This window comes from Brassica napus, chromosome A2, assembly GCF_020379485.1.
Source record: "Brassica napus cultivar Da-Ae chromosome A2, Da-Ae, whole genome shotgun sequence".
NCBI lineage: Eukaryota > Viridiplantae > Streptophyta > Magnoliopsida > Brassicales > Brassicaceae > Brassica > Brassica napus.
In genome coordinates this window covers 11382279-11451609 of record NC_063435.1, presented here as the reverse complement: position 1 = coordinate 11451609, position 69331 = coordinate 11382279, and the positions used below count along the sequence as shown (strand labels likewise).

General features: G+C 34.5%; 10 protein-coding genes and 2 long non-coding RNA genes across 16 annotated transcripts in view; 7 read left to right on the top strand and 5 right to left on the bottom strand.

Moving 5' to 3' along the window:
- The window catches only part of LOC125584191, a 1266-nt gene extending 375 nt beyond the window's left edge, over positions 1-891 (top strand). The window contains exons 1-2 of the mRNA XM_048752266.1: positions 1-244; positions 386-891. The exon at positions 1-244 is cut by the window's left edge and continues 375 nt beyond it. Coding sequence (XP_048608223.1) covers positions 1-244; positions 386-891 — 750 coding nt within the window. The remainder of the gene's footprint in view (positions 245-385) is intronic.
- Positions 892-15620: 14729 nt separating this feature from the next.
- LOC106448345 (protein LAZY 4-like) lies at positions 15621-17723 on the top strand. Its single transcript, XM_048757344.1, has 4 exons — positions 15621-15868; positions 16220-16298; positions 16462-17066; positions 17153-17723. Exons 1-4 carry the CDS (start codon positions 15863-15865, stop codon positions 17474-17476), a joined length of 1014 nt encoding a protein of 337 aa, XP_048613301.1. The 5' UTR covers positions 15621-15862; the 3' UTR covers positions 17477-17723.
- A 1748-nt stretch (positions 17724-19471) lies between these two features.
- On the bottom strand, positions 19472-23060 carry LOC106446185 (pollen receptor-like kinase 3). Its single transcript, XM_013887879.3, has 2 exons — positions 20931-23060; positions 19472-20744 (listed from the first exon to the last, which is right to left on the bottom strand). The coding sequence occupies exons 1-2, from the start codon at positions 21813-21815 to the stop codon at positions 19752-19754; spliced, it is 1878 nt and encodes a 625-aa protein (XP_013743333.2). The 5' UTR covers positions 21816-23060; the 3' UTR covers positions 19472-19751.
- A 1741-nt stretch (positions 23061-24801) lies between these two features.
- LOC111214636 lies at positions 24802-27475 on the bottom strand. Its single transcript, XR_002664003.2, has 3 exons — positions 25457-27475; positions 25284-25364; positions 24802-25190 (listed from the first exon to the last, which is right to left on the bottom strand). It is a non-coding gene; the product is annotated as an uncharacterized LOC111214636 (long non-coding RNA).
- Positions 27476-27547: 72 nt separating this feature from the next.
- Positions 27548-29181, top strand: LOC106446184 (protein TIFY 11B). The gene is made up of 4 exons (XM_013887878.3): positions 27548-27819; positions 28074-28197; positions 28362-28700; positions 28832-29181. Exons 1-4 carry the CDS (start codon positions 27666-27668, stop codon positions 29034-29036), a joined length of 822 nt encoding a protein of 273 aa, XP_013743332.2. The 5' UTR covers positions 27548-27665; the 3' UTR covers positions 29037-29181.
- Positions 29182-30273: 1092 nt separating this feature from the next.
- On the top strand, positions 30274-33179 carry LOC106449636 (protein SLOW WALKER 2-like). 2 transcript variants are annotated; one of them, XR_007323627.1, is made up of 5 exons: positions 30274-30681; positions 30765-31407; positions 31520-31613; positions 31702-31766; positions 31862-32806. XR_007323627.1 is itself a non-coding variant. In XM_048757337.1 (4 exons), exon 4 carries the CDS (start codon positions 32565-32567, stop codon positions 33036-33038), a length of 474 nt encoding a protein of 157 aa, XP_048613294.1. In that variant the 5' UTR covers positions 30354-30681; positions 30765-31407; positions 31520-31766; positions 31862-32564; the 3' UTR covers positions 33039-33179. The 2 variants fall into 2 exon arrangements, 1 of the variants encoding a protein (XP_048613294.1); XM_048757337.1 differs by having other exon boundaries at positions 30354-30681; positions 31520-31766; positions 31862-33179.
- An 8084-nt stretch (positions 33180-41263) lies between these two features.
- LOC106449635 (auxin-responsive protein SAUR78-like) lies at positions 41264-42112 on the top strand. The gene has a single exon (XM_013891373.3). It carries the CDS (start codon positions 41551-41553, stop codon positions 41902-41904), a length of 354 nt encoding a protein of 117 aa, XP_013746827.2. The 5' UTR covers positions 41264-41550; the 3' UTR covers positions 41905-42112.
- Positions 42113-44430: 2318 nt separating this feature from the next.
- Positions 44431-50982, bottom strand: LOC106368323 (protein PHYTOCHROME-DEPENDENT LATE-FLOWERING-like). Of its 4 annotated transcripts, none has more exons than XM_048757321.1 (13): positions 50764-50982; positions 50555-50690; positions 50413-50455; positions 50279-50343; positions 50115-50207; positions 49592-49672; positions 49046-49183; positions 48866-48964; positions 47455-48779; positions 46945-47162; positions 46712-46860; positions 46378-46416; positions 44431-46291 (listed from the first exon to the last, which is right to left on the bottom strand). In XM_048757321.1, exons 2-13 carry the CDS (start codon positions 50672-50674, stop codon positions 44741-44743), a joined length of 3921 nt encoding a protein of 1306 aa, XP_048613278.1. In that variant the 5' UTR covers positions 50675-50690; positions 50764-50982; the 3' UTR covers positions 44431-44740. The 4 variants fall into 4 exon arrangements, with proteins under 4 accessions (XP_048613278.1, XP_048613281.1, XP_013663701.2 ...); XM_048757324.1 differs by having other exon boundaries at positions 50555-50693; positions 50764-50965; XM_013808247.3 differs by having other exon boundaries at positions 50115-50195; positions 50764-50962.
- Positions 50983-51141: 159 nt separating this feature from the next.
- LOC106446181 (40S ribosomal protein SA-like) lies at positions 51142-53034 on the top strand. The gene is made up of 5 exons (XM_013887873.3): positions 51142-51397; positions 51872-52134; positions 52212-52409; positions 52484-52694; positions 52788-53034. The coding sequence occupies exons 1-5, from the start codon at positions 51253-51255 to the stop codon at positions 52859-52861; spliced, it is 891 nt and encodes a 296-aa protein (XP_013743327.1). The 5' UTR covers positions 51142-51252; the 3' UTR covers positions 52862-53034.
- A 2426-nt stretch (positions 53035-55460) lies between these two features.
- On the bottom strand, positions 55461-57397 carry LOC106368321 (translation initiation factor eIF-2B subunit alpha). The gene is made up of 5 exons (XM_048757313.1): positions 56903-57397; positions 56551-56703; positions 56326-56467; positions 56008-56249; positions 55461-55933 (listed from the first exon to the last, which is right to left on the bottom strand). The coding sequence occupies exons 1-5, from the start codon at positions 57380-57382 to the stop codon at positions 55727-55729; spliced, it is 1224 nt and encodes a 407-aa protein (XP_048613270.1). The 5' UTR covers positions 57383-57397; the 3' UTR covers positions 55461-55726.
- Positions 57398-61681: 4284 nt separating this feature from the next.
- Positions 61682-64114, top strand: LOC125587150. The gene is made up of 2 exons (XR_007323626.1): positions 61682-63633; positions 63899-64114. It is a non-coding gene; the product is annotated as an uncharacterized LOC125587150 (long non-coding RNA).
- A 251-nt stretch (positions 64115-64365) lies between these two features.
- Positions 64366-65634, bottom strand: LOC106365035 (RING-H2 finger protein ATL3). The gene has a single exon (XM_013804497.3). It carries the CDS (start codon positions 65478-65480, stop codon positions 64533-64535), a length of 948 nt encoding a protein of 315 aa, XP_013659951.2. The 5' UTR covers positions 65481-65634; the 3' UTR covers positions 64366-64532.
- Positions 65635-69331: the final 3697 nt, after the last annotated feature.

The following is a 69331-nucleotide window of genomic DNA, read 5'->3' as shown; positions in this document are numbered from 1 at the left end:
GATACGTATGACGAATATCTCCGACTCGGTGAAAGTACTGCTCTTTTATGTTTGGAACATTTTACTAATGGGATAATACACTTTTTTGGTGATGAGTATCTAAGAATACCTACGGCAGAAGATCTTCAACGATTACTCGATATTGGAGAGGCACGCGGGTTTCCCGGGATGATTGGCAGCATTGATTGTATGCATTGGGAGTGGAAAAACTGCCCAACGGCTTGGAGAGGGCAGTACACACGAGGTTCAGGAAAGCCGACAATTGTCTTAGAGGCTGTGGCATCAGAAGATCTTTGGATATGGCACGCATTTTTCGGATTACCAGGTACCCTTAACGATATCAATGTTCTTGATCGGTCTCCTGTTTTTGATGACATCATAAAAGGTCGAGCACCTAAAGTTAAATTCAAGGTCAACAACCACACTTACCGTATGGCGTACTACCTTACTGACGGAATTTATCCAAATTGGTCGACATTTATCCAATCTATCTCACTTCCTCAAGGTGATAAAGCAGAGCTGTTTGCTAAACATCAAGAATCCACCAGAAAAGATGTCGAACGAGCTTTTGGGGTATTGCAAGCGAGGTTTGCAATAGTCAAAAACCCAGGCCGACTATGGGACAAGGAAAAGTTAGGGAAGATTATGAGATGTTGTATCATATTGCACAATATGATTGTGGAGAACGAACGAGGCAAATACAGTCTAACTGATACTTCTCAGTTCGAGTCAGGAGAGTCGAGCAGAGGTTCGAAGGTCACAAGGCGAGAAAGTTTGCATTCCACTAACATGCTAGGCATGCGCAATGAAGTTCGAGATTCAGGAAAACATGAACGTTTGAAAGCTGATTTAGTTGAAAATGTATGGCAAACATTTGGAAACGATCAATAATCTTTGTATGTTCATCAATTATCAATTATCAATGTCATGAATAAATTATATTTAAATAATTTACTGCATAATATTTTATACATGTTTTCAAAATAATTTCAAAACAAAAAAAAATTAAAAAAAATATTATTTAATTCCTGTGAACCCCTTCTCAGGTTCACTAATGCAGAAGCACAATATTAAGAGGTTCAGCACTATTCATGACCCTACCTAAAAAATATTAAAAAAATCCTATGAACCCCAAAGGGGAGTTCACTAATGTGGATGCTCTTATCTCCTATATTTAAAAAAAACATTACAACATTTGAGGTAAACATGTGTCATCACCACAATGATTCTTAGAATCTCTAGAGAAATATGTTGGTCCATCTAAATATATAATAAGTTTTTATTAAACTAACATAAATTAATTATTAATTTTTTTATTCTTTCCATAAATAAAAATAATAGAATTGCCTAATGTAACTAAATTATATATGACAGTTAATGATTTTAAATAATAGATATTTGATAAAAATTAGTGTATCATCTATCATTTTTTCCGTATATGTTATATTTTGAATTCTTGAAAACGACTATAAATTACTAAAACAGTTAAAAGTCTCACATTAAAATTTTCGTGAACCAGGGTTTGAAATTTTTATTATAAAAAGATATAAATGATTACAAAATCATGTAAGTATGAAGTCTCATTTAATAAATATTAAGATATATATATATATATATTAACATCGTTTAAATTAAACTATATACCATATAAAAATATTGTAATTTTGAAATTTACTTTGAACAATTTTTTTGATAAAAGCTTTGAACAAATATTGACAACTTAATATTTAAATTTTAAACTTTACAATGAATTTTTTATAAAAAAAATTATAAATTACTAAAACTATTAAATGTAATGAATTTTTTTTGTTATCATTGATTTAATTTTTTTTGTTATAAAAAGAGACAAATGATCAAAAAATAATATGAGTAGACAAAATTATTTAATAAATATTAACATTAAAAATATACTATATATCTATGTTAATCTCATTTAAATTTAATTATAGACCATATAGAATAGAAAAAGTGTTTGTTCGGATTAATAAAATTTATTTATGTGTTCGCATCAATTTAATAATATACGTAATAGTTACTAAATTTTTAAATATTTAATATATATTTATCATTTTATAATATTTCAAATAATATATAATACATAAAAATAATTTATATATAATATTTATCCCGCAGAAGGTGCGGATTTTAACCTAGAAAAGTATTATTTTCGTAAATTTATCTTGTTTCGCAGATAGTGTTTTATGTAGTTACATTTAAATTATAAATATGATTCCAATTTCATACTTCAAAATTATGTTTTTGTAACTACGTACGGTAAAGTTATTGAGGCCTTTAATTTGGAAAAAGCTATATATATATATATTATATTTTAGTTGTTATTTAAAAAAGAATACACCCACTCTATATTTATACAAATTAAAATCGCTTTTGTTTCTTATTCATATTATAAAAATACGTAGTGCATAGCTGAATTCTCTAAATGTGGAAAATACTTATAGATATTTGAAATTATTTAATTTCTAAAAGTATAAAATTCTATCCACATTAGCTAACTGTGTGTGTTCTTTAAATCTTGGCAGGCCCGTGTCTCTTATAAGGCAGCTAAAGCATTAGCTTTAGGCCACAATTTTTTTTTAATAAAATTAGACCACATCTTCTATTTTATGTACAGTACTTTTCATTTTATTTAGCTTGATATAAAACCACGAATACTTGTTAACAAATCTTCTTCTTTATTTCTTCCTTCATATTTTTTTAAAAAATTTAATCTTCTTCTTTATTTCTTTACTTAGTATGGAAAAATCTTAAATCTTGTTAACAAGTTGATTAATAATTAGTTATAAAGTCCTTTTGAATTGAATTTTAGAATAACAATGGTTGTTGGCGGGTGGTATTTATGAAATTATTTCTGTTCGGAGATCGAATTTCTAAAAATGGCACTACAAGCAGAAGTTAAAAGAGTTGCTGAAATATTGAACTCTATGAAAGTAATGGGAGATTTTATTATAATTCATGGATTGTTTATCAAATATGTTAGCAATTCCAATTTAGGTTGCTTCTGCAGAATTTGTTTTTTAAAGTTGAAGTTGATAAAAATATTTACGATTTACTATATGTCACAAAAGAGACTGAATGGGAATTAGAAGATGTGTTTTTAACAAATAAAAATTTATTAGGGTTACATTTGAAAAAAATGCTTCAGGCCACCAAAATGTTTGGGACGGCACTGAATCTTGGTCAGTTGTTTCATTTTCAGTATTCCAGACCAAATCATTTACCAGATAATTAAGCATACAAATGAAAAATTGAAAACGTTTTAGAAGTTAAATGATCCCTCCCAATTAAATAGCTTCGCTTTTGTGCCCAAATATTTTTAGAATCGATTAATAAATATATTAAACAATACTAAGAATCTTGCCTAGTTTATTTATATATAACGTTAAACGATTCTTTTAAAATGATAAATTAAATTTAATTATTTTAATATATAATTATAATTTTTTGATCATGTATACTATATTTGCTGACGAATTGATCATGTGTGTATGGTAAGGTACATTAGTACGTTTCTTTTCCTAATTTATATGATATTAATTATACTTCCAGTAATTTCATAAATTACAGATAATGTAGATGCCTCGCAAGTGTTCTTTTTAAAATCATAAAGACATATCAAAACCTCACTTTTGTTGTTAACCAGATTAGCAAATGTTTAGGGGAACGTATGAACCATATAAACGACACATTCGATACAATAATGGCTATTTAAGTGGTCCCTAATCCATTTTATAACTATGCAAATGGTAATAACGCGTATTGCATGCGTGTATGAGTGAAGTCGCCACAAACACTCTGATTACTGTTAAATTTAATTAGTCTCGATTATGCTAAAGATACTATAGTTATTTAAAGGGTGAACGATCTATTTCCCTACAAGAACTATCGTATAGCATCAGATTTCCACCAAACTATGATTTCGTGCTAAAACTCCATGAATTTAAAGTTGTAAACTTATTTCTCTCATGATTATAAGTTGTAAATTGATTTCTCCCCAAACCGATAGTTTGAAACTTAATTATTCATAAACTATGGTTTTAATCGGTTAACTATTAACCGACCAATTAAACTAATGAAAATCTCGAACTAATTTTTTATTTAAAAAAAAAACTGATTCACACACCAAAAAAAAAAAGTAATTCCCAGAATTTTTTTTTATCAACATTTGTACATTCTCCTTCGATCTCAATCACACGTATTAAAGCTATGTACTTGTGTTTTCTAAACAAAGCATCACTATTTTTTTAAGCTTCTCTGAACTGTGGGAGGAGGTGAGTTTGAAGGCGGTGGATAAGTGGTGAACTGCTACATGTGAGTTATTCCTCGCAAATTGTGGAGGGAGGAGGGCGAGTGGTGACTGTGAGACTAAGCAAAATTAAGAAGTCGTTGGTGTTGCTCGGAAGCTATGTCTGATCGGTGTTGAGAGAGATATGGACACGATTTAGACAAACAATTTTTTGATGATGAATCGTTTTAAAAAAATAAAATTAAAAATAAAGTTTTTTTGGGTTTAATTAGTTTAAAATTGGTGGGTTAATAGTAAACCGATTAAAACCATGGTCTATGGACAATTAAGTTTCAAACTATAAATTTGGGGAGAAATCAATTTACAAATTATAATTTGGAGAGAAATAAGTTAACAACTTTAAATTCATGGAGTTTTAACACGAAATCATAGTTTGGTGGAGATCTGATGCTATACGATAATTCTCGTGGAGAAATAGATCGTTCACCCTTATTTAAATAATACTAAAATCAAAGGATATCAAAGAGGAGAAGGCGAGAGAAGAAGTTGAAGTAAAAGAGTAAAACCAATTGTTTCATGGAGACAACAAAGATAGGCATGTTTCCTGAAATGACGTCAGTTCATTTGGTAACAAGAAACGCTATTTACACCCTAAAAACCATGAAACGCTATTGGTTTTTAACCCCCTTTACTTTACATACGTGTGGGTATTGTTATTTGGTACTATTGTATATACACATTAGTTATACGTATTCAGATTCAATACTCAATGGGGTATGATACTGTAACAATCCAACATGCGGATATCTGCTGGCCCTACAGAGTATCGACCCTAATCTTTTACATGTGAACCTCTCACAGTCATACATATATGTTATTGGTGCGCACGGCGTTTCTCGAACCCACCTTCACCATTTAACAATCCTCCCACATGACAAGCTGTCACCAATTGAATTGCAGATCAATTAGTCCTGTAGAAGGGTTGTTAAAAGGTAAAGTCTTGGGTTAGAGGAACGTCAAGTGCACCAATAACCTATATGTATAACTACGAGGGACTCACATGTGAGAGTTAGGGTCGATGCTCTGCAGAGCCAGTCGGGTTCCACAGAACGGATTGTTACAGATACACTCCGATTACTGTTTAACTTAATCGTAGTGTATTTGGTACGGGCAATGGAATATGTCGTATATATAAATATATAATATAACAAAATGATAGATATGTATATAATATAACAAAATGATAGATATGTAATGTGCACAAAAAAGATAGATATGTAGAATCGATTCAAGTATTTGTTATTATTAAATACACAAATGTTTAATCAGATATGATGGTCCAGTGGTAGGCGGAGTTTGAGAAGTTAAGTGACCTGAGTTCGAGACAACATCATGATACTAAACATGTATAGTCATGCGTTTGAACCATTAACTGATCTGTTTGTTCTCAGAAAAAAAATAACAGGACCCTGATGGACCTTTTATTCATCATATATTATTTTACCACAAATCAAAATAATATTTATCGACAGCCCAAATTACAATTATAATCTCAATTGTTTTTTGTTGGTAATTTTTTCTAGCGTTTAGAAAATCATTTAAGAATCTATATTACATATTGTTAATAGAAAGCTTCTAAAATTGTGTAAAAATATTTAATTCAGTAGAGTAATATAGATGTTGTCACTGTAAATCAGTAATTTTTTGCATATTATTATTTAGTATATAATAAACATTTTAATATAACTAATATATTATGACGAATATATGATACAAACGTCAATTATAAACACGAAATAATACGATCACCATAAATATTTTAAAATATGTTTTGTAAATATAATAATATGTAATTTATATTATGTTCACTACAAGAAAACATCGGGACACTGAGGGAAAAAATCGTCGGTATATCGTCGGAATAACGCTATTCCGAGGACATACCGACGAAAAAAGTCCTCGGAAATATCTCCTCGGAAATTCATACATCCTCGGAATTCCGTCGGAAATTTCCGACGGAATTCCGAGGAAAACAAATTCCGAGGAAATTAAAGTCCGAGGACACAATGTTCGTCGGAAGGTTCTTCGGAATATACTGAGGAAATTCCGATGGTCCAATCCTCGGAAGTTTCGACGAAATATTCCTCGGAATGTTTATCGGAAAATTCCGAGGAAATTTCTTCCCTCAGAATTTTCCGAGGAAGGCTTTTCCCTCGGAAATTTCCGAGGAACGTCGAGCCCTCGGAAAAATTCCGAGGAACAGTCTTCCCTCGGAAAATTCCGAGGAACTTAACGTTCGTCGGAATTTTCCGAGGAACTCCTTTCCCTCGGAATTTTGAAAAAATTTATTTTTTAAAAAAAAAATTTTTTTAAAAAATTTAAATAAAATTTAAATTCAAAAATTTAAAATTAAAATTAAAATTGAATAAAACATAAAACATTAAAACATAGTAGATAATATTCAAATTTAAATAAAACATTCAGAGTTTTTGGTAAAAAAAAAAAAAACTACTGGTCTGGAATGTTCGGGAACACGTCGTTCGGATACATCCTCTTCATCATCTCCATCATCTGTTCGTTCAGCCTCTTCTGGGTCTCATAGCCCGCCTGTTGAGCTGCCATCTGGGTCTCCAACGCAGATATCCGATCATCCTTGTCCTTCAGCTGAGCCGTAAGAACTTCTGGATCAACATATGCCGGTGGTGCAGAAGAAGGAGCAGCCGACCGGGAGCAACGACCCAAACCGACCAAACGTCCCTTCTTCTTTGGAACCGACTGAAATATAAATAACCAAATTTAGATAATATAAATTGATGATAAAATAAAAATCAAGAAATAATTAAATTGAACTTTAAAAAAAAAAAACTTACCGATTCAACGATTTCGTTGATTCGAACCCGGGATAAGTTGGTCGAGGCCGTCGAATCGTCATCATCGGTTTGAAGCTGAGACACTTCGTCATACACCTGAGTTTGGACCAGGTCGACCACGTCCCTCACAAGACCATCATCAATCTGGCCGGTCTTCTTGTTGGTATACGCCCTTTTCATAAGGGCGAGATCATCAACCGGGTCGCCCTCATTTTCTTCCGCTTTCAAAAAAAAAAATTAAACAAACATTAGAAATTTGAAAAAAATGCAAAAAAAATAAAATTCTGAAACTTAAATAATTGAAGAAAAAGCGGTTGAACTTACCATGCGATCCGCCAGAGTGGCAATAGATTGAGCACCCAAGTTATGCTTGTAGATGCCCTTTCTTTACGGTCGCTCCCGCGGTTGTTGGAGTTGGTGGAAGAAGTTTCTTTCGTCTCTTCTTTATCCCAATGCGCACACAACTCCTTCCAGACCGTGTCGTTCATCGACTTTGGGACCTTTTAATTTTAAAAAAAAAAGTTTAATAATTTAAAAAATAGTTTAATAAATTAAAAATTGTTAATAAATTAAAAACTACCTTGTTTACTTCCCACTTCTTCTTCCACTCGTACATCTGCTTCTCATAGTTGTCCATAACTTTATGGACAAAATGGTGATAGATAGAGAGCGTATCATCGGAATTCCAGTTGAATTCTTGCTGAAATAGTTTAAAAATAAGTTTTAATAAATAAAAAATAGTTTAATAATTAAAAAAATAGTTTAATAATTAAAAAAATAGTTTTAATAATATTTAAAACGTTTAATAAATATAGAAAATAGTTTAATAATTACAAAAAATAGTTTTAATAATATTTAAAATGTCTAATAAATATAGAAAATAGTTTAATAATTACAAAAAATAGTTTTAATAAATAAAAAAATATAAGTTAAAAATTTGAATACTTACCGCAAACTCACGAAACCACAGATGCTGCTTCTCGATAGGGAAGTGAGTGAAAGTCGGATGTCCCCTGTCGAGGGCCGAGTACATCATACGGTTGATCCATGCGCTGATCCCGTTCCCGGATAGGTTGAACCTAATAAAAAAACAAATTATTAATAAAAAAACAGTTTAAATAAAAAATAGTTAAAAAAATAAAAGTTAAATTACCATGTTTGACCATGTCCATGTGGATACTCATTGAGATAGGGAAGATGGTAACGACCGGGCTGTCGAACCAACTCCGCAACACTCATCACTACCGGAGGACCCGGAGGAGCAGGAACGGGTGCAGCAGCGGGAGCTGGAGCAGCAGGAGCGAGTAATGGAGAGGGAGATTTATGGTAGGAGCTGTGGGGCGAAACGGAATCCTGAACATGGCTGGAAGAACCCCGAGACTGGCTCCCCATACCACCCCGGCTACGACGCTGGCGAGACCGGATCTGATCATCATTAGACCTGTAAATTAAAAAAAAAAAATTTAAAAATTAGTTCTAATAATTTTAATTAAAAAAATAGTTTAAATAAAAAATAGTTAAAAAAATAGTTTTTAATCACAAAAATATAAATAGTTTAATAATTAATAAAAAAAGTTTTAATAAATAAAAAATAGTTTAAAAATTTTAAAAATAGTTTAAATAAATCCCAAAAACATTTAATAATTACGAAAAATAGTTTTAAAAAATATTTAAAATGTTAAATAATTACGAAAAATAGTTTTTAAAAATATTTAAAATGTTAAATAATTACAAAAAATAGTTTTCATAATATTAAAAATGTTTAATAAATTTATATTTTATATATAAAATACATAAAACGATTTATAACCACAAAAAATGATTTATATTTTAAAAAAAAACTATTTATAACCACAAAAAAAGTTTTATAGATTTTAAAAATGTTTAATAAATATATAAATGAATTTAAAATGCAAAAAATAGATTTTATATACAAAAAACGTTTTCAATATATATATATATAATTACAAATTCGATTTTTATAACCACAAAATTAATAAAAACTAAAACAAAAATTCAAATCAAGTGAAATACATAATCAAACTCGATTTTACACAAATCTACCATTCACCCTAACAAAATCTATAAATCTCATTCCAAAATCATCAAATCTACTTAAAAACCATACAAATCTAACCTAAAAGAGTGGGATAGGGTTCTTACATGATTATGGGGGAGGATTAGGGGAGATTCGCCGGAAATCGCGAGAGAGAACGGTCGAGGCGCCGGAAATCGCGAGAGGGAGGGAAGGAGGCGCCGGAGAGAAAGAGAGAAATGGGGAAGAAGATCGGGCTCGCCCTAATATTATGAGGCGTCCGACGGAAACTATCTGTCGGAATTTCCTCGGATATATTTTATATTTCCGTCGGAATTTCCTCGGAATTCTTTGATTCAATTTTCGCGAAATATTTAGCGGCTTGGTTTACCCGGTTAAATGAAAATATTCCGAGGAACCAGGATTCCTCGGAATACCCTCGGTAATTACCGAGGAAATTCTGAGGAACCAGGGTTTAGGGTTTTAAAACATCGATTATTTTCGCCGTATTTCATTTCTTATACAATTATAATGCATACCATTGAGGATTCTTTGTATAGATGATCATAAACCATGAAGTAACACAATTTCAAAAATAATTGTAAGTATTCCCTTTACCGTTTATTAAAGTGTATAAGTGTTTCTCTTATGTTGTGTGGTTTTCGTTCATGGAATCGTAAAAGTGTTTGTTATTGGATAAAACACCAAAGTTCCTAGTTCCAAACATCATAATCTGGTTAAGACACTTAATGAAGGTTATATACGTGTTATTCAATCCGTAAAACGTTGTTTTCGGTTTAAAACCCCAAGTTCCTCGGAATTTCCTCGGAAATTTCCGAGGGAATTCCGAGGAAATAATTATCTTCGTCGGGATTTCCTCGGAAAATTCCGAGGAGATTCCGAGGAAAAAGAATCTATAATCAAATCCCCATGTTCCTCGGGATTTCCTCAGAAATTTCCGAGGAAATTCCGAGGAATTCTTTACTTAGTCAGAATTTCCTCGGAAACTTCCGAGGAGATTCCGAGGAAAAGGAATCTATAATCAAGTCCCTAAATCGAGAAGATCTATTCCGAAAAAATTCCGAGGAAAACCTATCTGTCCTCGGAATTTCCTCGGTATTTATATTTAAAAAAAAAAAAAAAGGTCGACGCTAGTCTGTTTCCGAGTCGTCATCACCAGATGAATCTGAATCTGGATCTTGGTGAAACTCTCCAATCACTGGTTCATCCTCTACGTGAACGGCGGCTTCCTCTCCGAAGTCGGTTAAATCGACTACAAGGCCAACTCCACCTAAATCTTCTGCTGCACTTAAGTTGCCGGATGTGCTTGGTTGTAGTGGGTCTTCCAGCTCAGAACATCCCTGAACTCGGCCTCTCGGGTTGAGTCTTGTAACAGTAACCCATGGATCATCTCTGTTCCTTACCCGGGGGTACTTGATATAACAAACCTGATCGGCCTGAGAAGCAAGAATGAAAGGATCATAATATTGCAGCTTTCGTCTTGAATTTACTGATGTAACACCAAATGCATCTGTTCTCACACCTCGATCTGGAGTGTTGTCGTGCCAATCACAATAGAAAACAGTACAGCGCAATCCAACCATGCCCAAATACTTGATTTCCAAAATCTCATTTATGTGTCCGTAGTATACATCATCTCCTGATGCAGAACAAACACCAGCATCGTAAGTCGTACTCGAACGTCTCCTCTTCTGAGTTGTGAATGCATATCCTCGAGTACAAAATCTCGGATATGACTTCACAACAAAGTTTGGTCCAACGACCATCTCGCGTATCCAATCGTCAAATGTTTCACCTCTTGCCAAACCATCACTCACATAAGTAAACATCCATCCACCAAATTCTCTCTGCTTCATTTCTTCTAGTTCGTCCTCTGTGGCGTATCTATATTCGAACCGCTTTTCTGCCATGAAAATCCTTTCATATTGAAGAACATCTTCGCAGTTGGTGAGTAAATATGTTTGCAAATGACTGCGCTCCTGATCAGTAAGTCGACGGTCCTTTGGTTTTCCGCTAAGTCGTCCAACGTCTGTGAAAATGTCTGGAACCTTCCAATGATATGTTGCCCGTTCGCCTCTATCATCATGCCGAGCAGGTCTTCTGTTTTTGGTCTGAACTTCTGCTGGAAAGTAGTACTCGGCAAAGTTTGAAGTTTCTTCATTGATCATCTGTGCGACTATAGACCCTTCCACCCTACTTAAATTTTTTACCATCTTCTTCAAATGGAACATATACCGCTCATACAGATACATCCATCTATACTGCACAGGACCACCAAGTTCCAATTCTCTTACCAGGTGAATAACAAGATGCTCCATAACATCAAAAAATGAGGGAGGAAATATCTTCTCAAGGTTGCACTGAATCACAGCTATGTTAGTCTTCAAATTTTCAATACCTTCAAGAGTCACTGATCTTGTGCATAAATCGCGGAAGAAACCACTTATCCCTGCAATTGCTTCATGAACATTTCGTGGTAATAGTTCCTTGAAGGCAAACGGAAGGAGGCGCTGCATCATTACATGGCAATCATGGCTTTTCAAGCCAGTAAACTTTCCTTCCTTTCTGTCGATACAGTTACGCAAATTAGATGCGTAACCGTCTGGAAATTCCACATCGTTTGAAATCCAATCAAAGAACGCATCCTTTCCCGCTGCATCAAGTCGGTATATGGGAAAAGGAGCCCTACCACTCTCATCAACATGAAGTTCTGAACGATCACATATATCGACTAAATCCAGTCTTGACTTCAAATTATCCTTTGTTTTACCTTGAACATTAAGGATCGTGTTCATGAGATTGTCAAAAAAGTTCTTCTCAATATGCATGACATCTAAATTATGCCTTAGTAGATGATCCTCCCAGTATGGCAGATCCCAAAAAATACTTTTTTTGTGCCAGTTATGTAGGTTTCCAACACCATCTACCGGAAAACGCTCATGTCCACCGACGTCTGGCGTCCTTTCTGCACCAAAATCTCTAAGTTGTGTCTTCAAATCTTTCCCACGAATTTCCGGAGGTGGACTGTCAAACACCCTCTTGTTCTTCGTAAACAAATTCCTACTTCTACGATATGGATGATCTGGTGGTAGAAATCTCCTGTGACAGTCAAACCAACACGTTTTCCTTCCGTGTTTTAGTTGGAAAGCATCAGTGTTATCTTGACAATATGGACATGATAGCCTTCCATGCGTTGTCCATCCAGATAACATACCATATGCTGGAAAATCACTTATTGTCCACATTAGTACTGCCCGCATTTGAAAGTTTTCTTTACACGAAACATCGTATGTTTCAGCACCTTGAGCCCATAGTTGTTGCAACTCATATATTAGTGGCTGAAGAAACACATCAAATGATCTCTTAGGATGCTCTGCGACGAGAATCGAGAGAAACAAAAACTCTCGTCGCAAGCACAAGTTTGGGGGTAGGTTGTATGGTGTAAGAATGACTGGCCATAGAGAATACTGTCTTCCACTCTTGCCAAACGGGCTGAAACCATCAGTACATAATCCAAGGTAGACATTTCTTCTCTCATATGCAAAGTCGGGATATTTTGATTGGAAATGCTTCCACGCTTTTGCATCTGAAGGATGTCTGATCTCACCATCTGTTGAGTGCTCTGCATGCCATCTCATTGGTTGCGCTGTGCGTTCAGACAGATACAGCCTCTGCAACCTTTCCGTCAAAGGCAAATACCACATCCTTTTATATGGTACTGGAACTCTTCCACTCGTATCTTTATAACGAGGCTTCCCACAAAATTTGCATGAAACCCGCTGTTCATCCGCCCTCCAATAAATCATGCAGTTGTCTCTGCATACATCTATTACCTGATACGATAAACCAAGACCAGCTACGAGTTTCTGAACCTCGTAGTATGAGCCAGGAGCTACATTATCTTCGGGTAGAATACCTTTTACATAATCAGCAATCGCATCCACACAGTCTTCAGCCAAATTATAATCCGTCTTAATGCCCATCAATCTTGTAGCAGATGATAAAGCTGAATGACCATCTCTGCAACCTTCGTACAATGGTTGCTTTCCAGCATCCAACATATCATAAAATCTCCTAGCTTCGGCATTGGGTAAATCTTCCCCTCTAAAATGATCATTTACCATCTGCTCAGTACCTACACCGTAATCTACATCCGTTCTAATTGGATCTTCTAATCTAACCGCTGGCTGAGGTTCGCTAGTACTACCATGTTCATAATCAGTTTCTCCATGATGATACCAAATTTTGTAACTTCGTGTAAACCCACTCAAATATAGATGAGTCCAAACATCCCATTGTTTAATAACTTTTTTATTTTTACTATTAGAGCAAGGACATCTTAACATACCTGTTTTTGCTTCCGGTTGTCGGTGAACTAACCCCATGAATTCGGTTATACCTTGTTGGTATTCTTCCGTAAGCAATCTCGTGTTCGGATCTAAATGAGGTCGATCGATCCAAGAACGAAAATAATTTGAAGAAGACATGTTTTTTTATGAATGAAATTCGTGTGTAAAGAAAGTGAGAGGGAGGATGAAGATATGGAGTGAATGAAGAGGAAGAGGGGTACTTGTATTTATAGTTGAAATCCTGCCGACGGACCGAGGAAATTCCGACGGAATTCCGATGCAAACGGCTAGTTCGTCGGAATTTCCTCGGAATTTTTAAAATCCCCCAACGGCTCTCTAACGGCTCTCTAACGTCTATAATATTTCCTCGGAATTCATCGGTTTTTTCCGAGGAATACTAGTTTCCTCGGTATTCCGTCGGAATATTCCGACGAGATGAATTTTCCTTGGAATTTCGTCGGAATATTCCGAGGAAATTCCGAGGAAGCCAAATTTTGTGTTTCCTCGGAATTGCCTCGGACATTCCTCGGTATATTCCGAGGAATTCATTTTCCGTCGGAACGTCCGTCAGAATACCGATGTTTTCTTGTAGTGGTTGAAACATCAAAAATACATAACAGTTGAAATGAGAAACAAATAAAAAGTGAACATAAAAAAAAATTACTATCTGCACTCAAAAGCTAATATAACTTTATAATACAAACCTGGCATCATCGAAAGCGTAATATATAGGATTAGTTTGCCATCAAAAATATGATTAGATAAAATAAGTTATATACATTATTTGCTGGAAGATAGAGATACAATATTAGATCAAAAAAAGAAAAAGTGTACAGACAGACTATGATCTTAGAATTCCAGAGGACAAGGGGGCAATGGCATGAGTTCTTCGTGGGGTCTGCCCTTTAAAATTTCACCCTTTCTTTTTGTCTCTTTCCCTTTTAGAATTTTGATAATTTCATATTAGCCTTACAATAATAATGAACATGTCAGAAATTACGTGTGGATCAAAAAAATTAAAGTGCAATTTTAAGAACACGTTTCACAATTTAAGGCCACAAACTAGAACGAATGGATGTTTTGTTTTGAAAGAATTAAAACAAATGATGTTCAATAAAATATTTTATGCTGTTTGATTTATACGGTAACTAACTAAAGAAGACACCGAAAGCTATTTTTAATTTATACTTGGGAAATTGCACGCCATCTGCTACATTTTTTTTATTAACTAAGAGGAGTTTGGCCTTTGGATCCTAGTCTTTTCCATTGTCCGGAATAAGCCTTTACTGATATTATTGATGGCGTAAAACATTCTTCTCACCGGTTTTCAAATCAGGAGAACAACAACACTAACGCTTGCTTCAAATTAACTGGCCCTACCATGTCCGATAGTATCACATTTTTATTCATTAGATTTTTTCTAAGATTTATAAGTTCTTATCATCTTACAATAACGTACCTTCATTCGCCGAGGCTGAGTTGTCATACTGAAATAACAGACTGGAAGAAAGAAGGCCATCTACACATCAACTAAACCATTGATTAATCTATATTTTATTTCAAGTAATAATATTATAAATTTTCCAAGTGGTAACGGCTTTATTTGGTTTAAAACTTATATGGCAATCTCTGCTACTAATTCGAAAATTAAGCCAATTTATGCACATACATAACCGTATATATCTCATATGATCACACAAAAAAAGGATACAGATCACACAAATAACAAAATGTGTAGAAGCCTCTATATATTCGTGTCAACATAGTAACCACTCAATGACAAAACTAATGCTTATCTTGGGATTCGATCTAACTTTTATATCCTTTTATAGATAGTCGAAAATTGGTAAAAAGAGATCTGAGACGGTATATGATCATACGAAATGCCGCTATATTCAAAGCCGTGACGTTCTCTCCTATACAAAATAAATTTTTATAATATAGTTAAGCATTTTATAATATTAACTAAGCTATATACAAATTAAATATGCTCGGAAAAATGTTTCGTTGGACCACGATCGTTTGCATGGAGATATGAGCCGTACGTCGTGAGGTCTATCTATAAAGAAGAGTGTGAGAATTGAACAGAAGTTAACCAATCAAATCCAGAGTTCATTAGAAAAAAAAAATTATTCCTGCTTTATTTTTTGAAGAAATAAGGCCGTCAATTTTGGAACTTGAACCATCAAATTCATCAAAAACATTCAAAGATCTTAGTTTTGATTTTCTACGTGTATTTAAGCTTCTTGATTCAGCAAGAACAGGAGTTATTTCATTTCTTTTTTCACCTCTTCCTCTTCTTCTTCGTCGGGGTCAGTAAGACATGAAGGTTCGTTTCATCACACTCATATTCATTGATTTATTAGACGGTGTCTGAAAATGAACATAAGAACATCATCATTTATGGGTTTTTCAACAAAATTTTCACAGTTTAAACAATAAAATAAATGAAAAAGAAGAAGCTGAGAAAACCAGAATTGTAGAAAGAAAAGTCTCTTATAGACTTACGGAAAATGTTGAGAATTGGTTTGCAATGTATCACCTTATTAGTGGTTGAACTTTTTTGTAATTATTTAAAATTTTATTACTAAATTATATAAATATTAATTGATGAGAAACCATGGTTAAAAAACTTGTTGATGCGCTAAGTACCCATAAATGTTTTTTGTTGCTTTTTCAGCTCTTTGGGTGGATGCATAATAAGCTACATGGTAAACAAGCGAATACTCATAGACCAAGAACATCATCTGCTTGTTCTCGTAAGTTAAAGATCACATAAATTATAATCTAATGTCTGACTTATACGTTGAAACAAACACCTTTTAAATAACCAAAGTAGTTGTCTACTTGGATATGTGCAAAGCAACCCCTCCTAATTAAGTGGCTCTCTGATCATTTTTGTTTGCCTTATGTTTCATACAGATCAATCACGAGAAGAGTTCAGTGATTGGCCTCACGGATTACTTGCCATTGGAACGTTCGGTACCTTGATCAAAGATCAAACCCCAATACATGTTGTTCAAGAAGTGATTCAAGAAGAGAAGACTTCTAACATGCACGTGGAAGGTAAAGCGCAAGATAGAAATCACGATCTTTCTTTATCCGATGATCTTGAAGATTTTACTCCCGAGGAAGTTGGGAAACTACAAAATGAGCTGACGAAGCTCTTGACAAGAAAGAACAAGAAGAGGAAGTCTGATGTGAACAAAGAACTTGAGAATCTTCCTTTGGATAGATTCTTGAATTGTCCTTCGAGTTTTGAAGTCGATAGACGAATCAGCAACGCGTTTTCAGGTGGTGGAGATTCTGATGAGAACCAAGAAGACATTGAGCGTGCGATTAGTACTATTTTGGGGAGATGCAAAGCTATTTCTACAGGGAGTAAAAGTAAGATGAAGGCTAAGAGAGATTGGAGCAAAACCTCTGTTTCTTATCTCCTCAAGAAGATGTTTGTATGTACAGAGGGGCACTCTCCTCTTCCTAACCCTGGCTTGAGAGACACGTTTCAAGAATCGAGAATGGAGAAGGTACAACTTAATCTCCTAACACCATTTCGGATACTAGTTAAAGTGTTTTGTTCATGTACCTTATTGCTTTTACATGATATATACAGTTTCTGAGAGTAATGCTACTCAAGAAGATTAATACTCGAGCTTGTCCAAAGGAAACATCAACGTGTAGATACGTGCAAGACAGGCAACAACTTTCATTAAAGAATAAGGAAGAAGAAGGAAGAAGTAGTAGCGATGGGAGTACATGGGTCAAAACAGATTCTGACTGTGAGTTTAAAATCTTTTTATTTCTTTTCAAAACAAAAGAAGTCGTCCATGAACTAATTCTATTTTCATCATCTTCTTTTTGGTTGCAGTCATTGTTCTTGAGATCTGATTCACTTTACCCCTACTCAGATTCTTACAGGAAAGTACAGGTAATATAGTTAATTTGAACAATGAATCTCAACCTCATTAATTTTGCATCTTTTAATGCTAAATCTGATGTTAGATCTTATGTCTTTGCAGATAGAGAATATTCATTGATATCAAGACAAAGAAAAATCAGAAAGAAGTGATCAATCGATTTTCTTTTTCTTTTTGATTAATTTTTTGGGTATCATCTATATGTAGATCCCATAAGTGTCCTTTTTTGCATGTTTGTGTTCATAAAAAACAAACATGTTCAGGAAATTCAAACATAGAATACAGTACGTGAGACCATCTCCAACGGTTTAATCTATTTTTCTTTTAAAATAGAATAATTCTATAATAGAGTTGGATATTGCTTCACTGGTATTTTATTTTAGAGTAAAAAATGGAGTTATTAACAAAAAAAAAGTGTTTATTCTATTATAGAGTAGAAAATAGAGTATCAATGGAGCATTTTTATTCTAAACTCTATTTTAAAGTGAAAAAAGAGTGGAGTTGGAGATGCTCTGAGATATGCGTACATACATGTGTGCAAAGAAAGAATTTTACTCCCTCTGTTCCTGAAAGTAAAATTTTCTAGATTTATTTTTTGTTCCAAAATTATAGATTTTCTAAAATTTGAAAGTACTTTTAGTAGTTAATATTGAAAATTGTATACTTTTAAGAAATATTAATTGAAAATATTTGAATTGGTTGAATAATATTGAGTTAATGAGTTATATTTATTGGAAAATGTATAGTAAAATAAATAATAAATTCAATTGTAAAAAATTAATTCTTTCTTTAATATGTATGAATACTCTAGAAAATACTTATTTCGGGGAACTGAGGAATGAAGTATATATTTACACGTTTGGAGTATATTTTTCAGATGAATAACCTTATTTTATATTAAAAGAATTCCTCTCTTTCAACACTCTGTTCTGTCATTCTTCAGTCTTTAATGTATCCATGTTTTTTTCTTCTAACTCAGACAAGACAACTACAGATTGTCAGATTCAAATTAATGATTAATTTTCTGTGATATATTATCATATATATATATGTATATATATTTATCTAAGTCTTTTTCATCATTTTCTTGTTATATCCGTATATTCTAATAATTACGATTAAAATAATCAACAGTTAAAAATGAGTGGAAAACGTTAATTTTAAATGCCCACCGTTAGGTTTTCATTTATTTGTTAACAATTTACTATTTCGTTTTTAATTTTAGTCAATGACTAGTTATAAAATAATTATCCTCTTAAATGTTGATTTTAGAAATCCCTAGAAAGCTAACAAAAAAAAAATCTTGGAGTAATTTGAAAAGAAGTAGCAATTTGAAAAAATAATACAGTATTGATTTGGTATCTTATTTACACATTGTCTTTTTGCCGACGGCTACACATTCTCTCTCAGCTTTCATTTAAGAACACCTTTTTATTACTAGAACTACTGGGAACATACATTTTCAATGGTATCACTAATGGTTAAGATGATTTTACACTAAACTTAAATTGGAATACTTAAATATTTCATTTGGAACACTTTAAAATAAAAGAGGCAGCACGTAAGTGAACACATCACGGTAAATGTACTCCAGGGATTTATAAAATCAACATTTTCGAATTAAGCATATAGCTTTCGAAAAGGAGCAAAGAACAAATTGTTTCTCGTGGCGACACTAATGTAGCTTCGTCTTGACATTGTCTTCCAGTGTCTGTAAGCAATGGAGAGCTGAAAAGACGAAAAACATAAAAAAAATCCATGGCTAATCGTTTATAATAAATAGAGCACAAAAAAAAATCCATGGCAATATTTGGCTTAGTCTTCTGCAGACTGCAGAACATATGGTGTTAACATGCAAATGCACAGAAAATCACATTGTCAATCCGTGGCGGTGTTACACTTTCATTTAACTTGATTATGATCATTGCCAAAACTATTTGGACTCATGTATGTATTGTATTTAACCTTATTACATGGTAATATATTGTATTAGGAATCAAATTAGCTGAATTTTTTTTTCAAATACATTGACCTTGGTCCAGGCAATACAAGTTAATATTCACCTTTGTCATGCTATTATTTTTTTGTTTGTATACTATTAGCGTACAGAAAAAAAACTACATCGAGCATCCATCACATATATGCCCAAAACGTTAAAACAAACTTTTGTTACAAGTAACCTCGGCTATTTTTTTCATCATATATAAATTTAAAGAAAAGAGAATGAAAACAAAAAAATGGTGCTACATGAATCTAACGGTTGGAATTCATCGAATCCCAGAATCAACGGTGAAGCTAAGTTTCTATAGAAATGAAGTCGTCGCTAGAATCATCCATCGTTAGTTCCTCAACGACTTCAATCATACTCGGTCGCCGATCTGGATCTTCTCCGATACATCTCACACCGATCCGCAAAACATTCTCTATCTCATCCCACGCCATTTTATCACCGCGAGCGGCAGTTACAACCGTCGGATGAAGCAGATCCACGTCGGAGCCAATCCACTCCGCCAGATTCCCGCCACCGGCCGGATCCAATCCCCCGTATTGCGTCGGGGACTTCCCCGTCAAGATCTCAAACACCACGGCTCCGAAACTATAAACGTCGGATTTCGCAGAGACGGTTGCGTCGCGAGAGCTATACGCGGCGAGGGATTGGGATTGAGCGTCGGGGTTGATCAATCTCTGGAGTCCGAACTCGGAGATCAGCGGCTCGCCGTCTTCGGCGAGGAATACGTTGCTCGATTTTAGGTTTCCGTGAGGTAAGGTTAGAAACGATAACTCTCTGTGGAGGTAACACATCCCTCTCGCGATTCCTTGAATGATTTTAAACCGTGAAGGCCAGTTTAGTTGCGAATCCTCCTCGCTTTGATCGCTGCGTAATCGGTGAAGCAAGCTTAGATTAGGGATGAATTCGAATACTAGTAGCTTCTCGTCTCGCCTGGAATGGTAAGCCAGGGGCGTTAGTATGTTCTTGTGACGCAAGCTTCCTAGGTTTTTGATCTCTTGTGCGAATACGCCTATACTCACTTCATTCATCACTGTCACTCGCTTCACTACCACCTTGACTCCGCTCGCGATCACCGCCTTGTACGCGGATCCCACGCTTCCCCCGCTGTTAGGCTGGCCGTTGGGAGCTCCGAGGACGTGAGCTGATGATTTTAGTAACTCGTCTAAATCGAAAACACCTTTTTCTTTGTTCACCATCACCAAATCTGTCCTCAGTTCGCGGAAACTACTCGGCGTACCATGCTTCGACGCTCCAGTTCTTGATCCGTCAACAGTTACCTATCAAACCACATCAAGAATTATGTTTGTTTAATTTCAGATTTCTCTTAGATGTGTTTAAGCTGCGAAGTTGCCAGGTGATATATTAAGCAGCCTAAACATAGATCCAACGCGCTATTAAAGAAATGCTCTAAGCATAGATCCAACGGGATACTAAAGAAATGCACTTCTAGTATTGCTACTAACCTGAATTTGTTGATCCTCGTTGTTGTCTTGTTCAGAGGTACGAAGCATACTCGTCCTCCTCTTCTTTAGGAAGAATAAGAAGAATATGATAAGGATAAAAAGGATGCCTAGGGTACCGAATGCTATGTAGTATTTGCTCTTGTACTCATCTTTCTTGTCTCCGTCTGCTGAGATCGATGCAGTCGAAATTCCCGGCTGCGTGCAAGTTGTTGCTAGCTCTGCACCACAAAGGTCAGAATTTCCCGCGAAACTGCTCGCCTTGAATCTTGACAAACCGGGTGGGATTTCTCCGGTTAGCCGATTGTTTGAGAGATTGACATCAGCTAAACCCGGTTGGGTGAAATTCGGTATTATCCCAGTGAATTGATTGTTTTCGAGGTGTAGCTCCATCAGTTTTGGTAATGTAGTGGCCAGCGAGAGAGGGATGTGGCCTGAGAACTCGTTGTTCGACAGCCACAATTTCTTAAGGGAAAGCATTCTTGTGAAATAATCAGGAGGGATATCACCAGAGAACCGATTGTTTGATAAGTAAATCGATTTCAGAGCGGTTAATCGGTTAAACTCTGGTATTTTACCGGAGAAGGAGTTGTTCATTATGCTTATGGTGCGTAAACCGGGTAGGTCGACTAAGGGTGCAACGTCAATGTTTCCTGTGAGACCCAATTGTTCGATTTGGAGACCAAAAACAGAGTTTTTGTTGCATAGCAATCCGAACCATCGTTGTGTTCCTCCGCAAGGTTCTGAATCTAATGTCCAAGAATCGAGAGACTTGGTGTTTGTTAGTGATTCCTTGAATTTCAGCAATGCTTCTGCTTCGGTTAACGAGTTAGCAGAAAGTGCTGTGAGAGATAGCATGAGCGGCCAAATTAGCCAGGCCACGGCCATTTACTTAACAGGTGCTAGGCCGCCGGAATTCTAAAAAAGTTGTTTAATTTTTTCCGTAATAACCAAAATAGTTCTCCTTTTTTTTTTGCTGATGTGATTTACTAATTTTCTTTGTTCCTGTCTTGTTTCTCGCTCTGTCTTTTCTTTTTCTTTGTCATTTGTAATCCATTGAATGAGAGGGGATAAAGAGCTTATGGCGCGAATGGTCGTTGAAAGAGTCAAAATTGAGAATGGCAAAAGCAATTACGAAATACTAGATGCCTATGCATTTTAGTAGCCCATATGGCTACCATTTGATGTTAGTGTCCAAGCCCAAACTTGATCTAAGAAACTATAATCATATTGAAGTTTGGTTTTACAATTATTTTTTTTTAACTTTTTTGGAGAACTTGCATTTGTGTAAATAATAGTTTTGTTATACGTGCATTTCAAAATGCTAAATATTTAGTGCCCAGATTGTATTTTTAAAACAAAATTTAAATAAATAACTTGTTCAATGAATACTCGGGACCAGATTGTGTTTCAAAAACATGCTTTTCGTTTCTAACATTCCGTATGAAGCCTGTGAAGAAGTTCCAATTTTTTGTTGTTCACATTCAAAGTATCTGTCGGTGTCAGATTCGGTTTGCTTTATCACTAGCTGTAAGTTTGTAACGGACATTTTTGCAAAAAGAAAAAAAAGTTTGTAACGGACCTACTTCCATTGGGTAACGAACTAACGATGGAAACGCAAAGCTCTATTTCGCCGTCACACATTAATGCAAATGACTGTTTACATTATATTTCAACATATAACCATTTGCAACGTATATGAATGACGTAGCTATATATGAATGAAACGTCAAATGGACCAATGGTAACATTTACAAACATTGCTTATCAGACATCACATAAATTTGTATATTATACGATCTGCAGTCATTTTATTTATTTTTGGATTACCTTAGCTACAGGAGTGTAACATAGATAGGGATCGTCATGTAAAATATTGCTATGGTCTTGTGTAGCAAAAGAAGCACTGCTTGAATGCTTCTATATTGCATTGCATCACTAAAAACATATATTATGTTTATGTATATATTATTATATATAGACTCGAGATGTTGTTCAACTGTAGATGTGCATTATATGGTATACTCTTCAAAGTTCAAGGTATTGTATTCTCATTAAAAAATCTTGCAAGTTGTGTTGAATATGATTTTATTCTTCTTGGCACTATCGTCTACGACATTTGTTATATGATATTTTGACGTCTCATACATGTTAAATTCTTTAGTTTCTTGTTGTTGGTGCTGGAACTTATTTTAACGAAAATTCAACGCACACCTTCATTAAACAAAACGACTAAAATTTAACTTTGTCGTAGGATAACCTTAATTGAGCAAAAAAAAAAACATATTAGGATTTAGGACTAAGCAAAACTCTTGAGCAGATGAATTTTCTCAAAAACACATACATCAAACAGAAAGGTCTACATGTCAATTATTCAGATATCTCATTACACTCTTGATATACTAGTGAAATTGTAACTAATGCACGGTTGTGCTATGGTGAAAAAACGTTCACTTTTAGCAACAATTAGTGGTTTCTTACAAGAAATTGATTCTTTTGTGCTCTTAATTCGATTTACGTTGGAAAGATTGTTTTACATTACGTCATATAAGCGTCATATAAGGTATTGTTAGCAAGAGCTGATCCTCAACCTAAAGAGAGTCCCAGTTTAAAGAAAACAATAATTTTGGAAATAGTTGAAGCCTTTTTAAAAAATTTAAAATTAAAAAGGGGAAAAACGCAGATCATGGACCGATATGGGTCTACCGTAAGATTTTGACACGTGGTTGCATCCAGTCACAGAGCAGATCTTTCACGTGCCAAAAACTCTGTCGGGGATAAGTATTCGTCGATTTACAGAATACAAGTTCGACTGGTAACTAGTGGCAAATGGGTTCCACTATTGCATTTATAAACAGCCATCAGCCGACGCGGACTATGGCTTGTGTAACACCCTTGGTTATGTATTTAATAATGAAAATGCCACCACCAATATCGTAAATAGTAGTACTTTCGGGACCCGACGATTTGATGAGGACAATTCGTTAACGCCTTCCACTAACGTCGCCGTCAACCTTTTTTCTCTTTCTTTTCAAATTTTATTTTCTGTTTACATTTCGCTGCAGCCGTAAGGAAAACGTGCCGGAAGTTGTAACTTGTAAGTGTAACGAACCGTTGGTTTGGTTTAGAATTAGACGAATTCATGTATGATTCATTTATTAATTCTTACGTGACAAAACAAATTCTTTTATTAAACTTATATTGATCGCCCATCAATATCAAATAAATTAGAATATTTTAGCTAATCTTTTTTTTTTCATCAGCTAATCTTAACCATCAAAGATAAATTGATAAGACGATTAACCATTATTATAATATTTAGAATTCATTATTATTACCAGTGCCGTGCCTAGCTTTGCTGGGGCCTAAGGCAAAATTCAATGTAATTAATAATGTTATTAAAATTTAAAATTTGTTATAAAATTAATTTTAGTGGATACAGTAAACTTCAGAATAAAAAATATAATAGATATTTTAACAATATTATTTATATAGCATTAAAATTAGTGAGAGGTGAAACATATAAAAATTAAGAAATTGATTATATATAGCATAAAGGAAAACTATGTCCATATATCTTCATTTTATGGTAATCAAAATATATTAAGCGTAAGTGTGCAACTATAAACTTAGAAAATTGTACAAGAAAACATAGATAGCTTATATAAAATGTTATAAAATAAAACTAGATGAGACGTATGTTTAGAAATTGAGGTTTTAAATATGTAACAGTCGAATATAATGGCTAAATCTAAATAAGTTTAAAAATTAGGGGCCCTCTAAACTTGTGCTAGAGAGGTGGGGGCCTAAGGCAACCGCCTTTTTCATAAGCTGGTCAGCACGACTCTGATTATTACTGTATTACAGTGGAAAATACGTAACCTGTGTTTTATTTTTGGGCTAAAACTCAGAAATACTAATTATAGGTACAAAAATTTATATAAAATTTTAAAATATCAAAAATTGATATAATAAATTATGAGTATAATTTTTTTTTTTATGTTTTAGACGGTAAAAATAGCATGGAGGCTAATCACGAACCCATATAGTCTTTTAGCTAAAATTTTGCTGGAAAATACTACAGCAAAACCTCTTTTTTAAAAGTCAAGACTCCAACGACCACCTCACATTGGTAGAGAAGTATTCTGCTAGGCCGAGACCTCCTACTGAACCATTTGAGTAAAGCAGTGGGTAATGGTGAGACCACTTCCCTTTGGTCTGATTTCTGGATATGTCCTGAAGCTAACATCAAACTTTTTGGTCCTGTATCAATAAAAGATAAAGATTTAATGGTATCAGACATTCTCACTAAAAAAACTAAAGAGTGAAACAAAGCTCTTATTGATAATTTATTACCTGAGTTCTCCTCGATGATCATGACGCTAAGACCAATTGTCCTAAGCGCTCGAGACTCCTTCATCTGGCCCCTCAACAAATCTGGAATGTACACAGCAAAATCAGGTTACTACTCCATCCAATAACAAAAATACCAATCGATTCAAAGACTCTTGACAGGGAATACACGTAACTGGAAGCAACTTATTTGGAATCCTCCCCTTTCACCAAAACAGAAGTTCTTTCTTTGGAAAGTGGGAAACCAAGCTTTCCCAACAGGCGATAACCTTCGCATGAGAGGCATTTTATCCAACACAAACTGTCCTAGATGCGGAGAAGAAGAATCTATCTCTCACATTCTCTTCCATTGCCAATTCGCCAAAGATGTGTGGAGCCAAGGTCCGTGGAACTCCCCGTTAAACGCCTTTCAAGCCTCGAGTTTTTTTGATATTCTCTGTGAATCCCTAGCGTTGACTCCTCTCTCACCATATGGCTTCACTGGAAACACCTTCCCTTGGATCTGTTGGACACTATGTAATTCAAGGAACCAACTCATCTTTGACAGTCGATCCCAATCCCCCATGAAACTTTTCTTAAAGCAATTTTAGCACTCAAAGAATGGGAATCAGCCCAATCGTTTCACTCTTCCCCACGCCCTATGATTCCTTTTCCTCCACAACCATATGCCCTCATCGAACATGAGATCTACTGCAACACCGACGCCTCTTGGAGAACCGACCACAAATCGACGGGATTAGCTTGGATTTTCACTGATCTGGCATCTGTGGAGTTGAATCGAGGATCTTACGTCCAACAATTTGTCTCCTCTTCTTGCATGGGGTAGGCTTTTGCCATTAGAGAGGCACTGCTCCACACGACTTCACTCAACTACCAACATATATGTCTTTGCACAGACTCTTAAGAGCTCGTCAGAGCTATCTTTTCTCGCCGGCGATCGATGGAGCTCTATGGAGTTCTATATCTACCAATCTATCTTCGTCTTTAAACTCTCCATTCATATCTTGTCTTTTTTTTTTTCATTTCTCATTTGTATAATGGACAGGCTAATGGGCTTGCAAAGACTTGTCTAGCAACCCATCTAGTTCTAAACTTCTAAACTCTTTATTTTTTAATGCATTAAGATTTCTTGCTAAAAAAATAACGTACAAAAAAATTATATAAAATTTTAAAATATTAAAAAGTGGTATAATAAATTACGAGTATAAAATTTTCTTTTTATGTTTTAGACGGAATAGGACCTAGTCTTTTTTTTTCCACTGGAATTTTATTAAACGGGTCATAGTACAAACTGGACCAAGCCCAACATAACAAACAAACAAAGGCCCAAACTACAGGCCCAAACATAATAAACTCCTTGGGCCGTAAGCCCAAAAGGAGAAAACCCGTTGAGGAAGGCTTCCAGGCGTCCCACCACATGGACGAACGTCCAGCGTCCTGAAACACGCGTCAAGGAGAGAGCGGACCGCCTTCCACCGGTGAAGAGGGGAGACTCGACGAAACTCCGCCGTCAAGCAGAGCCTTACCGATGAAGAGCAGCTCACTAAGGAACCATCTTCACGGTTGTACAAGCCGCACACCAGATCTATGTTTCCAGAAGAACTAATCGGCTACAATCGATCCCACTACCTTCGATCTTCCTGCTAGAAAACTGTCACATTTAATGATAGATAGAAGCGCGAAGATGAACCGGCTCGGGACGAGGAGAGGAAGCGATGACATCAAGGCTGAGGAAAGAGAGACGATTGGACACAGAAGAACGGAAAGCATCGATCAACGAACCGGGAGAACCCCGAAGTAAAGCCGTCGTCGCCATCGAGAAGAGCGCGACGCGGAGTCAAAAGCCGGAAAGCTCCGTCGAAAAGACCGCAAGCCACCAGAAGCAAAAGCCGGCTATACTCGTCGAACTGACCGAATATACCAGAGGCAGAGTCGCCAAAAGAACCGGCGACAATCAAAGGAGCTTTATCTCGATCTATTCTTCGTGAAGGATCCTAGAGAGAGAACGAAGAAGAGAGAGAAAAAATTCTCCATAGTGATATGACCTTACCCATCTATCTTTTCTAGATACGACCTAGTCTAACTTAACCCATCATAAATCATCTCTAGTAAATTGAATTAGTCTACTAACAATTGTGCATGCATGTTAGGTGGAAATAGCCTCGTGCCAAATCTTATTTATTGCCACAGATCACTGTCACTCCATTAAAAATAATAAACAAATTATTGAAAAAACACGTTATTTGTTTGACTTAATATTATATTCGCGAAAGCTTAAAGCCACAGAAACATATTGGCATAAATAACTCATTTATCCGCTTGTAAGTTGTACTCTTCGATTTTAACGTGTTGAAACCATTCGAGTTGTTGCAATCTCATCGCAGTATGTCGAACGGAAAAGCACCGGAGAAGTCTAGTTTTTCCCGGAGATGTAGTTTGTTCAGCCGCTACTTGAAGGAAAAGGGTAATTTTGGGAATATTGATATAGGGTTGTCTCGAAAACTCGATCTTGAACTCGCCGGAAAATCCGATCTCAGTGGTATGTCTTTCTCTCCTCCTCTGACGGCCGCCGCCGACAAAGACCCAGTTTTGTTTTTGTTTCTTTATTCAGTTGCGTAATAGATATTGGCTTACAAAAGAGGGAAAAGTATATTATATATTCGTTTTTTTTGTTTAAATGTAAAATCAGAAATTTTTTACATAATTCAGTTTGAAGGTGAATATAGAAATTTTAATTAATCTAATTTTTCAATCTTCATTTTAAGTAAATTTGGTGTTTTTTTTTGGTTATAGGACAACAAAATGAGATAAAGAAGGCAGACATTTCTGAAACCAGACCCTTCGATTTGTCTCAGAAGGTTTCAGTAGGTGAAGCCTCTACTTCTTCCGGAGGCAAACCCAGATTTGTCGATCTAAGGTACATACATATATGGGCTTGATCTCTTGTGGTATTAAATAAAAGTCTTGGCTTTATACATTTTGTTGGAAATAAACTAGAGAAGTGTCAAAACGTGTGTATGTATAGATGTGTGGATTTTGAACAATGTAACAATGGTTTGGTTTGGTTTGGTTTGGTTTCAGTGAACCAGCAAGCTTAGTAGTACCGGAGCCTGGAAACTCCCAGTTGACCATATTCTTCCGCGGAAAAGTTATGGTTTACGACGAGTTTCCTGAAGACAAAGCAAAGGAGATAATGGCAGCAGCGAGAGAGGCACATCATGTTGCTGTTGATTCAAAAAACACTCAGAATCTAGACATGAACATGAGCAACAAAACCAACGTTGTGATTCCTGATCTGAACGAGCCAACTACTTTCGGGACCAACAACAATGATCATCAAACAGGACAGCAACATCAAGTCGTGGAACGCATTGCAAGAAGAGCCTCTCTTCATCGTTTCTTTGCTAAACGAAAAGACAGGTAAATTAAACTTGAAGCATAAAACCAAACCTTAACTATGGTTCTATACAAATACTATATGGTTTTGATGCTTCTATATAGTACAAGAACAACATAACTTACAAGTTTTTGGGTGTGTTTGAATTTTTCAGGGCTGTGGCTAGAGCTCCGTATCAAGTGAATCAAAGTGGTGGTCATCTTCCTCCCAAGCCACAAAAGGTTGGTCCATCGGTAGAGCCAGGACAACCCTCGCGACAGCCTGAGACTCCCTCAAAACCAAAGAGACATAACGATGCGTCGATGGAAGTGGATGGAGAAGAAGGACGGTGTTCAAAAGATCTCGAACTCAAGCTCTAGTACATATAAAAGGTCATGTTTGGAGTTTAACTTATTTAGGATTCGAAGCCACATAATAAATGTTTAGATTCTTTGAGGTTGTATTACGTAGTCATACATACATACTCGTTTCTAAATATATGTTTATAATTTGAATTGTCATTTATATTCTTATGTGACGGAAGATAGTGGAATCTATTCCAAAAACATTAAGTCTCGTCTCCAGCTGCTGAAGTGACGGTACAACTTACTGGAATATGGTGTTCAAAAAAAAAAAAAACTTATTGGAATATAAATAGAACACTTGTTGTATGACCACTGAACTTTTAGCCATTTTAACCATGCATGGATGTGCATTTCAAAGGCATAAGCTAATTCTATGTAAATCCATGTGCAAGGCTGGTCCTCAGATTTTAAAGGCAAAGAATATTTAGTAAGAACTTTGAAAAAAATTTAAACAATATGGCAGTTATATATATTCCCTTAAAATTTCGGGAGTCCAGAACAAATGTTTTACTTTGCTACCAGGACCAGCTCTACCATGTGAGCTGAACAATTTTCTTTCTTTCTTGCTCTGTTGCAAAGAACATACTTGAGAGCTAGTGTCTATCGAATTCAAGCAAAGCTCTTATGTGATAGCAAACTCGCTTGAAAAAGGCACCACGTAAAGAGCTTCCACAAGAGAGGATCTTCTTCAAGCATGTGCAGCCATTGTGGTCGAACTCGAATTTGAGGACCCAACAGACTGACTACCAAATTGTCGTTGCCTTACTGCTGGCTGCTTTCCAGAGCACACATATCTTTCCAGTGTGACCCCCCGTAAGTTCCTACAACATGTGACCTTATGGATATCGTTGTTACTTGTTACAATTATCTGTCCATCCATCCCTTCCGCTGTCAATGATGTGATTGTTCCATGTCGATGATCCAACCTAGACTGATGGTGACAGGACAGACAGTTGGACACCCTCCATTCATGGTCCATCCTTAGATTTTGGAAAGTAAAAATATTTTAGTATAACGTTAAATAGTTTTTTTTTTATAACTTATAGATCACTAAATTTATGTATATTGACTATTTTAAATTTGATGTCAAAGAGAATGTTTTATCCGGCTGTGCCTCAAATGTTCTAAGTTACCGGTTGGATGCAGAGTTCCATAGCTGGAGTTGAGAGTTGCTGAGCCCAGTTGCAACATGACAAGCATCAAGTACCCCCAGGTGATGCACAGATACTATCTCTTCACCAATGCTCAGAAGAACAATAACAGAACAAGGTTACACAAGTAGACACAAAGAAGAAGCCAAAGACTGATTTTTGTGTGTGTGTGTAGACGATGAGAACAGTGCCTTTTAAGACAAAACTTTTCGAAAATTTCAAGATTTTACCTAAGTTACCGTTAGTAAAAGCGAGTTTATTGAGCTTGGAGTGGTACAATGATGCAGAGGAGCTTGAGGAGAAGGTTTTAGGCGGAGGAGGTAACTGGACGAACAAGGAGGGGAGGTGGAGAAGAAGAGGGAGTTAGGAGTTAGGAGTGGAGTGGAGATATGAAGATGGCGATCCCTGCTCTGAGAAGTCAAGGACGGTGGCTGATAAAATCACTGCCTTGGAGATCATGGTTTGAAAGAATCCCATTGCTAACATTAGGTCTCTTGATTTCTTATTGGGTATGTCTAGGTTTACTTTAGTTGATGTTGATGTCTCATTTGTGTTATCTACTTGCTGACTTGGTTGGAGATGTTCATTGCAGGAAGGAATGGTGACCTCAAAGGTATATCCTTTTACCAGCTTAAATACCACTCTGCACCCCCTAGCTTCATTACTAAGCACACTTCTCCAGGTTTTGAGTCTTGATGAGTTATAACTTATAATATATATTCATATTAGACATTTGAGTAATATAAAATGTAGTTCTGCCTACTGGATGATGCAAGATTTCATGGTAGTTGTCTGGTTGCTAATAGATTTGATGGGTTATTTTGCATGGTCCGAATCTTTACCACAGTAATTGTTATTTGTTGTTGGTTTCAGACTATATATTTCATGTTGACAAGCAAATCAGAACAGGAGCGAAACTTGCTTGTGTCAATTATTCTTCGGAATATTTATATGTAATCAAATTTTATCAACTGTGTGATCCCTTTAATTGTTTACTTTTCACAGTTGGGAGATCCTCAAAACAAGAGTGCATCTAATGCTGATTACTCACCTAACAAATCTTTTCGCTGATATCCTAATATGTAGCTGCGGCATTTCAATCTTTATGGCTTTTAACATATATATTTGGTTGTTTGGGTTCTTCTCTTTCGCTTAAAACGTAAGTTAAGTTTTCTGCAGGCTGTGGTGGATTGATGAAGTTGATTCCTTTCTCTTTCGTCCTCATCTTAGGTTACGTACGTGCAAAGTACCACGCTTTATTGTCCTCATTCACGCTTATCGCCTACTGAAATTATCAAATTGTTATCTTCAGCCATGCATGCTTACTAGCCATTGTAAATTTCACAGGTCAACTTTTTGAGTCAGATTCGATTGAGCCACAAAGGAGATAATCCAAAGGTGGCAAAACGCCTGATTGATGTATTACTTTGCTCTATTTAAGGTAATATAACTGGCGTCTAAAGTCTATATATGAGTGCAAAATTGAAGCTTATTTTGACGGTCTTCTCGGACTATTTGTAATTTTTGAGACTTCTACTGCCCCCAAATGTCTTCCTTTGAGTTGGATTCCAGAATCCTATCAGCTCTACTGACGGTTAGTCCTGATGTGTTTTTATTTTTTGCATACCTTATGCAATTTAACAGAGCTTTGAGACTTTACAGCTCACCTGATTAATCCTTTTATTGCAGGGAGTTAACAAAGCTTTTCCATATATTTCCACTGACGAGGCAGATGATATAATTCAATCCCTGACGCTGGTGCTTTAATTTTAAACTGGTAACTCCTAATGCTTCATCATATGAGTTTTGTTTCATTAGTTACAACCAAAAGGATAATAAAGGAAATGGTATCTCCAAAAGAGTCTTGCAGGTTGGTTACATGAATATATGCAAGAATCTTGTTTCTTTAGTTATCTTGATTAATGATGTTAACACATAAAGAGTGATGCCATTAGAACACTATTGAAAATTTATGTGTTATCTCTAAAGTTTACTATTAATAATGGACTAGGTTTATCGATGGGTTTCTCATGTTACTCAATGGCAAATCAAGTTTTCTAAAACCGATTTTTAAAAAAGAATCAGTTTACGCATTCAAAAAATCAATTTAAATTATCCTGGCGCCTAACCACCGCGATTTTTCTGAACATTGCGTTTAATTATCTACTCACCTGTAATGCTTTTTTTCTTCTTCTTTATGTGCATCTTGAAATGTCAAACCATATGATTGGATCTGAGATTATCAAGTTAGCAGAAGAGGATGTGTCTCCTGAAGATCTAGTCTTCCATAAGTTCTATGTGAACAAGATGAGTAGTACAAAACAATCAAACAAAAAGAAGAAGAGGAAGAAGCTACCTGAAGAACAAGCTGCTGAAGAACTTTACGATGTGAATGATGGTGATGGTGAAGGGGGAAACCTACGATAGTGATGTTGAATTCGAGGCTGGTGATGAGAGTCACAATGAGGAGATTGAGAATATGTTGGATGATGATGAATATGATTATGATGATCTAGATAAAGTAGTTGGCGATGATGATGATGATGATGATGATGATGATGATGATGATGATGATGATGATGATGATGATGAGCTTGTGGCGGATGCGAGTGATGCAAAGATGGACACAGAAATGGATATGCTTGATGGTGAGGATGTTGATGATGATTATGGTGGTGGTGATGATCTTGGTGGTAACAAGAAAAAGAAAGAAAAACTAAAACGTAAATCTCCACTTGCAAGTCTTGAAGAGTACGAGCATTTGATAGACCGAGAGGAGATAGATGATTCAAAGTCTAAAAGAAAAGTAACAGCAGAGAAGAAGACCAAAACATTTTTTTTTGAGCAACTTAGACCAAAACATTAGATTAGAAAAGTTTCAGCGTTGTTGATAGCTTGCTATTCAAGGCTTCCTACGTTTGTCTTAGTACTATACAGAAACACTGGAGATAATTACTCCAATTTTGTGGTGTTTTTTTTTTGAACACAAACTGACTTTCATTCAATATTGATCTTCTTCAATACAAGGGCAAAAGGGAATTATCCATCCTTTTTGGCAATAAGCATAAACTACAACATATAAATAAGCTAAACAAGATAGGTTTTCAGAAGAAGATGACAGCGAATTCGAGACGATGCTCGAATACGTCGGTAAAAACTTCACGACAATGTCGGAGAGCTGGAGAATAGTCACAAGTAACGTTGGAGTCCAGACCCCATCTACGAGAACTACCAAGATAGTCTCGCTTGTATCTTCTGGTCCCGTAGAAACCGCTCCGCAAGATAACAAAACGATGCAGAAACTGAAACAAACACTCGGCCACAAATCCAAAAAAGTACCTCTTGCCATAGGAAGAGGATGTGCTGATAGAGATTTCTCTTTGGAAGAAGAGGATTTCCAAAATAGAACTGTGTTCCCTGAATCCAGGGGTAATTTCTTCCTAGAGAAAAGATATGACAGTATACACCGAGGTGAGATCCCGGTAAACCCAACCGGAATCTCTGAAAACCTAGCCCAATACCCAGACGCCACAAATTGCTGGATCTCATTTTTTTCTAAATATTTGGGTCTTGTCAGGAAGTTCCTTGGGCTGACAGGTTCCATTCCACAACTGGGACAGGCCCAAGTTAAAGTGGATATCAATTTGTAAAGCGTTGTCAACACAACCCGAGGAGAAACGTACCGTACATCGGCACCAACCAGGTGGTCGCCGGAGCGGAATCATACCACTGTCGAGGATGAACCACGGGGGGAAGAGAGCATCACTTTATAGGCTGGAGAAACTGAAGCATCACCGAAGAGATTCGGATCTGAACTTGTGGTGCTTTGAGATCTGGTACCGGTGAGATGAGGAGCAGCAAGGCACGGTGGCCCGTGTGACTCAAGTCTTTCCAGTGACGGAGAGATTGAGTTAGGCAGTTGTAAACGAAGCTCCATACGCGGTTGAAAGATTTGGACCAAGTCGACAGCTTGACTTGACCGACGGTAACCATACAGAGGTACTACGGGATCTGAACCCGAAGCCCGTAGCAGAGCGGCGGCGGCGAGAGAATCCTCTCGACCATCGCTGGAGGAAGGGCCAAACCGGTAGGGAAGACCACCGGAAGAAGCCCAACGAAGAGTCGAAGCTCTTGTCTCCGTCGTAGCATCCGCCGGGATCTAACACGTCCGACAATCCACAAAAAATGAACCGGTAATAGATAAAGAAAAACGTGAAACAGGAAGCAAAGGGTGAAGGTGACGAGCAGAGCCGGCGAGGAGGCCCAGTGACGCGGGCCCAGCGCCGGCGAGAAAACGCGTCGCCGGTGCCGAAGGGCATTGGTCTTGGAGGCGCCTTGGAGTTCGTGCCTGGGAGAATATTAGGGCGAACTCAGTGTGGCCAATTATAATCTATTTTTTTTTGTGGTATGTTATTTTTTTAATTTCTTCTACTACAAGTTTTATTTAAGTATATTTTAATTTAATAACTTACTACTTGAAATCATTATTCAATTATCCTTTCACCCATAAATGTTTCATTAATTTTGAGTTGTTATTATTTACATTCACAGTAATCACCGTAGAAATTCTATAAATTAAATTAAAAATTTCAATCCTAAGTTGGATCAGTGTAAATATGATACAGTTCGATAAAATAATTAGTTAATATTTACACTGATCAATATAAACATAATTTAATAATTAATTATTATAAATTTTATGTATTATAACCTATAGATTGTAACTGTAGTATTGTATTTTTTTTATTCACGATGGAGTATATTTAATTTTAAAACACTTTCAAATAGTTTAATGGCATCTCATTATTTTACACTTAAAATGCATTGAAATTTGAGATACATAATTTTTATACACCAAATAATTTGATAAAAACAATTTTGAATTTATAAAATTTAATCAATATATAACCTTAGAAATTAACTCTTTTCTTATTTTTTATATAAAACATAATTTGAAATATATAAATCTAAAAACACTTTTTGTAAATTAAGAAATTGGTAAATTAATAAAATAATATAGTTTCGTCATTATTAATTTATAGAATTTTTACGTACATATTATATTATATTGACTTTTGATGCAGTTCCCCCTTTGTATGGGCAGGCGTGCGAGTTCAAGTTCAAGTTGATATAGAAGTAATTGGGTGGTTAGTTAAATCATCTTAGATCTTTAATTGAGTGGTAATGATTAAGACATGCTTAGATCAAGTCTAACCTTAAAATCCTTCTTTTTGGGGGGGGGGGGAAGAAGCTCACCTCTTATTTAAAGTTTTAAAACATTTGCAAACCTATCCATCATCAAAAGGTAGAATTGAAAACATTTATTTTAGTACAAAAAAAAGAAAATTAGCTCGCCCAAACTCACAAATGTATGTATTATGGGTCAAATCAATATAAACCAGTAGACTTTTATATTAATATATTAATGACTCATAACATACATTTATATCCGGCAACAATTACAGCAAAAATATATCACAACTACTACATTAAGCATTTATAGACATATACTTTAAGAAAACAATAACTTATTAAGTTATAACGAAACTTTATGTTATTTCATTATGAGACATGTAATAAATGTATGAAATACAGATTTCTATATTTAGACCAAGTCTAGAAAAAAGTAGTAGATTAGTTGCACAATTGTCGCGCCCTTACATAAACAAGAGTTCCATAAACAACACCATCCCAACTGGCTTGTCGCTACTTAATTTTTGGACTCTAGTTTAAGATATGAGCTAAGTATATCTCTTAAATAAGTTTCTAACCTTTCAACCAAAAAAAAAAAATAAGTTTCTAACCTTTTTAGTGATACAATATAATCTTTTTAAATTAATACTCTATAAATTAATTCATACTAAAACCTCTATAAAATAATATAATTTTATAGTCTCAAATTGAGTTTTTAGTTCAATTAGTATATCGATAAATTAATATCTCTATAAATTAATAAAAAAATTATAGTTTTGATGTGATCCCAATATTATCAATTTATAGAGGTTTCACTGTATATTAAAAACATGACCTTAGAATATTGAGTAATATCTATATGAATTATGACGCCACTTTTTTATTGTTTTAAATATCATAATTCCATTTAAGCAAATCATTACAATGATTACGAACCAGAAGTCATTAGTATTCAAGAATTCAAGTTGTTTGTCTATTTCATGTTAATGCATGTGTGTGTGTCATTTTCCTTTCTTTTTTTTTTAACACTTTTCATTGAAATAAGGTATTACAAATACATGGTATCGATCAGATAGAATTTTTCAAAAGGATCAGCCAGAATCTAAACATTACAAACCAACCTTATGATAAAACAAAGAGATGTCTTAACCAACCAGGATATCCAGCAGCAATGTAAAATTGATAGCGATCCTCTTTGATGACACTATCAGCAATCAGAGAAGCTCCTCTGATATCTGAGCGTTTCAAAGATTGAACACGCCAGAACAAAAAATTATGAAGCTGGATGCAGATCTTTTGAGAGTAGAACTTAAGTGATGGCCAAGCAGATGGTTTAGTAACTGCCGCAACTAGATCTTTATCATCACTTGCAAAAATAATTGAATCGAAGTGAAGGTTTTTGAGACTATCGATAGCCCATAACCAACTTTCCATAGAAGCATCCATACGACTGTAAATAGCTGAGAAGGATCTTCTACTATGTAACAAAACATTTCCATCGCTGTCTCTAAGAACCCATGAAGCTCCACTTTCATTTTTGGAACTGCTCCAAGCAGAACCAATATCGCATTTGATCCAACCCGAAGGTGGAGGTTTCCAACCAAACATTATTTTCTTCTTCCGATCGAGGTCAATGGCTTTTTCCTCTTTTTCAATTGTCTTGATCAGGAACCAGTGATTTGCTTCTTCATACACTTTCTCAAGGAAATCTGGAGCTTTGGTTACGCAACCTTCAAAGAAATGAGAGTTTTTGTTCTTCCAGATATTCCAAATGATCCAAGGACCCGCTCTACTGATATTCAAAGGGATGGAGGGGATATCCTTTGCTTTCAGAACATAGAAAATGTTCGAATATATAGAGGAAACAGAGAAGTCCGAGTGAGGCCGAGGAAAGTTACAAATGGCCCAAAATTGTCTAGCCAAAGTGCAAGTGAACAGCACATGATTTATGGACTCTCCTTCCATACCACAGACCTGACATCTAGAATCAATCTTCATACCTCTACTCAAAAGGTTATCAGTCACCGGAAGAGCTCCACTAACCGCTTTCCACAGAAACATTTTAATCTTCGGAGCTGTGTCTAGCAACCATATGTAATCTTTGATACCATTGAGAGAAGGAAGTACTGTCATTTTCCTTTCTTAATCTTCAATAAAGTCATCTCATTAAACAAAGAGATATAAGATCACATAACCATAACAATATTAAAATTTAGTAAATAACCATAACAAATTAACAAGTCATGTGCTAATATTCTATATATATTATGTATTAATTGACATATTACCTTTATGTATACTAATTAATCTTTCTTTTTTCTTCTTACATGCTTCCTCCCATTTGCGTAATTACTTATGATTTCTTAAAAAAACAATTATTCAAGTTTATATATTACTCATAAAACCATATATATATTTTTGTTTATGATATGTTTTGGAAATTTTAAAACACACACGCACACACAACACACACACACACACACACACACATATATATATATATATATATATATATATATATATAATTTGACAAATCATGTTAGATTAAGAAAATCGAGTTTTAAAGTCTATACTACATTATAAATTGATATAGTTTAATTTAATTTTCTCTTCGGTTGGGACAGTCATAGATATATAGATTGTAGAAAATTTGATTGAACTGATTTGTTTAGAGTTCCATGACCAAATTTCTAAATCTTTTCTTATATTTTCTATATTTTTATTTGTTCTCCTCGAATAACCGACTAGTTATATCGCATATTATAAATAATTATACTATTCTATTTTAATGAAATAATATAGTATGTTACAATTTTTTTCATTTTTTTTGTTCAACCATCTTATATATTAAAACAGAAGTCACAACCTTAATTCATGTGTGATATTTTTAAAAATATACTCTCACTAGAAATCAGTTATGATTTATTTGTTCCTACTAATATGACTTAATAATATATCATTCCTAATATAACAACCGACTCCTATAAAACCGGATTGATTAACAAACACATATTTAATTCCTTAATAAATTATACATAGTAGTAATATAAATCATTGTATAGTTCAAAATACTGAACCGATTTAAATAATTTAACCAATATATATATATATATGTATATGTAATGAATTGTATTAAAATAGAAATCATGACTTCTTTCATGTGTGATTTTTTAATTAGAACCATTTAAAAAAATCTTAAATGTATTTTATTAATATTAATAATATATATAATCTTTGAACTACTTTAGTCATAATATCTTTTGATGTCTTTTAATTTTAAATATAATTTTTTTTTGTTAACAAATATATATAATGTATTTTGTCAAATTTCATGCACACTTGCTATTGGAGATTACTGTCACTTTTATGCACTAATTGTCTCATCACTTAAACTGTAGAATGCTTATATTCTTCATATTTAGACCCCTTATGAATATTCAGTAAAAATATTTTTTGGTAAAATGTTAAGATAAATATTCAGTAAATTGCCCTTATGAATATTCAGTAAATTGCCCCTTAGACAAAGACGTGCTTTAATAAAAAACACCCTTGATCAAATTATTAGGCCTAGCTTGATGTCTACATAACATAAGTATATGACATTGGACAGTTATCTAATTTCTAATCATGCGCCAGAACTATCTTACTATTTGATTTATTTTGCCATAAATAAGTATATCTTCTCGACCATTTTTTCAAGTATTTAAAATTCCTCGAATGATTAGCTTACCATCCACAACTTTTTTCCTTCGATAAAGACAGACAGTAAGGTACTAAGGTCTTCTCTACCTAATTCTTCAGAAATACCAAACTAACGAATTTTTAAATAATTTAACACACATTTGATAAATACCATATATTTTAATATATAATGAAATATGCTTTTGCACTAAATAAGAGGATTGTATTTTGCCAAAAAATCAAATGTCATTGGTGGTTGCATCCGTCATATATTGCTTAACTACAATCTTTTATTTTATTCGTATGATTTTATAATTTGGGATTCGTCACTGGATTTATGGTTTCGAAAATGTGGATATAACATATGTTTAGTTCATACAGATAAATAAATAAATTTAGTCGGTGGACGAAGATTATATTTGCTGTTTTGGTATATATGAACGACAAACAATTAGCACTATGGGGTAATATTCAACAAAATTGTGGACAGGATGTAATCGTTATCTAAAAATTATCACTCTTTGTCGATCATTAGACAACAACACGCAATGAGAGGTTGCCTACACATCTACACATGTATATGTACACACCTACAAACTTATTATATTTATACAGTAATATACAACAAATAGTAGTAAACATGTACTATATGTTTATCAAATATTTTCAAATTCCGATTTATGACAAGTGGCATCTATGTAGACAAAACAAAATGTCATAGCTAGAATAATACTATACATATAATGCAATAGTTTTTTGGGAGTTTTTTTTCCGGTTAATATAGATTAAATATAATATATCTATATTATTAAAGTTGAAGTACACATTGGGATTGTTTGGCAATATGAATAGTAGTTAAAAAATAGTACTGTTTGGAAACATGGATAGCAATAAATTAGAAAAAACAATAATGGGCTTATGCTATTAAAAAAAATTGAAAGTCCATTACATTATATTAAAAAGTAATGGATCTATGTTACTTGATATATATATTCAAATCAAAATAATAATTTAAAATTAATTTATATCAAAAATTCATTCAAAAATATACATATATTCAAAATTTGATTTTTATTAACATATTTTCCAATAACTATTATAATTTTTTTAAATATATATAATAAAAATACAATACAAAATCCAATTTCAAACACCAACTTAAATTATGGTTTTATATTTCACATTAAGTTTTAAAATATAATATGTGATTATTTATATGATTGTACGTATAAAATATTATTAATTATAAGAAAACTTATTTGATGGTACGTATAAAATACGATTAGTTATATGATAACACATATTTTGTAACCTATGATAACACATATAGGATATATATAATAGTGATTAGGGGTGGACGTTCGGATTCGTTTTCGGGTCTTTTTGGGATTTCGTGTTCAGTTCAGATCTTTGAAGATTTGGTTCTGATTTGGATAACCAATTTAAATAGGTTTGGTTTAAATATTTGGATAGAGAATTAATAATTATTTAAGTATTTTTAGAGTTTTGAGTATTTTTTTAACTATTTAAGATATTTACGTTTAATTATTTGTATATATTTTCAAGCATTTATGCGAACTTAAAAGTATCATATATATAAGTATATAAATCTATTTTGGATACCCAAAATAATTCGGTTCGGATCGGATTAGGTTTCAATTATTCAAATACCAAAATTTTGAATAATTCAGATATTTAATCAATTCTGGTTCGGATTTAATACTACTTATTCGGATTAAGATCGGTTTGAATCTTCGAATTCAAGATTTTTACTCAACCCTAAATAGTGACATAAGAAGCAAATATCATCATATTTTTTTTAAAAAAAATAGACCCGCACGGGCGTGCGGGTCAAAATCTAGTTCTTCTTAAATTATATTAAATATATATATATATATATATATATATATAGTTAGTGTTTTATTCGTGTGGGTAATATATATTTTTGAGTTTTATAGAAATTAAACTTATATACTAATCCAATATATATTATGTTAAATAAGTATTATTATCTCGTATGGTATATTATATTATATCATTCATGTTATCAATATTACTTAATACAATCTATTTTAAACTAAAAGATGTAATATTTTGCATAACAATAAATTAATTACTGTGCAAAAAATATAGTTTTACAAAATTTATTTATGTAAATTCTTAAATCCGATTATAAAGATATAAAAGGAACAAAGGAAAAACAATGGCAAAAGAAGATACTACTAGTTTTGCTATTTATGTCCTCATCTCTCCTAGCTGTTATGCATCAATCGGTGGGTCATGCAATGCATCTATACGTTTCTCTATCTCACTCAATATATATACACGAACCTTCCTCGTTGTTTCCTCCCAAGAACATCTCAAAACATTTTCTATTCTTCATTCAATCTTTTGACCCACACACACTCATATAATCATATATATATCCTCATAAACCCTAAACCCTATCTAGTTTCAACAACTCTCTTGTTCCAAATCCAAGAAAAAGGTTAGTTTCATAAGTAATGTCCAAAGTTGGGAAGCTGACAAAGCTCAAGTCGGCGATAAAGAAATGGCCTTCCTTCGCCAAGAACCACCACCACTCATCTTCCTCGGCCGCTGTCTCCAATGAGCTCTCAGAGGACAACAATCTCCATGTTGTTTATGTTGGTCCGACTCGAAGACCTTACATGCTTAGACCCGACATCATCTCTCACCCACTCTTCCAAGAACTCGTGGATCGGTCGAGGTCCATGGAACAAGATCGTGAGATTGTTGTATCTTGTGAAGTTGTTTTGTTCGAGCACTTGTTGTGGATGCTCAAGACCGGTCAAGAAGGAGGATCCGTTGAAGAATTGGCTGAGTTCTATACTTATTGACATCGACCATTTGATTTCTACACATTTCTTTCGTATAATATATACTATGTTTATTGGTCTTTTTGTTGTTGCTGCTGATTTGTAATTTGTTTCGATGCGGTGTGTGACCCAAACGTGATCACGTAAATTTTATCATGATGATGATGAGCATATGTAGCTTCTTACTTTGTTACGACCAACAAATAATGATTTTTCTCTTCACAACAAATCTTTATATTTGCTTCTCAATATATACTAATTTATATATCTCTTAACTGTTATAGACAACTGAACGAGGATGATAATTTTAGAGAAACTTAATCTATGGTCGCATTTGTTTATATTGTTTATTTTAGTGTCGCGGTTTTATAACTTGTGTTTCTATTTTTGCAACGGAATCTTTCTCCATGAGTCATGAGTCTCATGATAATAAAAAGGACTCTAGCAATGTTTGAAATAGCTTGAATTAAAAAAAATTAACAAAAAATTGGTTGAATGTGATGACTAGTCGAAATTAATTAGATTTTAAAGTTATATTTCTCTCTTTAAAAAAATACTACTAAAAACATACAGATACATTAGCACTACAGTCTAAAATGATTCAGAATTTTGAAAGATCCATTTTATATAAAAATAAATTTTAATGAATGCAAAAAGATACTAAAATACATTGTGATTATTTGAAAGAAATACTATTTGTGTTTTTATAACGTTAATTAATAGTAAACCCCAATTTTTATTTTAAAAAAAAAACGTCGAAACTCCGCATATCTGAGACACGTTCCTCTGTGATATGTAATAAGTAATATTGTGTCCATTTCAAATATATATTTTTGTTTAACAAATAAACTAAGATTGTAATTTTTTAATTGGAAATGATAATGGTCGCTCTCATGACGCGTTGGTGACCTGGTCCCAATTTCATGGTCCTATTCTTCTTTCTAGTTTTTAGTTTTTTTTTCTAATAAATCATATTGGCTGATTCAGTCGACTTCGATAGAAAAAAATACTACAAAATAGATTGGTTATCATAATGTCTGGTCCGAATTCGGAATACCTTACAACTAATACCAGAGATGAAAATTTTTTCTATATTTAATGTTTATAAACTACTAGCCATATAAAATTTACTATTTATAAAAAAAAGTTTACTGATTAATTATTCAACATGACAACATGATAATATCATGGTTAATAATACTTACTTACCATTAGTTTAACATACATTAATACATGTATAAATTTTATAGCAAAAAAACTGTTAATTAAAAGCTGAAAAATGTCATGGACTCGTGACTATAATGGCGCACATAATATTTATTTAAGAGTCTCGAAGATTTTATTTCAACAGAAAGTAATAAATAAGAGAAAATAATGAGTATATGCTTTAAATCTATTACTAGATTTTGACTCGCGCTTTTAAAGCGCAGATTTTTTTTTTCAATTGACAAATATTTAGTAAATGTCATATTTTCATATATTTGTGTTTTATTTTATAAAAGACTTAAACTTTGTATCTTTATTTATCGTATTTCATTTTAAATGACTATTTATGTTTAAAAAATTAAACTTTATTTCTTTAATGAATTAAGTTGGTATAACTCTGATAAATTAATTTTATTATGTGGTTAATATTTTAATAAAAAAAATTATATACTTTTAATAAAGATTTATACTTTTCAATGAAAAAATTCAATTTTTTTTATGAATGCCTAAATTGTATTAAGAAAAGAAAAAAATAATAATTAAGAATAGTTGAAAAAAATTATTTGAACTTGGACTCAATGGTCCAAAAAAAAAATGTGAGAATTGGATCTGATTTCTTAATCGGTCTAAATGGCCTAAGAGAGATCTGATGTGGGTTAGATCCGAAAAAATGATCCAATATAGATGTGTTATTAATATTACTTGATTGCCCTTAATGAAACATACAATGTTAGTAAAGAAAATGGCATGTTAAGATAAAAAAGAGATTAGAATTCTGATTTAATAGTATAGATATAAGAATATACTCGTTTATACAAGAGGAGAAGTATGGTTGTTAAGTTTAATGAAATTTATTAATTGCTTCCGACATGCTAATGATTGAAAAGTCAGTCGGTGTGTCCTTTCCGCAAACTTCATGGGGATTTCTACTTCTGTCTTGTCATTACACTCTTCTGCTATATTGTTATGTCTATATTAGGTTGGTCTCTTTTTCTTAATAATTAGAAAGTGGACTGGGCCTAAATCTGATTAGTCGGCAAATATTTCATTCACTAAGTATTTTAACAAGTTTTAAACATAACATTACCGCCTTAGTGGGCTAAACTAAACTATACTTGCTTACAATCAGTTTTGCTCTATTTTCCTTTGGGACTGTAGTCTTTGTTACAGGGTCTCTAGGTTGCGAGTATGATTTCATGATAAAATGTTAGAACTTGCAGCCATCGCATGACGTCCCTATTATCGTATAGGGAAATCAACTGACCAGTTAGTGCTACAGGAACATCAGAAGAATGTCACGGTTTAGTCCATTGTGGCAAGCCTCCGTGAATGGGTGATACATTGTATGAAAATCCTATAGTTATAAGATAATAATGAACCAAAAACAGTTTTACAAATCTAGCTTCAACAAAATCTCTAGATAGCATTACATATCAACAACCTAATAATAGCGGCTAGCATTTTCACTTGCAAAGCACAAAGGATTGCTTACTTTCTCTACAAGCACAAGCTTAATTAATTTATGTACACGCAAAACTTAAAACTGTGACACAAAAAACTTCAAATGCTTTGCTAGTCCCTAAGTTCAATTACAACCCATGTTTTGAAGATAAAATGGCTTTTCTTAAACTAATCATATTATGTTTCTTGATTAGGGATTATTAGTACTAGCAGAGTTGTTCTTGGGACCTTGAAGCTCCATTGGGGAATTGGCGATGCTACCAACAGATCCATGTGTCTGAGAACTTAGCTGTGGACTTGCTGGACAAGCCTCCAGGTTGCTTGTGCTCATGGGGTGCATCGTACCCGAGCTTATCTGAGGACTCATAGGGGTTCTTTGACTCATTTGTTGCGGACTCATTGGAGTTCTTTGGTTCATTTGCTGGGGACTCATCGGAGTTCTCTGGCTCATTTGCTGGGGACTGGACTGTTGCAGCTGCTGCTGTGTAATTCCAGCTGATGGCGAACTTACTTGGGGTGGTGATAGCACAGACTGAAGAGGCGAGGCTGTTGCCTGTTGCTGCTGTTGCTGTTGTTGCTGAGGCAGCTCATGTTGTTGTAGCTGCTGAGACTGAGCTTGCTGCTGAGACATAGGCTGCTGTAGCTGTTGCTGATGCTGCAACTGTTGCTGTTGGGGTTGCTGCTGCTGGAGTTGCTGTTGATTCATGTAAGGATTCATTCCAGGCATCAGCTTAGGTGGACCCATGTTACCCATAGCTCGCTGCAGGTTAGCTCGGTTTAATGTATTCGGATCCATCATAGATAGACCAGCAGAGCTGGGGTGCATCTGCCTGGCACCTGACACGCCACTCATCCCGGCTTGGGGAGCACCCATTCCACCTCCTCGGTTCGCCAACCTAAGATTTGTAAACACAGCGGCACTCTGTTGTGGTGTTAAAGCACCAGATCGGAGTTGCTGGCTTATAACATTCAAATTTGACGCTGGATGATTCATTGGGTTCTGCCCCATGTTATTGATGCCAGGAAGAGACATTGACGATGTGATTCCGGTTCCTCCAAGCCCTCTTCCCGCCATATTCATTTGGTTGCCAAAAGCCCCAAGCGCAGCAATACTGTTGCCCATGCTTCCCATTCCCATATTCATGGCTACACCTGACCCCTGTTGCCCCATCATCATCTTCCTCTGAATCGCCGCGTGGTGCTGTAACATCTGCAGTTGATGAGGCGAATGGTTGTTGGTCATCTGACCACCCAGCGCCATGCCAGAGCTCTGGCTCATCGAGTTGATCGCTGATAGAGGATTTGTAGGCAACATCATAGATGCCGCTCTCTGCATTTGTGGATGCTGCTGCTGTGTAAACATGGACTGTTGATTTCTCTGTTGTAGCTGTGATAGCGGAGACTGTTGTGGGTCATGCTGTTGTGGTTGCATAGGCATGGAGACACCAGACAACAGTCCTTGAGACATTTGCAAAGCCTGAGAATTTGTCGGAGGGAGCATCCTTGCATTTGCAAGAACATTCTGGGTTGAGTTCATAGGTGCACTTCCAGCATTCCCTTGTTTCGATGCCTCATTGGGCGCTTGTCCAGCAACGGCATCCCCATACTGTTGCATTTCATTTGCAGAGTTGCCTCTTGGAACACCACCCGCAGAATTCTGTTGACTGCTGGTTGGACCAGCATCCCCGCGACTTGGCTTCTCCTGAATATGTTCATCTATGCGGTATCCTTCACGGACCATCTGCATAAGCATATAAATCAATCTGTAAGTAGCTTTCCTCTTCGAACCAAGATTTTGACATAATCGATTCATAATTCGAGAATTACCAGTGATTTAAACTGAGCAGCAAGTAGATCGGCGATGTGCTGTAACAAAGTGACGACAAATAAACAAGTCAGCGTAAGAGGAGAATTATTCATCCTTTGTCCACCCCCTTTCGATCATGGAAGAGAAGTAGAAACAAACAGAAGCAACTAACAAGAGAGATGTGTCCATAAACCAACCATGTTCAAAATTACACAAAGCGTTCAATGGCCCAACAACCAATAAACAATGATGAATGTAATGTCAGCATTACATTCATTGTTAGTGCATGCAAGTTGAAGATATACTGCTGGTCGGAAAAAAATGCAGTGGGTGTCAAGTTTCCAGTGAACTTACAGTATTGGGCAATCCTAACATATGATCTTCAGCTGGAAAACCATCACCATCATCTATTTCCCCTTGATACCATGCTACTGTCCCGTCCACGGGCTTCTCTGACATCACCAGTCTTGTTACTATTTTAGGGACGGCGGCAGGCACATTACCTGAAAAGATGGAGTCGAGAGTCAATAAAAAAAAAAAAAAAAATGTATCAATCGCCAGGTATCTGGTTAGAGCAGAAAATCGACCTTGCATCACACGCTCCATCCGAAGGAAGTTTATGACTCTTGTCTTGCATGTATTCATGCTGCCACCAAGAATAGATTTTGACAAGGCTTTCTCTTCGTCTTTGAAGTCCTCGTTGTTAGACAAGCCCGAAAAACAAACCATCAGACGCTGAGGAACATAAGAGCGAGGTCTTCGCGAGTACTCATCCACCTTATGCTTTTTGCAGTTTAGTTGGTACCTAGAAATAGACAAAAAAAAGTTCATAACATACAGCATTAAAAACTTGTTCATTCAGTAACAGTTCTTAATTTATATGGATGTATGTAATGAGATAAGGATGGCGGGACAATGCCGACAATGGTCTAATGTAAAGCCAAAATCAGAAGGAAAAGTATGATTATAAAAGGCAATTATTTCTATTACTTGTTTCTCAATCATAGCTGGCATATAGTTCAAAGCAGACCACTAGCCACATGAAGAAGAATTTAATGGATATAACCTCAACAAAACAGGTTTTATAAGATTCATACCTTGCAGCAACTCGTTCAATCTTTGAGAATCTATCGAGGATTGCGTGATCGCCAGTAGTTTGGTTTCCCAATGGAGGACCAACAGCATTGGCACTCACAGTATTGACACTAACAGGAGAACCAACAGTGTTAATAGCTTGTGTCATAGGATGAGAATTTGTCCTCCGTTTTGCAACCATTTGGTGTTGCCTTTGCTGCATAGCATCATTAGGACTAGAACCCACTGACTGAGTAGCACCAATAGCAGGAATAGAAGTAACAGCCTTGTCCTTTTGAGCTGCTGCAACTGCTCCATAGTGGGTCCCCATTGAACCACCAGAAAACTCACCAGACTTCGATGAAAGTGGGGACTGTGGTTGAGCGCCTGCTGATAAACGAGGGCTTTGAGCCGATATCCTTCTACTGAACTGTTCTTCTTTTCTCAGATCTTTTTCAATCTTCTGGCCTGGGTTCACGTTCCAGGATGCTTGAGAGAAATTCGATCTTAACAATCCATTATGGGGCATCCTTGACTGCATACGCGGATCCACATTATTTGCATCGCTTCCCACCCCAGGCATATCATTTCTGACACTACCATCAATTTTACTCTCAAATGGCTCCTCTTTCGAAGTGTAACGCAATGTCCCCTGTTGTGAAGCTGGAAACTGCATGGGACCACCTTCCTGATTCATTACTCCTTCAATTTGCTGTGGTGAAAACCTCTGAAGACTTGGATTTGGATATTGACTACTTCTGCCTAGTATATCTTGTTGTAGAACCGCATTTTTCCAATTTGTATCGGTTCCCTGAATGCCATCCATGCGTTGCCCCGGCTGTTGCTGTGGAACCCCATGAGGACCCATGTGTGAAACCCTTGTCCGCTTATTCGAACCAGGCATAGAAGACTCTTGCGCTTCTTGACTTTGTCTCTTTCTTTGGAAAGATGCACCTGGGTTCATACTATCAGAGCCATAAGGCAACATTGCATCTAAACCTCCAGAGACACTGGCAGAATTTGATCCTTGATCTTGAATGTTTCTAATATGTCCAGTTCCCAGGTACCTTTGTTGCTGAGGTGGTACCAAAGGCAGTGAGGAAGTTGCCGCATCTTGCATGGTCTGATTTCTTAATCCCACCAGTATATTAGTACCCGGATTTTGAATAGCCTGGTTGTTATGGGTTTGATGCATTAACAAATGTCCTGGCATATTTACACGCTCTGAACTTTCCGGAAGCCGATCAATGCAAACCTTTTTCCCATGGCTCTTGTTCAGAGACATAACAGTCGCTTCTGTCATTTGCATCAGTCTCTTTCTCCGCAAAGTAGAAAGAGACAAATCAAGCTATGGAGCATAAACAAAACCTTTTTAGACATTATAAAAGCAAATGATAAGGGAAAGCACACGTAGAAATTTTAATGAGCTATTACCTTGGCGGTCTCAGGTTTTTTACTCAGCCTATCAAGTCTGGGTACAGGATCCAAACAAAGTTCAGGTTGTATGGCTTTTAATATTCTTGATTCCACTTCCTACAGTTAATGAAAGGATTAGTACAGAAAAGTTTCAGTGCTCAGATATTCGACTTGTAATCCAAGAGTGACCGTGGTTACCATGAGATCACCATATGTCCATGAGCTGTCCGACATTGATGGAATATCTTTTACCACATTTTCAAGTGACATCTTAAGGCGCACTTTATTTATCACAGGAGAGGCTTCCTCTGGGGTACGTTTCCGATAGTCATGCACCTACAATACCATGTACCCAAATGTTTTTTTTTAAACATAATTTTATGTAAGATGACACTTCAGCAATGAAACAGAGATATGATAAAACTCATTTTATGTTTTCTTCTGATTCCAATTACTCCAGCGTGTTTCGAAAGCTCATAAATTAAACATTATAGGAGCAATCAACAGACAATCAAATAATTTATCTGCCTCGAAAGGAAAAAGAAGAGGAAAGAATGAGTTTGGAAGTCAAACTCCCATGCACTTATAAATTTATTTTATTTTATTTTTATCTTATAAACCTCAGGAAAAAATTCTTAGTTTTTGGGACGAAAATTTGGGACTTCTAATATACTTCGACTAGATGGCAGGTCAGGGAAGGCTTAGGTTCTATCCAAATAAACGACTGAACTGAAGATAACTGACCTCACATATGACTGCTCCATCCACAAATTTGCAAGGTATATCTTCCAAAATGTCAGTAGGAAGTCTGCCAGCCTCAATAGCCTATAAAAAGCAACCAGAGGAAGTAAAAACACTTACCCAGTAGAATGAGAACTTGAAAATGTGTTTAACGAGAGCAAGTAGTGCAGCGCAATCAAAGTAGAGAAAACAAACATCAACCTCACTTATTCTAATTTACTACAGAAATTAGCATTCACTGGCATAACACATACCAGCTGTTAGCGTTACAACTCAAAATAAATTCTTGGAAACCGACGGGGTCATAATAGAGACCTGAGAAACTTTTGGAGCAAAACCACAGCTCAACACTAAGAATACAGATCTAGTGGCTCCATTCAACAATACAAATACAAATACAAAAAATATTATTTTCGAAGTACTTTGAAGTCACTCACCGAAAAAGTAAGCAATATATTCGAATCAGGTAAAAAATAATACTCTTCTGAATTCATACTAGTTCCCCATGTGAAAATGAAATACTTACTGAAAGTAGAGTCTCTGCTGCCATACCATACGGATGTAAGGCCTTTGGAGTATCTCGAAAGGATGCCTGCTGCACAGCCTGCTTCTCACATATCTAAAGGATATAAATTTAAATACAAAAAAAAACAAAAGAACAACAAACAGGTATAGACTCTCAGGACATACCTCAGAGGAGTTTACTACAGAGTAACCATTCGGATAGAGGCTCAATACGAAGGAAACTTCATGATCTGCAAAGAGAAAGCAAATGCACTCAACTCAACAAAGCTCACAGGAGAGTTGGTTTAGATGCTGCTAACCTGGAGATATATCAGGCAAAGATGGCTGCACAGCATCAATGGCCTGAAGCAAGACAAGAAAAAAAAAAGAAAGAATAAAATTTACCTCAGTTTCACTTACTTAGCGTTCAAAATTTAGAAACTTTTTTCTCAGTGAAGGTACCTTTGATTTCCCAGATAGAATCGGATTCAGAGGCTTTGGAGAGTCAGGAGCAGGCGATTCAGAAGAAACCCTCTGCCGGAACTTTCTACCGATCTTCGAAATCTTAAACGTGACACCCATGGATCAAGCTCAACCCCTGCTGCCAAAAAAGAGCTATGAGAGACCCAGAATTGAAGAAACCATTTCGCATCGGAGTGTGAAATTGAAACCTTATTATGAGCTCGTTCCGGAGAAGATCATAAAACAACTCGATCGGAGAGGAATCGAAGATGTAAAGGTCGGCAAATCAGAAACGGCGATGGAGTTTCAAGCACAGTAGAGGAGATCGGAAGAGAAAGGGTAGAGAAATCATTAGGGTTCTAACGTCTGCAGGAAGAAAACAAAAATAAAACGAAGTCTGTGAAAGAGAGAGAGAGTGAGAGAGAGTGATTTTGCTGACAAGTTTATGCACACTTGGAGTTCGGTTTAAGATATAAACCGGAAACTTTGTTTTATAATTAACGGTTTAGTCAATTTAATTAATTCCCGGTTTGTATTAATTGAAGGGCGAGGGTAAAATGGGCTTTTAACGGATTAGGGTTTTTGGTTGAGATATATTGGTGACTCCCTCCCTCGCGGCTCTTTGGCCACTCTCTCGTGTGATTTGATTTGATTTATAAAGTGCAAAAGCTTATCTCGGCGGTTAGGTCTCAGAGAGAATGGCGACTAACGGATCAGCTACGACGGGACAACTTTCACAGAAGGAAGCTGACATCAAGATGATGTGTGCTGCTGAAGTTCACCTCGGAACCAAGAACTGTAACTACCAAATGGAGCGTTACGTCTTCAAGAGACGCAACGACGGTACCACTTTCTCCTCTTCTTAAAAATGTTCACTTTATGTCTATAGCATGATTCTGTGTTGGTATGGTCCATTTGTATTTGTGATCTGGTCTTAGTTCTTGCTACTGTTGTTTTAGATGTGTGATTGTAGTTTATGAGCCGTTTATTTCTTAACGTAGAACCTAAAGTAGCTATTTCTATCATCGTTTCTTGTAATATTTAGCCTAGAAGATAACGACAAAAGTGCTGTTCTTGTTTGCTCGAGTGGTTTCTGTCTGTATGAAGTAACGAGTTGGACATGGGTTTCATTTCTTAAATAAGATTCTAAGCTTATGAATTTGAAAATTGAGCCAACGGAAGCTAGCCCTGTTTGAGTTCATTAAACTTATATATACTTTTGAAGTAATTTTCTTAATAATGTTTGATTGAATTTTGCTATGAACTATTAAACAAAGATTTGCATTCTTAAACTTGATGTTTTTTTTTCCTTGTCAGGTATTTACATCTTTAACCTGGGCAAAACATGGGAGAAGCTGCAGATGGCTGCACGAGTTATTGTTGCTATTGAGAACCCACAGGACATCATTGTTCAGTCAGCTAGGCCCTATGGTCAGAGAGCTGTCCTCAAGTTCGCTCAGTACACTGGAGCCAACGCTATTGCTGGAAGGCACACCCCTGGTACCTTCACCAATCAGATGCAGACCTCGTTCAGCGAGCCCAGGCTATTGATTCTTACCGATCCACGTACCGACCACCAGGTAAAAATCCTTTATAAAAAATTGTATTAACCGATGGTGTTGTCTGAACATGGATCTTGTGCGTATGTGTGTTGCAGCCCATCAAGGAAGGTGCTTTGGGAAACATTCCAATCATCGCCTTCTGTGACACTGACTCTCCCATGAGGTTTGTTGACATTGGTATCCCCGCCAACAACAAGGGAAAGCACAGCATTGGTTGTCTTTTCTGGCTTCTTGCTCGCATGGTCCTTCAGATGCGTGGAACCATTCGCCCTGCTCAGAAGTGGGATGTCATGGTATGAGAAAATCATTTTTTTTAAAGTCATTTTCATGTTTGGTGTGTGACTTGTTTAAATGTTGTGTTGTGCAGGTTGACCTGTTCTTCTACAGGGAGCCTGAAGAGGCTAAGCCAGAGGATGAGGATGAAGTTGCCCCTCAGGCAGAGTTTGGACTACCTGCTCCTGAGTATGGAGGTGGTGACCAGTGGACCACTGCTGCCATCCCTGATGCTGCATGGCCTGGAGAAGCCCAGGCGCCAATCGCTGCTGCTCCTGCCGGTGCTTCATGGAACGAATCAGGCGGTGAGTAGTGACAGATACAACCTGAAACCATATTTTGGGTCCTCTCTCTGGATGTTGATTTTAATGTTTTGTTATTTTGGTTTTTTTTTCCAGCGGCTCCAGCAGCAGAAGGTGGATGGGACACGGCTGTGCCACCCACAAATGCTGCAGTTAGCGGTTGGGAGTAAAGTTGACAAGCCTTTACAATGGTTATAGACATTGTTTTTTAGTTACTGTTGGGATTGAAGAGTTCTCAAACCGCAACTGTTTCTCTTTTTGCACTCTTTTCTTTCAAGACAAAAACACTTAGATTGGTTCTATTTTGCGCTTTTTGTTTTGAATGAAATTTCTACTATATCTATCTCGTTATGTCTTAATTGAGCTTCTGGTTCGTTTTAACTTATATCAACTCTGTACGTTCTGATCTATGGTACCAAAACAAATCAAACGTTTATAATTTATCTGAAGCATTGAAACTGAGAAGAAGGGATTTAACCGTTGTGGATCTACGATTTTATCATTGTTCCAGTAGCTATGGAGGGCAGAAACGGACTAGTTCAAGAGTTATTAGTAGTTATGTCCTCCAAACGGTGTGATGGTAGATACAGTTCACAGGCTGTTTATTTTTTTCATCCCTCACAATCACCCTGGAAGATAGTGACCTCGAAGCTCTGTCCTTGGATGATTTGGTGGATACAGAAAATGAGAAATTAGCTCATCTAAAATGGCATGCAGTTTTCTGCAAATGAGAAGGCCATGAGGCATATGGGATCATCGACAGCAAGCTCAGTGCGCCAGAAGGATCATGTGAATGTTCCTCTGCCCTAACCTTGGTTAACTAGTCTCCTCACACAGGTGATTGGTATGCAATGTTGATGGGTCATAGAGAAAATGATGGAGAGATGTGCCACTCCCAAATCTAGAAAGTGTGTCACTGACAAGAGAGAAGAACAACAGTTCAAGAGTCGAGACATTCAGTACACACAAGCAGAACAAGAACTCATTTGTACAAATAGAACACACCAGACCTGTTGTTAACCTCACAACCTATAGGGGTATGTCGCTGTTAGATATGGCAATTAAGTTTGAAAACAACGATTACAAATATAATATTATGTAATAGTAGTTCCAAGTATCATATATCCCCACACATTTAGATTGTAAGACCTAAAATATATATATTTCGAATATTCCAAAAATATATATTTAACCATTTCGGTTACCATTAATTATTTTCAACTTAGGGGCTGTTATTGGTTTATGAGTATAATAGAGTTTTAATGATTATTTTTATAAAAACAATTTACCAAATTTTAACAGAATTTAGATTTACTTAGAATTCTACCGAGAGTTTTATAGATTAGTGTAGATTTCTAGGGAGGAGATAATAATAAACTTTTGTAGAGTTTATCTTGAAGTATTGCATAATAAAAAAGATAGTATCGTGTTACAATATTGTGTTGCAACGTATTCGTAATTATCCATTATTTTTTGCATTGGCTATTCGTTTTCTATAAATTATATCCATGTGAAGACGCAACAATTCAGAAGCTTCTCCAAAATTTGCAGCTTCTCCAAAATTTGCAGCTCTGAGGTACATTTATGTCATGTATAATTCAATGATTATATGCATTAGTTCTTCATTCATATTTCATTTATGGTTCTTGTCTAGTTTCTTATGTTGATTTTGTGATACTATTATTATATAACTAGCTAATGGGGGATTCACAAAAGAATAAAGAAAAATGTGGGTATAGTCAATGGGGACCAGAGGAAACAAAACTTCTGATTGATTTACTTGTTGATGCAATTCATCGAAATTGGCGTGATGCTAATGGTTTAATAAACAAGTTCACGGTGGAACAAAAAATTTTGCCTGTTCTCAATTAAAAACTTGGATGCCAAAAAGAACACAAGCATTACCTAAGTAGGATTAAATATTTGAGAGAAAAATACCAAAACCATTTGGATCTTCAACGCTGCAATTCTGGATTTGGATGGGATCCTGACTTGAAAAAGTATACTGCTCCAGATGAAGTGTGGGACGAGTATTTAAAGGTATGTGTTAGTCTATATAAATTTAAACATCATAAGTTTAGTTTTCAAAAATATCTTATAACTAAACTGTGTTTATAAATCTACAGAAACAATGAGACTTTTACTTGACAGTTACAATGAATTTATGCTAAGAATTAAATATTTTTGAATTACTTGTAGAATAATATGGATTTTTTTTAACAGAATATTCATTTTAATCTATCTAAATCTCACCTAAAATATATATATTTCTAATATTTCTAACATATATTTTTAACCACTATTAATTATTTTCAACAATAAAGTCTATATATATTAAGATTTAAATATCATTGAATTACTTGTAGAATAATATTTAATGTTTATAGCTGAATATTCATTTTTTGAGATATTCAAATCTCGCAATATGGCATATATCTAATCAAAATATTTTAAATATTATTATATTTGAGAAACAATTTCGTTTGATATAAATGGATCAATATTTGTTGAATGTTTAGTATGACGTATGGGTCAATATTTTTTTACATGTATACTATTTCCTCCGTTTCGTAAAGTTACGTTACATATTATAGAAAAAAAATTGTTTCAAAAAGATTTATTTTTTGCATTTTTAATGAATGTTTTATTAACTAATTGTAAATTTCAAAAAAACTTAATTGTATTTATTAGATTTTTATTGGCTTAAAATTATGGAAAAAAGATAATCACAAAAGTTGTGGACATTATGTTTTATTAAAATGTGTAAAAAATCTAAAATATGTAACATTTTAAAACAAAAAGAGTATTTAATTATTGTGTTACAAACATTTTAAAATATGATAGTATTTAAAATATTATCAAATGAGTGACACAAGAACGACCCTAGAAAGAAAAAAAAAACAAATAGGCCACATGTGTACCGGTTCATTGTCAATCCAAAAACAAAAATAAGGTTAATAGACCAAAACTTGAAACTTTGAAAGGAGCACAATCTAAGTGGACGCAAAATCAAAAATTAATTAGGATGTTAAAACTTAGAGATAGAGTTGAATAAGCTCATCACTAACAACAGAGGGAGAGAGAACGCCAAGGTCCGTGAAGAGTAGCGTTAAGTACTGAGGAGGAGTATAGTCTCGAGCCGACCTTTCTACTTCCACCTTTGCCGGAATCTTTACACCGAACTCGATCGGTCTCAGCGCAGGTGCCATGTCCTTTTGGTCTAACGGATAAAGCCTAGCAAACTGCAAATACGTAACAACAACTTCGTATCATTAATCATAAACTTGTATCTTAAAAAAAAAAGAGTTTTGGTTACCTTGTAACTCTCTGCGGCGACATAGACAGGTTTGTTCATGCTGTGAGCGACGAGTGCGATCTGGTAAGTTCCCATCATGTTGATAATACCTCCACTTTCCACAATTCCATCTGCTCCCACAAACACCATGTCTACCTCGTCCATGCTGTACGCCACAGCTGAATCAAGCAGCAGCTTCACCGGGATATCGAGCTTTGACAGCTCGTTAGATAACAAAACTCCTGTTCCATCCGGCCTTCCCTCTGTAATGTTTTCATTCAAAAAGGGTTCAGCAAGATGCTAATTAATGAGAACATTAGTAGGAACAAGAGAAGGCACCTGTGCAGAGAACTCGAAAGAGTTTGTTGTTTTGTGCAGCTGTCTTGAGTACTTCGAGAACAACTCTAGAGAGTCCATGAACCAATATGGTACAACCATCGAATATAAAGTCTTGACTAAGCATTGCGATAATCTTACGAGCCTGCGACAAAAGTGAACATTTTTTAGATCCTCTTCTTCTTCTATGAAAATGGATTTTCATGTGAGCCAAGGGGACTGACAAACCTTGCAAGAGATTTCACCAAACTTCTCAGCACGTTCAAGGAGACGAGACTTAGCTGAATTAAAATCCTCGTACTCCAAAGCAGACGTTCTCGTCACGTATCTGATGAACAGATCGCACCCAGCAGTCAAGGAGATTGATGTTTTGTCCCATGACTGAACAAAAACCGAAACAGAACACACAAGTTATGTCTTTTTCCATCACCAGAGAGACTGAATAGATGATAAAAGATACAATCTTTTCTAAAGTGAAGTCTTAAGTTGCAAAGCTGGTTTCAGTCTTAAGTTATGTCTTCTTTTTTTCCCAATCACTAGAGCATGAGAATAGATGATAAAGGTGAAACCTTTTCTTCACCTTGAGTGTATCAGAAGCCTTCTTGAGCTCAATCTCAAGTTCCATCATGGTGGTAGCCTCGCTGGCACGAATAACAGCAGCCATAGCTCGGATAGCTGCCACGGCTTCAGCCAGATCAGGCTGTTTTCTCCATCCGTTGAACTCATCAATCACATTAAACGACTTCTCAGCCCCGAGATCAGAGACTGATGAGTCAGGCTGCTCCACGGCGGCTTGAGCCTGGGCTAGCCAGTCGCTTGTGATGACGCCGTGATGCGCCGCTCGGGTTTGGTAGTAGGCGGAGATGGCGTCAGGGTTTTGAGTGGTGTCGGCCATGGGAGGTGAATTCGAGCTTCGGTCGAGGATAAACGACGCTGACCTTCGCCACATTGATTTTTGATTTTTTTTGTTCTTTTCAGTTGCTTTCTCGAGAAAATTTCTTGAAGATGAGTTTCCGTCAGCTTTCTCGAGAAAATCCATGAGGCCCGTTAATAAGCCCATTAAGCTCCTAATTAACTGCGAGGTCAGTGTGCGTATAGCGGTCGTACGTAACGGTAATCTAACAGACCGCTACACCCCTTGATAAATGGTTCTCCACTTATATCGACCCGACCCTACGAAGATCACCATCTTCACACCACTCAGACTCAAACACTCAAAATCTTCAATTCTTAACCAAATTTCGTCATTCTTCTTGCAATTGTCGGGTTTCTTGTGCTATATCATTATTTGCAATCTATTTTCCATATCATTAACCCAAGGAATGATTCTCAATCTCTTGAGTTTGGAGAAAAAAATTGAGTTTTCTTTAAATTCGAATTTTTTGATTGAAACTTGTTACTAATGATACTCATGCTTACTAAGTTGATAATTTGTTGAAAACCAAGTGTAATTCGTCTTTGAGAACTGGAGACTTTCAAAAAAATTCAAGAAACTTGAAATTACTTGCATGAATTGATGTTATTCAGTGTCTTGATGATTTTTGTAAGAGACTACATGATTTGAAATACTTTCACTTTGTAAAATTTTGAAAATCATGTCTGATTTCTAATGCTTTTTGAGATGAACTTTGATGACGAATTAATGATGGTTGAGTGAAGTTGTTGTGTTTGTTGGTTGATTATGTGTTAGACAACCTGATGCAAGCTTAATGTCAACTTGATCACTTCTTGATTTAACTTTAAAATGCTTGTTTGGTCTCTTGAAAACCATTGTTGTGCTAAGGTCAATTCAAGAAGTTATCAAGTTGAAATTAAGTATGTATCATATTTGATAACATATAATCAACCAAGAAAAACAACAAGCTTCACTCAACCATCATCAATGTTTTATCTCAAAAAAAAAAACCTTTAAAACTTGACATGATATGTGATAAGAATCACAAAGCCTATGACTGAGTTGTTTATTATACTAAAATAGTAGAGGTAACTAGGTTTAAACACTGAGGCTCTGACTGAGTTGTTTATACTAAAACTGTTGTACGTTGCAAATAACAACTGTGTATCCATGCTGTAATTACAGTGTTTACTTTCATTGGTTTTTACTTCAATGTTAAGCTATTCATGCGCGTTCATAGTATCCCAACATTTGCTAAATTCTCAGGATCTACAGCCACACATAACAAGCTTAACTTCTATGAAAGCTGAGCATACGATTGAAACAGCAAAAGATTCCAACGGAGGACGTGTCATCGAGGCCTTTCTTACCTCAAATGCTGCTACAAAACAGAAGCGCCGACTAATTATAAAGTATGCATTTGCGTCTTTATGTTATTACTTGAGAACGGCAGATTCCACAGTGTAGCTTTGTTTATATGATTTACAATACACAAAACTGAAGCATATGGAGTATTGGGGATGTTAGAATCTTCTTGTATTATGTTTTTGCTTCTGTGTGTTTAGAATCCTCTTGTATTTTGTTTTTTTCTTTATTCAGTCTCTTGGTTACTTTTCAGTTTTCTTTCAAGCAATCCTTCTATTCAGCGATGACTTGGCAAGTTAGGTGAACATTTTGGCGAGCTCTCATTTCACACACCGGGCTCATTTACTGTTGAGAAGTGTTTTGATGCTTGTAACTTGACACTAAGCCATAACAATGAATTGTTGGATGTGAAACTAGATACCGATGGGTAAGATCTTATTCACAAAACTTACTTTGGGATCATATCACGTGATCCAACTAATCTTTTCTTGCTTGATCTTCCCTCACAAGAATGCTAATTAAAACAGTCTTTTCAATATTACATTACCAAACAAACTTGTAGAGATTTAAGCTACTCTAGAGATTGTTAACAGTACAAAGTGTTGGAATTCGTTTTTGACAAAGTGGTGCAGACTATTTTTCCGATGGGTTTTTCGACGGAGACGTCTGTCGGAAGAACCGGAATTTGGATACGATGTAATCGTCACCGTGAACACTATGAGTTAGTGTATTTGTTGATCAAAATCGGAGTTGTTTTGAATGAGAAATGGAGATCTAAAGTGGATGATTTACAAAGCTTGTAAAGTTTTAGATTTGGCTAAGTATAAATAAATTAGCAAATATTTCACTTTGAGTATTTGAATTTGGATTTGTTAATGAGACATTTGTCTATTAACATATCATTATAAACTTTATTTAAGATGATCTTTTGTGTTTGTTTAGACACAAAAAAGCAAATTCATTTAAATAAATATATTATTGTTTCAAAACAAAATATATTTATATTGCCGTTAGTTGTTATCAAAAGAGTCAATGGAGAATCATATCTTCATTATGACATTGATATCTGAATTAACTCTCCATAAAAACACCACGTCGGTTTCTTTTGTTGAAACTATAAAGGTGACAATGTTAATACTCATTCAGCATAGGTTCATACGAACAGTATAATAAAAGAATTCTCCCACTTGAATATTTAATTCTTTATTTTTTTGTGTTTTCTCTTCTTTTCTTTTTCGAGTCTAAAAGTATACACAAAAACTAGTTTCGTCAGGCTTCTAATAGAGTGACGCAAATCAGAAGATTTTTTGCAGTTGTATCTTGGGACTCATTACGTTATCAAACCGTCGCACTACGGGACGTATTTTGAGTTAAGGAAAGAGATAATATATCGCCTCTGCAGTTGTATCATCATTTTCTTAATCTTTGGTATAAGTTTATCAATTTTATTCTTTACAATATTCTGTTCTCCGTAATTTATATAATACGGTCCCATCAGTCTTAATTCAAAATATCCGTTTATTGCTTTGCATTAACCGGACTGATTATTGTAAAAGTTTTTTTAGAAGAGCAGGTTGATCGATTGTTTGGTAAAGGTGCTGGATCGGATCAGCTCCTATTAATCTCTGCGTTTGCGTGATTTTTTTAAAATAATTTTCCTGCACTTCTATGTCGTTTGCTTGTGTATTGCAGGGTTTATTGGTTATTAATTAGCTTTATTCGCTTTAGTCAATATTATTAATTATTTTGGTTTGAATAATCGTTTCGACTCATCAAAATTTGTTCATGGCATTATTTTAAGGGAAAATTACTTTTGTTTTTGTCTTGTTTTGAGAAATAAATGATTTGCTTCTCAACACGTATAGTAATTGTCATATGCACGTGCTTTGTAAAAGTATTTTTACCAGCTCATAAAAGTTGTTGAAAGTGAACGTTATTTGTTCAAAATGTGTTAATGCCTTGACTTAGTTAAAGATGATGGTTTGCTTTAATTATCAAGAATGCATAACGTCTTTGATTTTTTGTTTCAGGTTTTTTCTTTTGGAGTAACTTAATTTAATTATTAAGTTCATGTTTGACCATGAAAGGAAAAAAATGATCCAAATTTCAAGCATGGTGAAATATACCATTTATAAACAATAGTCTGATCTTTAAGAGATTAAATGATATATATGGAAATGGATTTTGTGAGTCGACGCCCCAAATTAAGTTTGGGAGAGGTCTGCCACATATAAATCATTTTCCATAGGAAATAAAATGTTTGTTGATATTGATCAAAAACATTTATATTTCATCAATGCTAAAATGCAAGTTACAAGAAGATTGACCAAGCAAAAACAATGAGAATTTTCAGACCAATGTGACTGAAACTGACATGTGTATTGTAGTTTATAAAGTCAATATGGTTGAAAATAACCATATAAAATGATGGTTTTGATGGCACAAATAATATCATGTAATGATATGTATATTTGCTATAAAAAAAACTGAGTAAAATATGCTTTTTGGAAAAATCCAAAACATACCAGTTGGATTTATTAATTAAATTGAGAGAACTATGAAAATAGTTATACGAAAAATGTAATTTCTAAGAATGAAACACATTTTAAAAGAAATTGTAATAATTTTTGAAATTTTTTTTAATTCATTTAAATCTAAAGGAGTTGTAAATTAACTTTCTAAACTCTTAAGAGATGTTAAATGTAATTATGCATGTTTTTGAGTTATCTCAAGAAATGTGGGGGAAGCTTTGCTTACCATATAAAGTTGTTTGCAAGAGGCCAAATGAACTTAGTGATAGTTATCACAATATGATTTTTTTTATTAAAAAAAAACAAACTAGTGTCATACACTGAGTTTTGTGTATAATGATTAATTGTATCTTGAATAAAAGATGACAAAAATCATTAGACAATTGATCTCGACTAATCTCAAGAGATTATGTTCACTACGATGACAACCTAGGATCTTTTTATTAAAGGTGTGTCATGAGATCAAGTTGGTATATCATGTAAAGGAATGGGTAGCCTGTGAATTAAGATAAAGTTTGGCGGTAACTCTACCTAGCTGACTGGAGATCCCAAGAAATAGGTTCAAGGAGACAACTAAGTCAAACTAAGTCTGCCCAAAGCACTGTAAGACTTCGGTCTATACTCAGTTCCTATGATGATTAAACAGTGGTACATGTAAGGAATATAAGATAAGCATTTGCTTTTAATGATTTGTGTCCATTGTTTTGAGATATGAATGGAGTAGTACATGATACTCCTCTAAACAAAGCTAATGGAAAATCACCTTGTGAGTGTGAAATGGGGCCGTTTCTAGGAGAATGAAGGAAATGCTATATTCTCCAAGTTCACTCATGATTACCAGGAATGTTAACGACCAAAATGAACACAATAGAGAAATTAGTTTTGTGAGAGAATGAAGCTGTGTTATAGCTATTGTCTCGGTTTACACCAAAGTCCGGGGGGTTCAAGACATCATGTCCACCTCCTGTTCGAGTAAATCCGATAGCTATTAACAATGACTGGTTCAAGGCTGAAAAATTGCTACCAACTCATCATGCAGTGGATTTTTTGCTCATACTCTCAAAAGTCCTTCTTTTTTTCTTGAGTCATGTGTATAGAGTCATTTCTATTCATGTGGGGGATTGTTGGAACTCGTTTTTGACAAAGTGGTGCGGACCATTTTTCCGATGGGTTTTTCGACGGAGACGTCTGTCGGAAGAACCGGAATTTGGATACGATGTAATCGTCACCGTGAACACTATGAATTAGTGTATTTGTTGGTCAAAATCGGAGTTGTTTTGAATAAGAAATGGAGATCTAAAGTGGATGATTTACAAAGCTTGTAAAGCTTTAGATTTGGCTAAGTATAAAAAATTAGCAAATATTTCACTTTGAGTATTTGGATTTGAGTTTGGATTTGCTAATGAGACATTTGTCTATTAACATATTATTATAAACTTTATTTAAGATGATATTTTGTGTTTGTTTAGACACAAGAAAGCAAATTCATTTAAATAAATATATTATTGTTTCAAAACAAAATATATTTATATTGCCGTTAGTTGTTATCAAAAGAGTCAATGGAGAATCATATCTTCATTATGACATTGATATCTGAATTAACTCTCCATAAAAACACCACGTCGGTTTCTTTTGTTGAAACTATAAAGCTGACAATGTTAATACTCATTCAGCATAGGTTCATACGAACAGTATAATAAAAGAATTCTCCCACTTGAATATTTGATTCTTTATTTTTTTTTGTCTTCTTTTCTTTTTCGAGTCGGAGAGTATACACAAAAACTAGTTTCGTCAGGCTTCTGATAGAGTGACGCAAATCATAAGATTTTTTGCAGTTGTATCTTGGGACTCATTATATTATCAAACCGTCACACTACGGAACGTATTTTGAGTTAAGGAAAGAGATAATATCTCGCCTCTGCAGTTGTATCATCATTTTCTTAATCTTTGGTATAAGTTTATCAATTTTATTCTTTACAATATTCAGTTCTCCGTAGTTTATATAATACTGTCCCATCACAAAGCTTATAAGAAACTTTTTTATACTTCATTTACATTACATCATCCACTATTAAGTGTAAATACCGCATAGTACAGTACAAACAAAAAAATTATAAAGATTCATGAGGAAAAAAAGTTATTACTATGGTTCTCTTGCGGTTATCTGCTGTTTTCTACTTCCTAAGGGACGTAGCTGGTACAAAAAAATACAAAATCTTGGTGTCAATCATAAAACTCCAGAGGGATATATGAAAAGTGAAAACCATTTGAATAAAGATTGAAAGTTGATGGGTGCGGTTTGTCTTTTACCTGTTGTGTATAGGGCTGGAGCCACTCCTTGGGATTCTTCTAAAGCTATTTTTTTCACCTGTTAGTGACTCCTCCTTCATCTCCTTGCTTATCTGCAAATCTCTCACTGCTTTACTTGAAGCTGGCGCCATGTGACGACCCTCTACATTATTCTTGCTGATATACAAAGCTAGAAGCAACAGAATCAGAGCTGTTGAGATCGACTCCCATGTAAGGAATCTCTTCATTGTGAATCCTCTTTTTTTGTTCTTTTCTTATTTTGGAGCTCTTAGGTTCTTCTGTTCTTGAGACTGCAACTGAGAATTTTTTTTGAGTAGCTAGCTGTGTTTGAAGTTAAGAAGGAAGAAAGAGAGATTGAAACTCTTGCTGCTTTGTGGATTTTATTGTTGTCCTAAGTTACATTTTGGGATCTAATCACGTGATCTGGTTTGACTCATGTGCCAATAATGTTACCTTTTTCCCAATTGTGTTTCAGATGGTGAGTGAGGATGTTTATCTTGGATCTGATGATTTCCAGAGCATTCACTGATGATTGATTAGTCCTCACATATACATATTAGTTATTAATATAAGCATACTACATTTGTTTACACGTATTAGCCAAGAAAGTATATGTCATTGAGATGTGGATCATGTGAAAAGGCACGTGGTTACTGATGCTGTTTCTAATAGTATTAGTTAAGTCCACCTTCATGAGACTGCAGGTTTATAGAACATGTCTTTATAATAATCACCTACTGTTTTTTTTAATTACAAGCTTTGATTTGTCTTTTACCAGCCGGTTGCTAGTTTTCTTGTCTCAGTTCATGTCTTGTTTTAGCTTAAGATCATATGGTTTTACATTAAAATATCTTTTGTTAGTGTAGTGTTGCTTCCTGCATTCATTTGATGACTACTAATCTCAGAAGTTGATTAGAGAACAATATAGGACTCTTGTGTTAATCTTAGTAAACAAAAGCTTTGAATTCCAAATTGGAATAGATACATGATATTACTTGGATAACAAAGAAAGCTCTCTCAAACACAAAGCCAAGCCCAGACCACTACACAGTTTGACATATACAGGCAATTTTTTTTTTAACTCAACTCAGCTAATATAATCATAATCTTCAAGGATCAACAGAAAATGCAGCAGCATTGGAGCTACCACTAGTGCTACTATTGCTGCAAGAGACTCTCTTGTCTCTGCTCAGAAACCTCCTCAAAGACCTCAACCTCGTTGTCATTGGAGATTTTGGTTCTTCCTCTTCAACAATAAACCTCATTGATGATGATGATGATGATGATGAAGACGGTACATTATGAGTACTAATTGTAGAATCATTGATATCCAGAACAACATCATCTTGACTCTGTGAAGCAGCATTGCCAGTAGTACCATCTTCTTGAGACCCAACATTGGTGGTTCTGGTACTTACCTGGTCCTGACGACCCCATACCAAGACATTGGTGGGGAACTCAGGAGAAGAACTTGAAACAGAATTTGAAATTTGAGACAAGGCATCTACTGCATTGTCAGAAACTAGTTGGATTTGCTTTGAGATAGTTTGCTCAAGACCAAGAACAGCGTTTCTACAAATGGGACAAGTTGAGTGAGACTGAAACCACATGTCAATACACTCAACGTGGAAGCTATGGTTACACTTTGGAAGCAGTCTGGCTTTGTCTCCTTTGACAAGATCAGACAAGCAGATAGCACACTCCAAACCATCTTGTCCGAAAAATACAATCGGTAATGAACTGAGCTCAAAAGGGGTCAGACCACCGGTGCTGGACAGGCCGTCTTGCCCTGGAACAAAGATGAAACGGCGTCGTTGGCGGCGAGTGGTTACAGTTGGAGCTATGGAAGATTGGTCATCTTGTTCTTGTTCTTGCTGCTGCTGTTGTTGGAGCTGGTCTACTCGCCACCAGTAGAGTTTAGCGTAAAGGTGGAGGATAAGGACGACAAGAACCGCCATGAAGAGAACAATGATTGCTGTGAGAATGACCTTGCTTGTGACCTCTTCGGTGGATAAGTCTCCGAACAGTGAGCTATGAGCAGATCCATCATCATCCATGGTTTCTTGAAAAGATCAAAGCTAAAGAGATGAGTTAAATGCAAAAGAATGAAAAGATCTGGTGTGTTGCAGTGGTCATGGTTATGGAAGGAAGAAGAAGGCAAGTGAATTAAGTAAAAGAGGAAGATGACGTCGAGGAGTAGGGGCCCCATAGAAGCTCATGGGGTTGGGGCAGCTACTCTTCCTATAAAATCTCTACTCCACCGTTAATGCTTTCTTAATTCCTCCACTTAAACTCAGTTTTTTCTGGTATTCTCTTCTCCATTACAAATTACTTAAATTATTTATTATTTTCTGATTGTTGTTTTAGACTTTTAAGTATAGAAAACCGGAAGCGAGCCTTATTTATTTATATTTTGACAATGTTTTTCTTAGAAACATTGTAAAGTAAAATGCTAAATTTTAGTAAACAAAGAAATTTTAAGTAAAACTAGATTTTGACCCGTGCAACCGCACGGGTGTTTGTTTTCATTTTTCTATACATAAATTATTGTTTTAAAACAAAAAAGGTATATATTTTTTAATGTTAATCATATACTTAAATATTTATATAACTATTTCAAATACAATAATTTTATAATTTACATGTTATAATTAATTAATTGTTTAAACCTTATGTATTTGCCACTTCTTATTATATATTTATCTTATTGTATTTGCATTTAGTTATTAAGAAAATTAATATATTCATGAGATAATAAATTAAAAAAATATTTTGTATTTAATTTATGCTAAATTCTGACCCGTATTTCAAAACTGGATTTCTTTTTACCAATATTTTTATGCTTATTCATTTTAGATAATTTATTATTGTATATATAAAAGTGTAAGATATGCTAATTTTTAGACATGTAATATATAGTTTGTTAATTTAAAGTTGTTCTATCATCATATTATATTTTAACTAAATAGTTTATATTTATGAAAATAAAATTTATAAATTTATCAATTTAATATAATTCTATCATATTTATTTTAGTATAATAATTATATTTTAACATGATCATGACTATAAAAGTAGATAAAATATGATATAATTTATTTATTTTCATTTCTAAACGATAACTTAAAATACATTAAGTTATTGTTTAAATATTACACAGATTTATTAGAATTTTTAAAATATAATAATATAAATATATATTATATTTAAAATGAAAATATATTATGATTAAAGTAGTTACAAAGATTTTATATTATTAACTTTAAAGAAATACATGTTAATTTTTATACATGCATTATATAGTTTGATAATGTTAACCCATTTTACCAACATATTAGATTTTATTTTTGAACATAAATATTTTATAATTACTAAAATAAAATATATAAATATATAAATTTAATACAATTTTATTATATTTAGCTCAATCTAATAATTTTAATTTAATATGATTGATTATGATTATATAATAACTAAAATATTATAGATTTTTTTTTATTTTTCATTTTATATAACTGAATATATTAATGTATAATAATATTTTAAACTAATTTCGAATTTAGTGAAAATATTTAAATATAATTTCAAAAATGAAGATCTTGTAAAAATCTTTTTAAACAGATTTGTTAGAATTTTAAAATAAATATATTTATATTTAAAATGAAAAGATATCAAAAGATACTATGATTAAAATATTTTAAAAATTATATTTATTATTAGTCTGAATTAAAATATAGTATGAATTTCTATGAATAGGTCCATTAGGTCCATTTTTAAAAAAAATCACACATGAATCATGGTTGTGACTTATTGTCTGCAAACACAAAACTCAAAAACACAATGATTAAACAAATAATCTGGGAAGACATCTGTGAATGTCAAACATTACATGAAAACCGTGCACACACTCTCGTCTAAGCGCAAATAAAAACAATACCATAAATATCTTGTGAATAATCAATCAATATGTCTCTGGAAAAGATATTTATAATAATGTCTTTTATTTAATACCCAAATTAATAATGTAATGTGACCAACTCTAGTAGATAGTTCATTTTTTAAAAAATCACACATGAATGAGAAGTCATGACTTCTCTTTTAATAGATAAGAAGTAGATGTTTTTAATTTTCTTTTTACTAATCTATGAATACTAAAAAGACCATTTTGCATCTTGCTAATGTGAATCCGTTAATTAGTACTTGTGCGGTTGTACCAATCACTACATTGCCGTTTTTGAGCTGAGTCCATTTCATTCTTTTATTTTAAAATGAAATTTAAAGTAAAGTGTTCTCTATATTTTTTTTTTCAAATTTAAGTAAAACATGATATTATTTTTATAGAGTAATAAAATTACTTTTACATATTATTTTAAAATGAAATAAGATTAGTGAAATTCAATTCAACTCTATTATGGAATTGTTCCATTTTGAAAAGAAAAAAAGAGAGTTATATACTGGAAATCTTTAAGTCTATTTATGTTTGAACATGCAAATTGAGTATTAAAACATACCATAGTTTTCTAATTACAGCTTATGGATGACATTAGGTCAAGTTGTTGTTAAACAAACATGAATGTCAACTATTTTATTTCTAAAGAAGAAAATAATCTAAGAATATGGAGTGCTATAAGGTAATACTAGATTTTGACCCGCACGCCCGTGCGGGTCTATTTTTTTTTAAAAAAATATGATGATATTTGCTTCTTATGTCACTATTTAAGGTTGAGTAAAAAACTTGAATTCGAAGATTCAAACCGATCTTAATCCGAATAAGTAGTACTAAATCCGAACCAGAATTGATTAAATATCTGAATTATTCAAAATTTTGGTATTTGAATAATTGAAACCTAATCCGATCCGAACCGAATTATTTTGGGTATCCAAAATAGATTTATATACTTATATATATGATACTTTTAAGTTCGCATAAATGCTTGAAAATATATACAAATAATTAAACGTAAATATCTTAAATAGTTAAAAAAATACTCAAAACTCTAAAAATACTTAAATAATTATTAATTCTCTATCCAAATATTTAAACCAAACCTATTTAAATTGGTTATCCAAATCAGAACCAAATCTTCAAAGATCTGAACTGAACACGAAATCCCAAAAAGACCCGAAAACGAATCCGAACGTCCACCCATAATCACTATTATATATATCCTATATGTGTTATCATAGGTTACAAAAATATGTGTTATCATATAACTAATCGTATTTTATACGTACCATCAAATAAGTTTTCTTATAATTAATAATATTTTATACGTACAATCATATAAATAATCACATATTATATTTTAAAACTTAATGTGAAATATAAAACCATAATTTAAGTTGGTGTTTGAAATTGGATTTTGTATTGTATTTTTATCATATATATTTTAAAAAATTATAATAGTTATTGGAAAATATGTTAGTAAAAATCAAATTTTGAATATATGTATATTTTTGAATGAATTTTTGATATAAATTAATTTTAAATTATTATTTTGATTTGAATATATATATCAAGTAACATAGATCCATTACTTTTTAATATATGGACTTTCAATTTTTTTTAGTAGCATAAGCCCATTATTGTTTTTTCTAATTTATTGCTATCCATGTTTCCAAACAGTACTATTTTTTAACTACTATTCATATTGCCAAACAATCCCAATGTGTACTTCAACTTTAATAATATAGATGATGGCGTGCCTACCCTATTGATTTTGAGGCATTGGCCTCAGGCCCCTTCTCATATTAGTTCATTTTAGGGCCCCAAATTTATAGATTATGACATAAACACGTGATAATATGCTTTCTTTTAATAATCAAACATCAATTTATATTTTCTTTTGAGCATTAACTTCTGGTTTTCTTATTAATGTTGAAAACTTCTTTGTCTATGTAGAATTTT

Excerpts from the sequence above, each read along its gene's own strand:
- LOC106365035 (XM_013804497.3), bottom strand. The coding sequence starts at position 65,480 with ATGGATGATGATGGATCTGCTCATAGCTCACTGTTCGGAGACTTATCC.
- LOC106368323 (XM_048757321.1), bottom strand. The coding sequence starts at position 50,674 with ATGGGTGTCACGTTTAAGATTTCGAAGATCGGTAGAAAGTTCCGGCAG. Across the intron at positions 48,780-48,865 it reads AAAAACCTGAGACCGCCAAG|CTTGATTTGTCTCTTTCTAC; the intron begins GTAATAGCTCAT and ends TATGCTCCATAG. Across the intron at positions 47,163-47,454 it reads ATTGAACGAGTTGCTGCAAG|GTACCAACTAAACTGCAAAA; the intron begins GTATGAATCTTA and ends GTCTATTTCTAG.
- LOC106368321 (XM_048757313.1), bottom strand. The coding sequence starts at position 57,382 with ATGGGCTTATTAACGGGCCTCATGGATTTTCTCGAGAAAGCTGACGGA. Across the intron at positions 56,704-56,902 it reads AGGCTTCTGATACACTCAAG|TCATGGGACAAAACATCAAT; the intron begins GTGAAGAAAAGG and ends GTTTTTGTTCAG. Across the intron at positions 56,468-56,550 it reads TTGGTGAAATCTCTTGCAAG|GCTCGTAAGATTATCGCAAT; the intron begins GTTTGTCAGTCC and ends CTTTTGTCGCAG.
- LOC106446184 (XM_013887878.3), top strand. The coding sequence starts at position 27,666 with ATGTCGAACGGAAAAGCACCGGAGAAGTCTAGTTTTTCCCGGAGATGT. Across the intron at positions 27,820-28,073 it reads CGGAAAATCCGATCTCAGTG|GACAACAAAATGAGATAAAG; the intron begins GTATGTCTTTCT and ends TTTTGGTTATAG. Across the intron at positions 28,701-28,831 it reads TTTGCTAAACGAAAAGACAG|GGCTGTGGCTAGAGCTCCGT; the intron begins GTAAATTAAACT and ends TGAATTTTTCAG.
- LOC106449635 (XM_013891373.3), top strand. The coding sequence starts at position 41,551 with ATGTCCAAAGTTGGGAAGCTGACAAAGCTCAAGTCGGCGATAAAGAAA.
- LOC106449636 (XM_048757337.1), top strand. The coding sequence starts at position 32,565 with ATGATGGTGATGGTGAAGGGGGAAACCTACGATAGTGATGTTGAATTC.
- LOC106448345 (XM_048757344.1), top strand. Across the intron at positions 16,299-16,461 it reads AACATCATCTGCTTGTTCTC|ATCAATCACGAGAAGAGTTC; the intron begins GTAAGTTAAAGA and ends TGTTTCATACAG. Across the intron at positions 17,067-17,152 it reads AAGAATCGAGAATGGAGAAG|TTTCTGAGAGTAATGCTACT; the intron begins GTACAACTTAAT and ends TGATATATACAG.
- LOC106446185 (XM_013887879.3), bottom strand. The coding sequence starts at position 21,815 with ATGGCCGTGGCCTGGCTAATTTGGCCGCTCATGCTATCTCTCACAGCA. Across the intron at positions 20,745-20,930 it reads ACGAGGATCAACAAATTCAG|GTAACTGTTGACGGATCAAG; the intron begins GTTAGTAGCAAT and ends GTGGTTTGATAG.
- LOC106446181 (XM_013887873.3), top strand. The coding sequence starts at position 51,253 with ATGGCGACTAACGGATCAGCTACGACGGGACAACTTTCACAGAAGGAA. Across the intron at positions 51,398-51,871 it reads CTTCAAGAGACGCAACGACG|GTATTTACATCTTTAACCTG; the intron begins GTACCACTTTCT and ends TTTCCTTGTCAG. Across the intron at positions 52,135-52,211 it reads ATCCACGTACCGACCACCAG|CCCATCAAGGAAGGTGCTTT; the intron begins GTAAAAATCCTT and ends TGTGTGTTGCAG.